At 40.7% G+C, this 60,948-nt stretch overlaps 1 protein-coding gene across 1 annotated transcript; it reads right to left on the bottom strand.

Annotated features, from left to right (window-relative positions):
* Positions 1-1,703: 1,703 nt before the first annotated feature.
* On the bottom strand, positions 1,704-13,868 carry LOC139694543 (lamin Dm0-like). The gene is made up of 10 exons (XM_071593055.1): positions 13,378-13,868; positions 7,455-7,587; positions 7,155-7,292; positions 6,217-6,399; positions 5,889-6,029; positions 5,320-5,525; positions 4,530-4,758; positions 4,120-4,341; positions 3,115-3,243; positions 1,704-2,755 (listed from the first exon to the last, which is right to left on the bottom strand). The coding sequence occupies exons 1-10, from the start codon at positions 13,776-13,778 to the stop codon at positions 2,717-2,719; spliced, it is 1,821 nt and encodes a 606-aa protein (XP_071449156.1). The 5' UTR covers positions 13,779-13,868; the 3' UTR covers positions 1,704-2,716.
* Between the last annotated feature and the right edge of the window lie 47,080 nt (positions 13,869-60,948).

Below are 60,948 nucleotides of genomic sequence, written 5' to 3'. Positions count from 1 at the left end.
TAAGTGATCTTCCCAAAAGTACCCACTATTTCCAATATCGTAAATTTTTGATGGTTTCAAAGCAACTACCTAAATAAGAATAAGAGCTAATTTACCATTTAGCTTTCGCGGTCCTAGAACCTCCATATGGGTGCATTTCCCAATGCTCATTTGCTTGCCTGCCATCTTAAATAAGGAGAATATTTCTTACTTATCCCCCTCCTATTTTATTTAGAGGCATTGTTAAAACTACATTCTAACCTAGCCTTATACATGACTATCAAACAAAGGCATGCACTTACTCGTAGCTAAAGCGGGGTTATCATAGATATTTCAACTTTAGTGTGAGTCATGCCTGCAGTTGGAGCCCCTGGAATTTAATCATTCCTCAAAACATAAAACCCCTCACTCCACCTTTTTCATTTTGTTTAACAAAAAACCTAAGCAACTACCTTCCAAACAGTATATGATAGGTCAAATTCAAACAGCCGCAGCAAGTTGGGGGAAATATATTGCCCTTGTGATATCAGTAAGGTAGAGAAAAAATAATTTGATGCCTTCAGAAGTATTTCCATCAATCAACCAATTATTTGTTCTAACCTCAGTAAGTAAGAGGTCTCTTTAATTGAAGAATCCAAAGGTTTTCGATGGCTGAGATTTTTTTGTAAGGCACATTAATCCACAGCCCACATTGGTAAATCATTTTCTTGGTAACTGGATCCTAATTGTTTGGTGTACAGCAACCTGACCAGGTGGGAAACCCTAGAGAACTTTTTGATTGCCATACGCTGGGAAAACCTGAGATCCTTCACTGGATCCTAATTGGCTTATTTTTTAAATATCCTCCCCCGCTGTGCATGCAGCAGTCCTACAGGCAATGTCCATTTCAGAGGAGTAAATACACATTCATGGCAACCTATGCCAAACACCAACTTAATCAATAACACAGATAATTCTGATCATGGATTCTTCGATAATATATCATGCCCCATACAAAACCCTGCAGTAAATAAATCGGTTATCTGCATAATGCTGAGTGGAAAATACTATGAAGGAACACCAATATGCCATACAGCCCTCCTCTGTTCTGGATATTATAATGCAAATATTATTATGATCATGGGGTTTTGTCTTATTTCAAGTATGAAAAAATATTTTAATTCTGCTAATGGATTAATTCTATCCTAACATTGCATGCTCATAAATTAGACAACATGGATACTTTCTTTGTCCTTCAAGTTTGTAATCACATGAAATTATCTCATCATTGTCCACAAAATAGTTTAGTAAAATCAATGCAAGGGAAAAGACTATAATTTTAGGGAAACAAGGGGATTTTCATGCATGAATTTCCATGCAACATGTGAAACAATCATTATTGCCCACTTCAAAGCTACATATTCCAGCCATATGCTCATTGTTGGCGAATTTCACATCAGTCCAGCTGATGACAAGAGCCCCAGCAATATCTATTTACCACACAGTTTGATTGAGAAATGGCACATATCGCCAATGCTCTTAGTCATTTCTCAGTATTGGCAATATAGTAATTATTTCTTGGAATAATCCCTGAAAAGAACTTTAAAATAGAATAGATAGTACACAGCAAATCTCCAAATGGCCATGCATATAATTCTTGTTTCATTATTCATTGAAGAATATACGGAAACCCAACATGCTTAAAAGAATTTAAAAAAAATAACTGATATTATAATTACTTTATTTCTTTCATAAAGAGACATAATGACTATCAGTTTTACAAGAATATTAATCAAATTTGATATAGTTAACTAACCTTCAGGTAACTTTTAATAGACTTAATTTTGCAAAAATAACCTCACAAAGGTCGCCAACTCAATTCATTCAAAAAGTGACCGATCTGTCAGTTATCCATATACCTATCACGTCAATCATCAGAATAACAAATGCTGCAGATGGAATATAATCACAATCCAACTGCAGGCTTTTCATATGCCATGATTAGAATTGAAAATAGAAAAACAAATCTAAAATTCATTCATCAACCAGTTCAGCCTAATTATTAAGCAAATATCCCAAATATATAAGCTATGGCAATTCATTTTAAGTTATAGATAATAAAATTATATGATTGTGACATCAAAAATCTCTTGGGCCTAGCTCCATAATGAAATAAACTCTTTTACTAAATTTATGTATACAAGATGAAAAAATAAAAACATCAATTCATAAGCAAACTCGAAAAAATAGTATTTTGGCAAAATTCCTTAATAAGCATTACGAACACATCCTTCAAAAACACAAAATTGTGTCATGACCAATACCACAACATGACTCATAATTATATGTTAATCCAGAACCAATTGTTAAATATTAGTATTCTGAATGTAAAAACTAAACAATAATAATTATAATACACTACAAAAAGTGTGAAACGAACACATTCTTAGGAGTCAAGACCACCAGCTAGTGTGACGTCTATAACTCTTGGAAATACCCAATGGCGACAGAGGCAGCTCTGACACACATTGAACAAAGAAACAGCACCAGTTTATTTTGACATTAAAAAAAAGATGCAGGATGTAGTCTTTTTTAACGTGATGTCCACAGTTTAGGCAAACCATCCAACATTTAATGATAACTGCCTTCTGCCAGATAGATGGAGGCCTAAACCATGCAGTCACAAAAACTACTGCCTTCCATGTCCACATTGTGAAAAGTTCTCCCATGAGGAACACAAATAGGCAAGTGACCCTCTTCACATTATGCGACACCTATCCTCACCACGTGGATCACCCTGAAAATCAAAGCAATCAGTCAATTGTCATCACAACAACATCATCAAGTGATAAGTGATGGCCAAAACACATCATCAATCTGATAATGAAAACAGATCCAAAAAACACAAGCCAATAAATTGTGTTTCACTAAAACCAGGGTTCAAATCACCCTTACACAGTGATCTAGGGAATTGCACATGTGAAATCTCGACAATCCAATCCACCACACTCGCTGTTTTGCATGACAATTGCCCTGAGCAGTTCCCATCTCGGCAAATTCAATTAAAACATCCAACCCAAAATGAGGTGGCTATTGAAAACACAAGCACTCCTGATTTGAAAGAACCTTTCAATCCCAATATTAAAGGAAACTCACCTGCTGGTGGAACATGTCTTCAGCACCTCCTCCAAGTGACATGTGTGATGACAAGTAACCAGACATCTCCCGGTGGCGAGCACTAGCAGTGGACAGCTGGAGTTTTGTCTGTTCACACAATGCCATATCCTAAAGAGGCAAATCACCAGACCATTAGTAACAATTCTCTGTGCCATGAGTATTTGTGGATACATGAAGAATATTAAGTAATTACACCATATCCTGATCAGAAATTCTCTCATAATCCCTAGTTATTTTGTGTGAGCCCTTCTTTGGAGGATCATAAATGTCCTGGAAAATTAAACCAATGTCCAGAAAAAATTGCAATGCACTGCTTCACGAATTCAGTACTTATGAACAAGAATATTTTAAGTGATGAGGGCAGTGCTTTTCAGCCATTTTAGAAAATTGTCATTTACACTGATCACCGGGAAGTCTAAACATTTTAATTTTTTCATTAGAATACCTAAAAAGATTAAGAAAATAATTGTATTCCCAGCAAAAACTCTATAATTATGATTTAAATGAAAGAAGGGGCCACTTGGACTCAATTTTGCCCTGATAAAGACCCCCAGCTATCTATAATTTAAATAACATTATACATCTTAACTGTGCGATGATAACCTTAAATTCATTCTAGGTTTGAATGCATGCAACATGATCATTAGAATTCCATTAGAACTAAATTAAAATATTGTTTACAACTGCATAAAAAACAATTTCAGCATATTAGAGGGACTGAAACTCATCACAGTAATCTAATCCAGAATTAAATTCAGTTACTAATCAGAGTTCAGTTAGATACCACACTTAATTCACAATACATACATACAAAATATGACTTCCATTACATTTTCAAACATTCAAATCATGTCATCAAATGGGATAATTAGTACACCTCATTGATATTTTAAGAACAATGAAAGAATGCCTAATCATCAAGAAAATTATCACATGAAACTCCTCATATCACCCACTTCACATGTGATTCATGCAAAAACATACCTCTCCAGAAGAGTTAATAAGAGAGGTAGACATGTTGTCGGCAAAAAACCACTTCTGCCCCTTCATTACAAGGTTGTGCGGTGGTTCATGGGTCTGGCCAGCATCTGATGACCAAACTGTGACTGTGCCTCCAGCATCAATCTTTATGTTGCGGTGGAACTTATAGGTAACTTCTGTGTCACCAGCCTTCCTCACCAACTGCCAACCACCCAGAGTAATTTCCTTTGTTGAGAGCACACAACCATAGAAAAATTAGCGCACAACAAATAGAGAAAAGCAGTCCAATTGTAATTAATTCAATTCCAGGATGACATCAGTGAAAATATGACAATATGCTGAACAGACTATTTTACAAGATTAACAGAAGAGAATATTAGGCAACATTGATTAATTAGTATGAACCCACTCACCTTATTCCCCTTGTTGTGAAGTTTGACAAATCTTCCCTGAGGGCATGTCTCTGAAATCTCCACGCTGCCCTTGGCATGAGAGGAAATGGAGTAGTCAGACTGAGATGACTCCTCCGACTCTTCAAGGAATGTCCGCTTCCTCTTGCCCCCACGCACTGGGGTGTAGCGACTCACTGGGGTCGAGCGAGACTGCTTCACAGTGCCACCAGGGGATGAGGACAAATTAAGCCTGAAAAACATAAAATGCGGAGATAATCCAATGCAAGCCAATGATATGCCCTTAAAACTGTCCACATATGTGAAGAGGCCCAGTAGCTGAATTTCCCTCTCCTAGTCATCTTAAGTGGCAAATTCCTTACACTTGCCATTTAATGTTTATTTCATAAATGTCTTGCTTATCCCTACATGTTCATTATACAGGGGTCGGATACTGAAGCTGCAAACACCTCCTAGAGGCCAGACTACATATACTACTAAAGGTCAAGACCTAGCCTTACCACAATCCACTTAGCTATCCAATATCCTTACTATTTTAGCACATCAATAGAAAAAAGAAGCAGATTACACTACCTTGTTTAAACTACCAACATCTTGTATCTCATATCCCATTCATTGATTCAAACCATTTCAGAAGCACCCTCAACATCAAAGGAAAAATATAATCGGCCAAGGGGTTGCACTAGGTGTATTAGGTGAGCATACATGGTAGGTAGCACTTGACCAACCACCGCTGAAAGTGGCACGGCACAGTGATAACTAGACAACTAGCTACAAGAAGAATTTTACTTACCTTGCTTCCTCAGATTCCAAAAGTTTGCGATATGCAGCAATTTCAATGTCCAGTGCCACTTTGATGTCCATCAAATCCTGATATTCCTGTATCTGGTTGGCCATCTCATCTCGAAGCTGTGCCAACTCTGTCTCCAAAAGATTCAAATCTTCAGCATGCCTTTGTCTCTCCACTTCTAGCAGGCGCTCCAAATCACGAATTCGAGCCTGGAAAAAAATGCATTGGTTAAATAGCCTAGCAAAAGCAGAGCCTAGAATAAAACACTCAAAATTACATGCTTTTGGCCTTTTGTCCATTGCAACTCAAAATGAAAACTGGCATATAATTAATTAACTGCATAGTAATCAACTTTGCAAGCTAGATCAATATTCTGATTGAAAACTCTGAGAGAAATCATGATTCTCCTCCATTAATTGCGGAAATGGAATTAGAATGCTTAAGTAATGCATCTTAAACAACAAGCAAAATCTATAAAGGCTAACTGAAAGACACTTCATACATAAAACCACAAGCTTTTCATTGAAGAAGACAACTTTTCACAGAAAGGTACAGGATAACAAAAGGCAAACCTGGAGTCCAGCATTGGCAGTTTCCAATTCGCTGACACGGGCCGTCAGTCCATCAATGCGTGTTCTGTAAGTACGAAGCTCTTCAACAGCCAAAGTTGCAGCTCCACTGTTTTTCTGAGCTTGGCTCTGCATGTCTCTTATCTACAGGAGGAAAACCACAATTAATAGCTATTCACACATATTAAAAGCCACACTCACTCCTAAATCACCAACCCTATCAGTACACTTCCACAAATTCAAGAACCAATTGAAGTAACAAATCTTATGCAAAGAGTAGTGATACTAAACGCCATTATTCTATCACCCTAAAACACAGATCCCATCTCACCTTATTCTCATACAGGGTTTCAATTTCCTCTCTGTTCACTCTCATTTGGGCTTCATATTGGTCGCGAAGCTCCTGCAAAGACTGCTGGAGCTTGGCTTCATATTGCATAGTAAGGCGTCCATCTATCTCACTGATTTCCACCTGTCGTCGTGTTCTAGTTTCAGTGAGCTGCTGCTGATGTATCTATGATTGGCAAAAGAATTAACTAAAAATTGCAGAGGAAGTCTTAATTCCACATTAATAGTAGCATAATTTATACAATAAGAATCGAGTATTAGGTAAATACAGTCAATACATGAGTGACCTCTGTCCATTTAAATAACCTTGGGAGAATTATTTATGGAGATTTAAATATTTACTAATAGATTGGGTGCTATATTAGATCATATGAAGATTTCAGTCGGCTGATTCTTGTACATTTGTGATACAAGAAAAAGGAAAAAAAGGGATATTGTCATAAATTCTTAAAATGTAGCCAAATATGCACCAAAATATTGTCCACTCCCAGACTTCAAAGCTTGGTAATATACTTTGAAATGCATTAGAGAACTGAAATTTTGCACATTTTCCCTCCACTCAAGTATGATTCCAAAAAGAAAAGTTTTATCAATTTTTGGCAAGTTAGACTATTAAATTTAATATAAGTATTCTCCAAATAGAAACATGTACAAAGGAAATCTCACCAATAATTTACTTAAAATTATTGGTGAGAAAATTTAGAAATTAAGAACTCAAGCTTGCATTGCATCAATGCATGCAATTAAGGGTTGAATGTAATTTTCCCTCACAGGTACAGGAGGAAGCTGGTGCTGTTATGAAAATACTAGCATAGTATTATAACACCTAAGAAATATTTAATCATTGGAAAATAACTAGCACGTTCTGTATGATTTGAAAAATGCTATCACTTCTAGTTATATAATATTGAGGGGCAATACCTGCTCTTTGAAGTTTAATTCCTCCTTAAGAGTTTGGACATTGTTTTCCAAATCAACTCTAGCCAATGTTTCCTCCTCCAACTGTTTCCTGGTCTCATTCAGCTGCTTCTTCAACTTCTCTACCTCCTTCTCAAGTTCCTGGAATAATTAAAACAACTTTAAACAGCACACCCAAATTATTCTGTTAAGGTGAGGGGAAAATTTAGCTTGAAAAAGTCAATAATATATCTGAAACTTGAATTTCAACCTCAATCACAAGCGAAAGAAAGCAGTATAACAAAAATGCACTCCCATAATCACCTTGATTTGATCAAGTAATTTCTTGCGTTCTCCTGCCGCCTGATTGTACTTGTTTGAGAGATCAGATACACGTGACTCATAAATAGCCAAACTCTTCTCAGTTGAAACCAAGTCTTTGGTTTTTTTATCCAGGCTGAAAAAATAATTTTTTACTCAAATTAATGATTGACAAAAATTATTCGATCACCTTAGAAATAACAATGCATCTTCAAAGAAAAAGTACACCAAACAAAAAAAATACATGAATGTATGCATCTTCAAGATAATTAGTTTAAAAAATTCAGAATACATGGAACAAGCATCAGTGACTCTTAAGAGTTGTATTTTTCCTTTCTACAATGATGCAGATTGAATTTTAACATGCTAATTTTACAGATACATAAATAATCAATGAAAATACCCACGTCCAAAAGCGGCATAGAAACAAAATGTGGTTATGGAATACGCCAGTGGTTTTTCATGTTTGCTTTTCTCTGGGTTCCCATAACACAACAGTCTGGGTGCGCCCAATTTTTACGTTATCATTAATATAGCATTTTTAATGCATTAATTTATTACTTTTGTGTGGAAGTGTCATTTTTCATGTAAGCACGGCATGTTTTTGGGTTCCCGGATGTTTGGGGTCTCTAGGAGGCGGAGGTTTGGCCGCCGCAGTAGATTTGCTGAATAATCACATCAAAAATGCCAGGTTTTCAATTGGTTCGCGCGAGCCACAATGAAGTGGACTCAAATACATGCACCCGCGTCATTGTTACCATCGAAAAAACACTCACATGAAGGCGAAATCGCGCCTACAAATTCTTCGATTGTAATTCTCTTCTTGATACAACGGGGATTGAGTAGCAGTACTATTTTCACGCCAATTAAGACATGGTAGCGTTTTATCAATCATCGCGACGCTGTGAATCCTTTTTTTCTCTCGCTTCAACGATGCGCTAAGCTATCTCTAGAGATTCCGGAATTCCAAGGTAAGCAAATATTCGCCTTTCCTTAGGCGAACAATGATAGCCTTCACCTGTTTAAATAAAATTTTAAATCTGATTATGGTTTATACTGACGCATTTATCCGCATCAAGCACTGAATTCGTCCGAAGTATTTTGATGCTCTTTTAGATTCAAATCAAATCCATGTATGTACTTAATGTTACAAACTATATGCGAATATCAATGAAAAATTCATTCATTTAATTGAACAACTTAAACTAAAAAAGAAGAACAATAGCCGAATGCAATCCCAAAGTATTCCGGAAATATCAGAAACTATCAATAGTATTGCAAAGTTCCGATTTTTTAAAATAAAATATTCTAGAATGTTAAAAATTATTATGTTTACGGCGATTTATTGGACACAACGTGTTCCAAACCATCGTCATCTGGTGCATAAGAAAATATTTAAGTCTGGAGTGGAGGACGAAGTGTATTATGCACCCGATGATGACAGTTTAGCATTTAAACGCGCTATACACAATAATTCGCTGAGAAAAATGTCGCCACTAGCCTTATTATTTCAGAAAATGGGAAACTATACAGGATTTCTCAAGACAGATGGTAGCGTAACGATAAAATATGAAATAAATATGTCCGAAACAGAATGTCGGCGGAAGAAAAGTAACAAGTGAAAATTTCACCCTCATATTTTTAAATGTTTTTTAACATGATTTTGGATTTGGATGTGGACAACCCAATGATCTTATTCAACGGCCATCATTCAAACGCCAAATGCATACCTTATCAACTAACGCAAAAGATGTGAGGTCATAAGAAATAAGGAATCCTGTACTGAATAATTTGCACACATATTTGTCACATAGGGCAAAAATTTAATCTAATCTAACAACACCAATCCTTCTATTTCTCATTCATTCTCCCAAGATCCACCAATTAATTCAATAACCACCTACGAGGCCTAAGTACTAAGAATCAAACAACTGAAGAGTACATTTTAAGCGCTACGACACTGCCAGAAAGAGATTCTTTTCGGAGTGATGTCCGAAAGCGGCAAGGTGCCAACCTGCCCCTTGTGCCAGGCGCCATATCTTCAGCCTGCCACTGGTATTTTGTGAATAAAAAAAACTCAAGGTAGAGGATAAACAAATTCGGCTGTCGAATTCTTAGCCAATCAAGCCTCAAATTCGTAATCGCCCTCTAATGAGTTTTCGCACGCGCTCTTTCGATAAAGACTATAATACTTCATCATATCGCTAATAGAGGGCAATGACTCCTGTTCTTACACCCATGATCTAGTTACAGTATTTTTACTTCGGTGCCAGCCATGAAGTACAAGCACCACATTCAGAATAATTCGTTTTTCTTAACGATGCGTATAATAATGGCCAAGAAGACCTTCAAAGACGCGCATCATGTCGGTGATAATAATCTAGACTATGTGAAAATGACAAGAGCCTTAGCTAAAATTATCCCACATGTCAAAACTATCTTAGAGCAGGTAGAAAGACTTTGAGAATACTTTTTACGTGTGCATCTCTTTCACCGACCAAGTAATGAATTACCTTTTCTATTTCAGGACTGTTTTGGGGGGAAATTTCACACTTGACCTGATTTCCGATAAATCGATGGCTTTTTCATTGAAGCCACGGCTGTCCCTATTGCAATCATATGGAGTATTTCTAAGCATCCCTTTAGTATTTTTTCAAGTTTGGTCTATCAGCAATTTATATCGCCTTGCTTCACGCCGCATTTGATTCCAGGTGATATTTCGAATCTCGCAAGCTATGTCACGCTGAACAGAATGGAGCATTAAGTACGAACGACCTGGATTTCGAGCCGTAGCCACACTTTCACGTACACCTTCCCGCGGATGGTCAGAATTCGAAGGGGGTGAAACTTCCTCGAAAGTGTGGAGGAGAATTGTTAAGCGGTCTGGGGAGGCTTCAAATGCGATTCCGGAAGGATAGAAAATAACGAAACAATACAGGCACATCAAAGGTTTAGTCACCAACACGTAACTAATGATCAACGAATTTTGATGAGCAACGCAACTCGTATTTTGCTGAGCATATCATATTCACCAAATTCCCAGTAAGTGACATGAATTATTTTGGGTAATAGTAACTTATTTTAAACTATCTCCTCAAAATATCGTCAGATACTGACTTTATCTTTCCAAATTTAACATATATCATTAGTCCACTTAAAAATTGACAATTGGCTATAACACAACTAGTGAACATCAAAAATATCCATTTATAGATCTGAATTGAACTGGGAAGGATTAACTGCACCGGATCGTGATGCAAACCAACTGTTTTAGGGTTTTCGAAATCCACTGATTAGAACAATAATTTATGAGATAGGTATTCATGGATCGTAATTATATTATTAAATTCAAAATATTGTACATGATTAATCCGCTTGACCAATTTGAGTAATTATTGCATAAAAACACGCAGAGGTGCCGGCGTTAAAACGCGCGCAAGGAATTTACGGATATGTAAATTGAGGGAAAGCGGAAATCATTCGAGTTGAGTCGGCACCCATAACAGCCGGTCGATATTTAGGTCGTCGTTCAATGATGGTGGACTTGAGTACCAAAAGATATATATTCCAGCGTCGAATTTTGATTCCGACCACAAAAACGAATTTTTTCGACTAATATTCAATGTATCTGAAATTTCGCAACGAAATACCGCGGCAAACGCTGCTCTCGCGGTAAAGGTCATAAACAGCACACTTAAAAACTAACTCTCGAACAATTGAATGACATAATATGATTGAACTTATTGTATAATGCAATCAGATATGCAGGATCGTGCCAGGAACCAATGGCTACCGCAACTCCAAATACGGCCAGTTGCATGGGTTCAACATTACAATTCACTTCAGCTGATATTATTTCTACTCTAGATCACATTAATCCTTAATTTTCATGCAAGACTTCTAACTCTTGAATCTGAAAGTAAAGCTAAGCATATTCTTCCAAATGAAAGTCAATGTCGCTACCTGAAGCATCGATTCGAAAATAAAAGGGGGTGTCAGCATTGATGACGTCATGGCGTTACTGGGGTAAATAAACGCTCAACTGAGTAAAAATAAATTCTTAACTTATCAATGAAAAAGTACGGTGATACTATAAGTGACAAAAAAAGTCGATTTGCTACGAGACAATCGATCCCAAGAGGTTGTTTGGGTAACATTCCTAATTTAGGGCCGACGCCACCTCCTGCAACGACTAACGGGGACGGGAAAAAAGCCAAAAACTTGCAATACATTATTAACCATATTTTGACGCTACTGGCAACCCTCAATTACAGGAAAGATTGATAAAAGCTGATTTCTTGGATAAACACAGTTTACCTACTTTAACACGATCGAGAGCGAGAAAACTAGCTATGAAAAGAGGTCACGGTGAAGATCTATGGGCATTGGTAGAGACGAGTTCCTTCTATTTCAAGTGGGCTGGCACCCAAGTAGTCAAAGAAAAGCCATATATAAGCCATACGTCTCAAGGTGAAGCACAACATAAAAATATCTACAAAATTAGAAATTTAACTCATTCACCTATGAAAAATTATTTTGAATTACTGAATTTTAATTCCTCCCCAATTGTAATCGGCGAAAAATGACCACAAGTCACAGGTGGTGGCAACAAATTATATACGAATCAGAGAACATGACCAAAACATAGGTTGAAGGCCTTAATCAAAACTTTATTAAACATTATTTCAAGGAAATCCACGTTTTTGATATTCTTGCGTAATGGAGAACCACCGGCATCGTTTCTATTGGGACAAGGACTACGTCACGGATATTCCTGGCATCCAAAAGGACAGCCTCGTAATCGTGTGTGTGAGCGTCCCCCTTAGCTAAGCAAGCTGAACACCACGCTATGGATTCAGGGGGAGGAACGAGACGCGCGCCACACCCACACGTGCAACCGCCACAATACCAAAGCGGTGAATTCATAGTTGACAGCGGCCAATAACTTTAAGGGGAGAGGGGGCACACGATACATCTTATCAAAAAGCCAGCATATTAATCCGATAACAGATAATTCATAAGAGGCATCACAAAAGATAACTTCATTTAAAAAAATATGGTATGGGTTTCTGGCCACGTACCGAGCGAATCCAATTGAATTTAACTGATGTTTCGAGAAACGCCGCGGTATTCAACGAGCACAGAGGACCAAGAATCGCGATTGCTAGTAAACGTAGATAGGGTATTCTTCGAAATACTTACGAATCCACGAACACTATCGCCTAATGCTAGTAAAAATGTTAAACTTGAAATATAATATGACAGTATTTTTATGAGTCGACGCAAATTAATTTTATATTTCAAATTATAGAATAACTTGAAGTTTTTAATTATTCATGCAAATAATTTTGCAATAAATCGCTTATTAGGATTTGAACAGTGAATATAGCAATAGTCAAAATAATACCGCACAATACCAACTTTTATAACACCGGACGGCCAGCCTCGTACGTGCTCTCTTAACTCACTCAAGATTACGCCCACGAAAACTCATTACCAACTACACCAGAATATAGTCTACAATAATGTTTACATAACTGAACACTAAGGCATGCGGTTGTGATATTAATGCTCTTTCAACTTATCAATCTGAACACCATCTGAGCTATAATGGTAATCAAACATATTCTTGATCAAGTATTATAACTACATATATAACACACAAGTAAGGAGCACTGAAATCACCACAACCGTGCAAAGCGCGTTTCTTATAACTTCCAAAGCACAGCATTAATTCGATAATTTTTATCACTTTCTGAGAAATAGGTGGAACACACAAGCAAAAAGCCGGTGCACATAGCATATTTTTAATTAAAAAATGACTCACCACCAAAGATTTCAAAAGCCGATAACACTAGGCCCCATCATAACAATACACAAAACATAAACAAAGCACACCAAAATAAAATGTGTTTAGTCCACTTACTTCAGTCTAAGCTCAGCGTTCTCATCTGATAATCTTCTACAGTCAATTTCAAGGCGAGCTCTTTCACGAGAAGTATCGTCAAGAAGGCGTCGAGCATCAGATAACTCATTTTCATACATAGACTTCAGCTGAGTTGTCTCCCTGGTAATTGTTTCCTGAGTAGTCTGGACTTCCCGCGTGAGTTTACTGTTTTCGGACTCCAATTGTCTCACACGATCAATATAACACGCCAAACGATCATTTAAATTTTGAAGATCGGCTTTTTCTTGCAAGCGGGAATACCTGGTAGGGCTCAAAGGACTACTAGGACGAGGAGCGTGGGGAGTACCAGATTGCATACTCGATGATGCTGAGGATGATGAACTTATAACAGTCGTCTTTTTCGTGGTCTTCGTCGCCATGGTTTAATTATGAAATTCAACAATCTAAATTGCTAAATGGCAGTGACCTCCTACCTCGATCCCCACAGCTACCAACGCTAATATGGCCGTTTGCCGCTTGATAAACCACGTGACCAATGCGTCATTGACGCTGCTTCCTAAAAACAAAACGCTATCGTTATTTGACACCCATTCATTTCAACTATAAAAAACAAATCCTCTCCGAAGCACTATTTAATTTAAAACTACGTTTAATTATACCTTGAAGGCACTGTACAACTTTCAATTTTTGGTTAAAAGCATTAAAAGTTCATAAAAAAAATAACAAAATATTAATCAAAATTAAGTAGCGATATAAATTTAAGTTTCCTCTATCATTTATGCGATTATTAAAAGGCAGTCATAATCCTTTCTGGTTTGTAATTTCAACTATGTTTTCAAAATGTTTAATTCCGGACTATGATGTCATTTATATCTCTCTTTCGTGTGATGTCATATCGACACCATTCCCGAGAACCAGTTTCTTGATAGCGGAACGAGGTGAGAGGAAGGAACGGAGAGTGATGTCACTAATGCAAATACTGTATCCACGTAATAGTTCAACATTAAGCACACCGGTACTAAAATTTTTTGCAATATTTTCCTCAATCTTAACATTTTAATAGCCTTCTAATCAATACTTCCGCTAGTGGTGTGTTTGAATTGCACAGTTATGAACATTTTGGTTTTTACAATCATGCGCGCTGACTTTACAAAACAAAGCGGGAAACGTATGTTACAAATCATAATAATTATTAAGTACCGTATGAAATATAGCTCATTAAAATACAGCGTGATAAAACCTTAAACTTGAGCCTACTCGTTTTAAGTATGCAATTATAAGCAAATGATCTTATAGGCATGTGGGATTGGTGAATGCTCATTATTTAGATGGAACGAATGTTTTATGGGAAAGCTACTCATTTCCAATAATTTTAAAAATCTGAATTAAATAAATAATCGCTATTTTAAAGTTTTCCAAAATGAATTATTTCTATTGAAAGTTAAGTCCCCTTCCAGTTGCAATGCAGCATTTTTCAAATATTTTATCCATTTCTAATTAATAGGGTATCTACCTTTTGATATTTAGAAAATTTACATCTTAAAACCAATGTCCTGTTCATTATTAGTGCTGAAATGCTATATATATATGTTATGAGTGGTTCGCGGTTGCTCAGGGGTAGAGCGTTCGGCCAGAGGGCCTGGGTTCGATCCCCGGGCAAACCTCCCTGAGCACCTGTAGCTCCACCCAAGCTTTGTGATTTTTCGGGCACCAGGTCTTCCTGGGAAACCATAACCGGCATAGGGAAAGGAACTGGACCTCTAATGTGTGAATTTCCCAAGTCGTTGGGCGTAGTAATGGGTGAACTCTATCATCACCTACCAAACCGACCTTCGGGTTGATTACCGTGTTCATGGTTTATATGTTATGGCGAAAGCAAAAAATATGATGTAATTGAATATCTCTTAAAAAGCAATCCTCATTGAGTAAAAAATCATGTGAAGTAACTCATTTGCAATATTCTATCACCTTTCCTGATGAAGCTTCCTGCTATTGCCCTCCTTAGCCTCCCATAAATTCTTGGCCTCTAGTTTCTAGACTAATGTATGGATTTGATACAGATGATACTATAATCTGCCAGTAATTGAGGCATTCATATCATTGGTTGAGTTCATGACATTTAGTATGATTGTACCAATTATCCAAATGAATAAAGTATTATTTTCTGAAAAATTTTGATGATTTTACAATGAGGTATCCAAAAAATTCAATTATATTCTGAAATAGAATTTATTAAATAATAATGAAAGAACCTCTAGTACATGTATACCATGCAAACATTAGACAGTGAATTGTGCTATCCAATGTTTTGCTAGCTTTTTACAGCACAATCATCGAGGGTAGCATAAGTTAGAAAGTCACCCCAAATCCAGAACATATGTAGTAAATTACGATCATTCTTTGTCTTGCCAATCAGCCAATAGATATCAGTCATTGTTGAGCGCATGACAGGAACAGTATGATTGGTAGGTATAGGAAGGATCAATCATAAAAAGACAAAGGTCATGGGGTTATAGAGAAATAGGAACCCTGAATTAATCATTAAAGTTGGAGGGCATATACTAAAGCAGGTAGCAGAGTTGATTTATTCATGAAGTATTTCATATAAAAATGGTTAAAGAATTGGCATTAAAGGTAGAGCTGTGTTAGGTAAATGAGCATATACAGAGAGAAAACACTTTATAACAGAGATCTTAGGAGTAAATTTTTAAGGAAAAATAATTCAAAACTATGAAATGGAGTGTAGTTTTTGTATTGCCCTGAAATGTTGCCATAGAGACAAAAGAATATGTGAAGATTGAAGGTGTATTATATTTAGGCATGGAGAAGAATGCAAAAACTGAATATGTTTTTGGCAGGGTAGAGGAAGAAGGAATGTTATTAAGAGAGAGGAGGTTATTAAAAGAAATTTGAAATAAAAAACACAAGAAAGATGGATGCAGGGCACATTGCATAGCCATGAAATGTTGAAGGTTGTGATTGAGGTGGGAATGTTGGCTGATCAAGTTAGAGGTAGGAAAAGATGAAATGAAGGGAGTTAGAAATTATTTGGAGCTAAACTTTAGTTATTTTTAGTGAATATTTTTGGCAACAAAAAACAATGTAACAGTTCTAAGATCCTTGTTGGCTGTAAACTTAAAATGAACGTACCTGCGGTTGTGAAACAAAGGAAAATGAACAACCCGAGACCATAAACTTGATTGACACAAGGTTTAAGGGGGTCGGAAAGAACAAAGTGACAAGTAAGGGGAAGATCGGAAACACACACTTGGTCACCTGGGTATATTTGGGAAACAGTTACCCTTGTGTACCTCAATCACTAACAAATTATGCAAAAATAAATAAAGGAAACTAAAGACTTACAATTGATCACTAGAGTGTTTTAAGGAATTACTGTCACTCTCGTGAATTGCATTTACACACACACACACACTCAGGGTTTGCAAGGATATCTCCTATACCAGGGACCCATTGATTTAGCACTGGAATGAAAATTGATTGAAGACAAAATAAAAAATCCAAAAGAAAGGACCCATGTTTCCAAATACCCTCGAGTGAATGAGCAAGAACTTGTGTCCATCCATTTTATATTTTTGTATTCATTTGTGTGATTGACCAGTCACTGGCAGAGGAGGAATCTTTTGTAAACCCTGAGTGAGTGTGATTCACAAAGGTCTAACACACCCGAGTGACTGCGAACGTGAACTTGGGTCCTTTCTTTTTGATTTTGTTTTTAATTACTTTTCATGCCTTTGTGAAATCAACGGGTCCCTGGCATAGGAGATACCCTTGCAAATCCTGAGTGTGTTTGTGTGAATGCAATTCACGAGAGTGACTGTGATTCCTTAACACACCTCAGTGATCAAGTGGTTGTAAGTCTGTTTCCTTTACATATTTTTGAATTGTTTTTGTGTAATTGAGCTACAGGAGGGTTGCTGTTTCTCAAGGACACCCAAGTGGCCAAGTGTGTGTTTTCCATAATGAAAGAAGACACTTTGCTTTTCCAAGTAGATTTTTTTTTATTATGACCTAGGTTTCGTTACAGTGTAACTTCATCTTTATAAACCTGAAGATGTAACGCTGTAATGAAACCTAGGTCATAATAAAAACAATTCTATGCGGAAAAGCAAAGTTTCTTCTTTCATTATGCCATTCTTCCCTTATTTGGCCAGTCTGTAACAAAACCTGGGTCATAATAAAAAAAAATTTGACGTAAAAAAGCAAAGTGTCTCTTTCATCATGAAAGATTTCCATCAAGTTATGCCTGAAACTGTGTCATTTATTGTGTATTTTCCAATTTCCTCTGACTTGTCACCTTGTTTTTACCCAGCCCCAAAAAAAATCCAGTGACAATCAAGTTTACAGTTTCAGCTTTTTCGTTTTCCTTGTAGCCTTAAGTAAATGAAGCTCAGAATTGTAATAATTCTTGGTCCCTGGGTCTATCAAAACCATATCTTGAGTAGTAAGTCTTGTAAATATAAAGGATTAAAAAATTTTAAAACTTTTTCAAACATTTTATTCATAATTATTTGGAAAAATGTTACTACAATTATATTTTTAATATAGAATTATTTCTGCCATAATGGATGGTAATTTATAATTTAAAATGAATTACCTTAGGAAACTGATATGCTACAATTTATTCAAAATGTTAAGTGAATGGCTATTAGGTATCTTAAAATCTCCCTGTAGATATTGTTTGAACAAATCTTTTGAGTTTCCTTATGTGCTGATTTTCTTAAATCTTCTTTCTGCGCACACCTACTATAACAAAGAACTCACCTTTAAAAAATCCAAAATTTCCATCAGCTAGAATTTCAATCTGTGATTGCTGTTTTTGTATTCAAATTGAAGCCACTCACTTAAACATTGGAGTTATTTATTCACCTTTTTTACTTAGAATGTCCACTACTCACAATCAAATAAATATCGCGTACACCCGCAATCAGACACACTATAATTACACTGCAAGAAGAATGATAATAATCCATTGCACTTGGATCTGGCAGTTTTCCTCATCAATTTAACTCTTCATTCATAATTATGCATGTTAATCCCATCAATGCACATGTCCTTGAAAGTAAGGATACAGAGTTCATATTGATGAAGACTTCATGCTTGTTGAAAAGCATGTATTTCATTTGGGTGTTGAAGAAGACATCCTGAAATAGTCATTATATCATCCTCCCTTCTTAAGTTCATCTCTTGACAAACTGACTGCCTGGTGAACGATGCTATGAAGTTGTGCACCTTTTTAAGTTCCACGAGCATTATGATCACCTTCTTATCTGCTGATATTTTTCTTATGTTTGATGGTGAAGATCTGCTCTGTGCATATTTGTCCTTTCCCAAATACTGCTTAGCACTAGTCCCAGCTGTCGATATATGTGGTCCTCTATTCTCTTCTGGAGTTCTTTGGCCAGTCTTGTATATGACAGGTAGGAGAGACTGATACACCCCTGTAGTTATTGGCATTTATTTTTCTCCTTTCCTCTCCAACTTTTGGATTATCACATTCCTCCATTCATCTGGGATCTTTTCTGTGATCCAGATTTTGGAAAAATCTCTCAAAGCTGTTTGTTTCCCTTGTCTTTGGAGCATATATTTGAGAAGTTCTGCCATGATTTAGTCTCAGATTCTATATTGTTTTTGAGGCTCTTTTTTATATTTTTGGTTTTCTGCTTATCTGGTGGGGTTGAGTCAGAAAGTTTAATTTGTGATTTTTGGATTGTCATTTTGTTCTGTGGTGGTTGTATAGTTCTCTGAAGCATTTAGCTAAGTATTCACAGTTCAGTTAGCTCTACAAAATTGGTTTATCTCAATTGTTTTTATGAGCAGATGTTCAACAGGGAATAACAATTAGAGTTTCAACTTTTGACTTCAAGGTTTCATAATAGTCTCTGATGTTGTGCTTCTTAAAGTGTACTTCGATTTTCCTTGGTGGGTCTCTTTAAAATCCTTATTTAACATTTCTGAATGCCATGACTGTTCGGTTACTTTAGGTGTGGAGCTCATCAAAGTTTTGACTTGTGAATCATCCCTCCAGCATTCTATTGTCGCCCATTATTGAAATCTATTCCAATATCAATCTCATTCTTGGATCACTAGTGTTTTGATTTTGTGCGCTTTGAATGCTTTGATCGTTTCCATTTGTATGCCTATTTTCAAGAGGATATTATCATCAATTGTATCCAATAATTATTTCAGTTTTGAGTTTGAAGGATGATGGATTCTTCATCTGATCTGGAAAGGGGAAGTGGTTCTCAGCACATAGATTGAACACCCTTTCTTTTCATTTCTCAAAGTTCCCCTGACATATGGCATCAAGAATTTGAGTGGGCTCACAAACATCCTATCCAAAGAAGTGCTTCATCCTAAGTGCACCCTCATGTCTTCAAAAATGGGTGCAATTTTTTCGCCAGTATCCACATATCAGAATCGGTGAATCTAGCTCAAATAGGCCTTGTGAATGCAGGTGCCTCTACTCTGGTGATAAACAAATTACTTTACCTGCTTAAAGTGTGAGTAAACCAAAACTATTTAATTTTCAGCAGATAATATTATAACTAATCACAAGGCCTTGTCATGAATTCCCTTGCTCTCTTCAATATTAGTGGATATTTTCATGGAAAATTGGAAATAAATTTTTTTCATGTGATCACCCCCATGTGAAAAATGTTTTCTGTCGGCATTAAAATATTGATATCTCAGGGTCTGGATGGTGCAAAGAGAAAACTCGACAATGTCATAAGTATACTGAATAGCATTGATAAATCCATTAAATTCACAAAGGAGACTGAAAACAATTGGAATAAAAATTTTCCCAACATAGCTAGTCCCATTGCCAACCACAAATAAGAATTTTAGCACATTCTCCCACCAAATCATTCATAGGAGTTTTCGATATTATTTCTCACAAAAAATACGTTCCTTTCATTCAGTTTTATACAGGCTGCTAACTATACCCCACCAGTATCCATCAGAAACAAAGTACTGCCATTCATCAAACAAATAGTTATTCTATCAAAATCATAGACAAACTTAATAACAGAAAATGCACCAAACTACCCAATAAAGACATCTACGGTGGCCTACCAAGTGACTATGACTGTCCAAATTGGCAGAAAGTCTATTTACTCAGTTAAGGAATCAATGCAGCATATACGTAGTCAAGGTAAAAGTTCTCAACTTATTTAGGGATGCTTTAAAAAAACAGGTTGTTTAATACTCATTGATAATAAAAACAATTAATAATATGCTAAAAACAATTTAACAAAAAAATACCCTTTGAGAGAAAATGTATTCATTTTATCAAAACACTTGACTTGGTGACTTATTGTATATTTATGATTATATTACTGTTCTTTCATGTTTGTTGCAAGTGGGTATTTGCCTGTACATAAATGATATTTATTTTATTTTTATATCTTTAATTTCATTTTCTCAATGTGCACTTTTATTAGAATGATCTTTTTTTTATTTTTTCTAATAATAATATTTCAATCTCTCATGATTATTATCATTCCCCTTTCATATCCTTGATTATTACCTTAAAACCTTTAAAGAACTCTAATTCCTAATTTTTGTATTCCTCCATAGACTAGTAAATTTCCCAAATTGGTTTCCGTGGGCCTGTGTGTTTAATTAACCACCATGATCCCTGCATTCAACAGAAAGCTTTCCATGTGCATTCCAGCATTCTTCCAGAGTTCTCTCATTACTCTTCAATGTTTGACCACAGGTCTAGTAGGTGAAATCCTCTCATTGCAGATACAAATGTCTTCTTATTTGATGCTCTACAAATGCCTTAAGTTTCTAATATCAGCTTTCAAATTTTGCTTTCAGGTCCTTCAACCTTTGCTGGTTCAAGCAATAATTTTATTTTCCCAAGAAACGGTGTACAATAACAACGTACGTAGAACATATGATTAAAAAATAGAAATTCAGACTATTCATTTACTGAGAAAATTTAAATGCGTGAATGAAGGAAAGGGATATGATCATATATTCCTGGGAAAGCATAACCAGCAAAGGGAAAGGAACTGGCCCCCCTACCCGAATGTGTGAATTTCACATGCTGTCAGGCTCAGTACTGGGTGAACTGTACCATCACCTACCAAACCGAACAACTATATATACATACATATATATATATATATATATATATATATATATATATATATATATATATATATATATATTTATTTATTTATTTATTTATATATTTATATATATATTTATATTTATTTTATATATATATATATATATATATATATATATATATATATATATATATATATACAATAAATTGGACAGCAACAAACAATATAGAAACACATAAAAAGATCACTCACACGTTATTTCTTTATCATTTTGACGGAATTCTGCTCCGTCTTCATCGGAAGATATGGAAGTAATACCTGCTGGAATAGTATAAGTGAGGGGTGCGAGAGAAAGGGAAGGGGGGAAGGGGAGAACAGGAGGCGAAGGAGGGGTGAGAGGATTGGTTGGGGAGAGGAAAGGGAGAGGAGAGGCTAGAGGGGAGCAGAGAAAGGGAAGGAGGGAGAGGGAGGAGGTGGAATTGACACAAAATCGGAAAAGAACACAATCTGCTCACCGCAACTATTGCAACATCCGAGACCCAGGTTTCAACTTACAAAGTCGTGATCAAGACCCTGCAAGTCAAAACAAAGGCCATGCACACCAAAACTCATGCAGAAAAACAAAGTATTCAACTCTCCGATATGCATTGCTTCCACAAAGTGACAATTCAGGCCATTCCCATCAGTGAATGACATTGAGGCCCGGATGCTGATAGACCATACAGAGCCAAATGAATGCCATTTCAAGAGTTTTTAATTCTATAGGGTTATCGGATGTGGGAAGGGATGCTAGGATGGAAACATTGTAACACTGGTTGAAAGGGGTATTATGATGGGAAGCATGTTTAGGGATGGGGAGATCTGCGGACGGGGAGGAGGGATTGCACAAGGTGCGGTGGTTGTTAATCCTAATATTATATGTATATAATTATGCACAGAAATACACACACACATACACACACACACACACACACACACATATATATATATATATATATATATATATATATATATATATATATATATATATATATATATATATATATTATACATACACATATCTGTATAAACATATACATTTTTATCATATACAGGTGTTCATACATCTTTTCATAGGTTTAATTTACACATATGTCATATTTTATCATTGACAAATTCAGACACACTGTAATAATTTTTCTCAGAATTTTTTTTATCTGTCTTTTAAATTGTATTAAATCTTTAAGTCTTTGTATTCCGGAGGTAATTTACACGGTCCGTACCATAAGTATCGTGACTGGTTCGCTGTAGCCTCAGTGGAGTGGTGGATGAGGATCCGACCGGTCGGCTCGGTAAAGGGGTCCCCCGCCACTCAGGCGCACTTTAGTTCATTCGCCTCCGGGCATACATTGAGACAGAAGGTGGAATTTTGTGACGTGTGATTGTTTGTGGTGTCGTAGCGTCAGCATGGAGCGCACCGTCGAGCAACTCTACAATGTGAAGTTTTGCGTTAAACTCGGGAAATCCGCGTTGGAGACCCTTGAACTCATTAAACAGCCTTAAGGGGATGATGCCTTAAGTCTCACAAGAGTTTTTGAGTGGCATAAAATGTATAAGGAAGGCCGGGAGCTCGTCGAGGACGACCACCGCGTCGGACGCCCGACGACCGCTTGAACCGGTGCTCAGGTGACCAAAGTGAAAAACGTTTTGGACTCTGACAGGCGTTTAACCATTACCCTTATCAGTGTGGAGACCGGCCTTTTAGTTGGAACCGTCCACACCATTGTACCAGAGAATCTTGCGATGAGGAAAGTGAGCGAAGCTGGTGTCGAAAGCTTGGAGCAAGGAACAAAAACTGTCGCGGGTGGAAATTTCGCAAGGAATTTTGAACTGCGTCCAGGAAGATGAAGATTTTCTCGACAACGTTATTACCTCTAAGGATAGCTCGAAAGGAGATCAAAGGATATCGGTTCGACTCCATCGAGGCGGTTCAAGCGGCGACGACTAAGCCTCTCAAGAGTATTCCGGAAACCGATTTCCGGCGAGCTTTTGACGAGTGGCAGACGCGCCGAACTAAGTGTATCGATGCAGGAGGAATGTATTTTGAAGATCATTAAGTAATTGCAATGATAACTACAGTAAATTTTGATTTATGGAACCCGTCCCGATAGTTATTGTACGGACCCTGCATTATATAGGTTTAGTCCAATTGACTTTGGTCTCATACATGCAGCTCCGGTTCAATTAGATTTTATATGCAAGTTGGACTGGGTAAAAAGGTTTTATCAGTATTTTCTCTTCCTTTGTCTCTATGCTAGAAGATGTTAACGAAATGAAATCAGCCCAAAGGCGAGAAGAGCCAGTAAAGAATGGAAGAAGATCCAGTTTGAAGAAGGGCACAGTAATCTTCACCAAGGAAAAGTTGAAGCAGTAAACAGAACTCTGAAATGCCTCTTTAATACATGTGCAGCAAAGTTAAATGGCATCCCGGATTGCAACAGAGATATTCTCATTGAATAAGAAGATAATGCATAGAGAAAAAGTATTTGGAGAATATTTACGATTTAAAAGAAACATACCTACAGAATACCTGAAGAAGAGGATACTGTTGACATGATGTGAAAGGCGACTACATTCACAGGTCTGAATTTTATGCTGCAGTAGAGGATTTATGGGCTATCAAAAAATTGGGATTTTTTATTTTTAACCTCAAGCCGATATAAGTATTTAAATGCTTGGGCCCCACTCGCGGTTTTTAATTTTTCTACAAGCTCTCCCAGTTGCAGCATTGCTGAAAATAATGCATATCTTTTTAAATATTTATTCTAAAATTTAAAAAAATTACCTTACGATAAATAGCTTATTATATTTGGTAAAAATTTTAGTTGCGTTATTATTATATTTTCACTTTTTTATTCGCCTTTAAGTTTGGAACCTACGTTCTAAAAGTTCAGTTTAGTGTGATACAATTGGAAACGATCCTCTAAACGTAGGCCTGCATTGCAGTCAGGGAACCAGTACACGATATCCCTCCTTTTACCTCGTGCGGAGCACACACGACATCCTCTTTGAGGCCTAGACTTCTCTTCCCGGACGGCCGTATCTTTTCAACTAAGTGTCTCTCGACCAAACTTCCTCACTTGAACTTGCACTATCACCTCCAACACTCACTCCTCCTTCTCCATCCTGGTGCTCAACTATATTGTCTGAATCATCTTCGACCAAAAAAACTTATCCATCTTGGAATCATTACGGGGGTTATATACTAGTACTTATTACTTCTCTTTCTCAAGAGAGAAATCTAACAACTGAGACAATAGATAGTAGTGAGGCCTTTTGCCCTCGCAACTGTTATGACGAAACAGACAGAAAGAATGATACACGAATGGTTCCAGAGAAATTAGATAGGGAGATTATATCAAGCAATAAAGACGAACAGAACTTGAGGACAAAGCGTAAATGCAAAGAACTCACTAATCTCATAACGACAGGCTTGATAGTTTTATCTTCCTAATAGAGTGCCTTTTCATGGGACCGAAACATAACGATTAGCAACACTTATTATCTATGAGGCCTAGGGCAACCATATATATAAAAAAAATTCGATGGCGCCGCAGAAAAAAATTCAAAGCCGAGGGAGCGGAGCGGGGCGATTCGTCGATCCGCGGATAAGACCTTCCGACTGTGGCGTAACACGTGCTGAGAACCGCGCTGAGGGGTTAATTAACGGGAAATAAAATTATGATGTTACTATGCAACCTCATGTGCAATATTTACATTATTCTACCTCAAGAAGAATTCAATAACTCCTATACCAAAAAAGAAAAGGAAAGACAAATGTAAAAACTTTCAAATGAAAGCTTGATGACCCATATCGTGCATTTAAGGTTATGCCAAGAATATCACAGGACAAGAACGATACATGATTTGGTGCCTTAAAAGTTTGACTTTTTCTAAATAATTCTTCATCAAAACTAACATCTTTTTTACCCTATCAGCTATAGTTTTGGAAATGCTGCATAGCCACCTAATTCAATCCTCTCCTGGTTGTATGCCAAATTTCAGAGTCATCTTATGCTATGATATCTTTAAACATTGATTTGTCTATACTATTTACGCAAACAATATTGAACATAAATGATAATACAAAAATATAAATCAATAATTAAATAAAGATATCAATCTTATGGCCTAACTTTATGCAGCAAAATGTTTGTCACTTAACTCGCAAGAAACTTTTTTTGTTTGATTTTCTAGAATGGAATATAATAGGGAAGTCCTGCTTTAGGTTTCATCTGTCAATATGTGGGTATCCTATCCTTCCTGTGAAAGAGGATTCCAAAATCTGCTTTACAAGGAAACCATCAACTTGATAGGTAGGAATGAAAGTGGGCGGGGAATTCGTAAAATCAGTTAGGTTTGCTGATGACCAAGCTTTAGTTTGTCAGTCAGCCAAGGGGCTGCAAGCATTGCTGAGTGAATTGGAAAATCATAGCGAGAGGTATGGGATGAGAATCAATATTAATAAAACAAAGGTTATGCAATTTTCTAGAAAGAAAAAGGCCAAGCTTAACATTAAAATAGGAGGGCAAAAACTAGAGCAGGTAGAACAGTTTACGTATCTCGGTAGTGTTTTGGACCAACACGGTCAAAGTACTAGGGACGTAAGGAGGAGAATTGCGCTGGGAAAAGAGGCTTTCACAAGGAGGAGGGAGTTGATGACGGGGACTTTGAGTAAGGATGTTAAGAAAAGACTCGTAAAAACTTTGATATGGAGCGTAGCTATGTACAGCGCAGAAACGTGGTCATTGAAGCAGGAGGATAGACGTAGATTGGAAGTTTTTGAAAAGTGGGCGTGAAGAAGAATGGAGAAGGTAAAATGGACAGAGAAGAAAACAAATGAGGAAGTACTTGGTATGGTGGGCGAAGAGAGGGGTTTGTTGGGAGCAATCCTATGGAGGCAGGAAAAGTGGATGAAGGGGGTGTTGACCGGCAGTGGGATGTTGAAGACTGTGATAGAGGGTAGAATGTTGGGCAAAAGAGGAAAGGGAAGGAACAGGATAGGGATGTTGGACGGGATGAAGGGAGGAAGAAAGTATTCAGAGATGAAGAGGGGCCTGATATAGTGTAGGATGATGGATTTTGTGTTTTATTAGGAGTAATAAAATATTTGTTGGGTAGTTGTGTCCATCCAAAAACCTACCTTAACCGGTAGATTACCTTAAAAAAAATATATATATATATATGTATATATATATCTATATTATATATATATATACATATATATATGTATATATTATATTTTATGCACAGTAATCAACCCGAAGGTCGGTTTAGTAGGTGATGGTAGAGTGCACCCGGTACTAAGCCCTTTACGGCGTGTGAAAATTCACACATCAGTGCCGGTTATGGTTATGGTTTCCCAGGAAGACCTGGTACCCGAAAAATCACTTCAGCTTGGGTGGAGCTGCAGGCGCCCAGAGTGCCTTGCCCGGGAATCGAACCCGGGACCCTCTGGTCAGCAGTCCAACGCTCTACCCACTGGACTACCGTGACCCACATATATATATTTTTATGTATAAATGTATATATATATATATATATATATATATATATATATATATATATATATATATATATATATATATATATATATATATATATATATATATATATATATATATATATATATGTATACATTGAACCAGGCCTCTAGAAGTTGAATTCTCTTTTAAGTGGACTGCAGTGGAAACACAGGCGGAAGGTGGAAAAGGGGATTCTCCTGGAGAAGTTGCTGAGCAAGTTGTTGAATAATTTGTAAAAATTTACAAAAATACTTTTGTTTCATAAAAATCATCACTGCCATTTTTAACATTATTGCTATAAACTTTTTGTTTCAAAACAGCCATTCCCCTCTTTTCAGATGCCAATCTATAATTGTTGCATTTTAATAAATTAATAAAAGGCCCGAGAAAAAATATGCAGGAATTATAATTATTCTTGGAAATGTCTCCGAACAGCCTTGGTTTGACTCAAGATTTGTGATTTTTTTGGGAGCCTGGTGTTTCTGGGAAACCAGAGGTGGCATGGGGAAAGAAAATGGCTCTCCCAATGTGAAGTGTGCATTTCACATTCTATTGGGCTCAGTATAAGTTGAACTGCTACCTCACCGGACAAACCAACCTTCGGTGATTTTTGTGAATATCATTGCTATAGCTTTTTATAGAAAGGGATTATTTGATATTAAGTGTATGTATTCAAAGGTACAAGTAAAAAAGATCTTATAAGGTTTCACCCCCATAAGATATTCTCTATCAGGTATGGACACCAGTTGCTGCTAGCAGCATGTACCTCTCCCTCTGTTCCTTAACTGTGGGCTATTGCCAGCCATCTGCCTTATGTGGTGGGCCTAGCTAGCAATAAGACTATTGGTGCATTAATGCAAGCATCATGGAGAAATGTTTGGTTAAGAGGAGCCCACTGCCTGGTCATCTCTTGTAACTGTACCCTTGTTATAAAATTCACAAGAATTTCATCACAAGACATTAAACTTTTTTAAGTGAATACCAGCAAACATTTGGTTTACTTGATACACCCCTGGACAGCTCAATTGGATCTACATGGAAATATGGAAGATTTTATTAACTAGCATTATTTCTCCTTCCTTTATTTTCTGGCCAAAATTAATATTGTGATAATTAGTTGTAGCTCCAAGGAAGTGAAAACTGATTCAGGATCATTGCCTGAACAAACTATTGACAGGTAATGCTCAGGATTCAACTGCAATGTTTTGTTTTGAATTATTTTTCATTGCCATATTTTAAACAAACATCTGCATCGAATGGGATTAAAAATTTATCATTTCTTATTCCTAATCGGAAACTAATTTAAAATTGGTGCTATAACAGTCTAAATACATCCTATGTGTTAGAAAAAAGTGCTGATCTCACAATTTTTCATATACACTGTACCAACTCATGACCAGAAATGAATAAAACATCAACAGATTGCAATGCAACAATGTCAGAGTATAAAAATCATTCCCCTTGACTTGGATTTCAACCCGGACCCCTCGATGTCCGACAGAGTGCTTTAGCCAGTTAAGCTGTTAAGGCGTCTTCTTAAACTCGAATCCCAGTCAAGGTGAATGATTTTTACACCCTAAAATTGTTGCATTTTAATGCACACTTGGTGGATGACTCCGTTAAAAGTTACTGTTGCGGCATCTCCCACAGTTTCTTGGAATTTATCAACATATTACTTTAAGCTGTTCAAGAAGCTAATATGTTCTTACTTAATTTTTAATAGGGTTGGTGTTATGATGTACGAGGGTCATCCGGAAAGTAGTACCCGTTCGTGAAATAAAGACACAAAAGTAAATATTAACAAACATAAAAAATTTTATTTGAAAGAGGATACTTTAAACTACTTCTCAACATAATCTCCAAGCAAATTAAGGCATTTGTCATAACGTGTGACAAGTTTCTGAATTCCTGCTGCATAGTCCTTCGCCGCCAGCTCATTGAGATACGCGAGGGACCCATCTTGCACAAATTTTTGCATAATGCAGATGGTGTTTAACAATTTCATGAACAATTGTTCGAGAAACATTGGGAAAATGCTCACAGATGTCATCAATTGTGACGCGCCGATCGTTCCTCACGAATTCGTCAACTGAGCTCACCAGTTGGTCTGTAATGACAGACGGTCTCTCCGAACGCTCATCGTCGTGTGTGTTCCCCCTCCCCATGTTGAAGTTGCGACACCACCGCCGAACAGACGACTCGTCCATTACATTGTCTCCATACACCTCCTTTAATTGGCGATGAATATCACATGGGCGAACGTTTCTTGTATTGAGGAATTTAATCACTGCCCTCACTTCACAACTGGCGGCGTTCTCAATTTTTTTAAACATTGTAAACAATCACAGAAACAACACAGGCAATGCTAGCGTCACGCAACTTGGCTCAGAGAAGGCAGACAAGCCACTGAAGCTATCTGACCTCGTCCAGCGGCTACTCGCGTCGTCAGCACTTCATGCGGCACGAACGGGTACTACTTTCCGGATGACCCTCGTAATATCAATTTGAAATTACAGAATAAATCAGGTCCTTATCCTGAAAATAATGTCAACCAAATGGTATATTTGGGTTACATAGGTTTAATGCAAATAAACTCTCAGATATCACCAGTAATCAGTTCACCTGACCATCTTTCCATAATGTCTACCTTCAGAACCCCCCACTCCATTTGCCTCAGGAAAGCACCCACCTTTGCAAGATTCTAGATAGGGACTTTATGTCCCAATTTAGAATTAATTAAATCTGAGAATGAGTTACAGGGATCTCCTCCTGGCCACTATGCATAAAATTGTGGTCAGCACCGGTTGAATACATTGAAAATTACATTTTCGATATGCATGTTTTAGGTACCTACCAATATTATTTAAGATTTTTTCATTATGCATTTAAATACAAATCATTTTTGTTCTTGGAAAAATTAGATTGAACCAAAAATGGAGTAAAATCCAACAAAAAAAATCTTAATTACAAATAAACATTTTTAATAAATTCCTTCATTGCATAAAAAATGAAAAATAAAATCATATTTCAAGAAGCATAGTGAATAAAAATAACAAAAAGAGTCGAATCATGCATTAGGAATTAAAATATTCACCTCAGTTCTCTGTGGGAAAGGTATAGTCAAGATATTTTCAATTTAAGAAAAACATGAATAGTTTCATGGGAGATGAAGGTATAAAGAGGGGCTTCCTCAATCATAAATAAAATTTTCCAATTGGATGTTAGGTCTGTAAGATTTAACATTTCCGCAATGGTAATATTTAATTAATCATGTCAATTGTAATATTTAATTATTAACTCACAAGATTAGAATAGGTTACATGCAAGGGCTGTGGATTATCATTAGAGGGCTCTTCTCCCAGACTTATCCCCTTATAACTTATTCATTGTTGAATGGCCAAGTGACCATGCTTGTGCAGGCAAGAATCAGAATTCAGAATGCACCCCAAGTAAATCATACTAAGGTAAGAATCAGAATGACACATGGAAACCAATGCACCTAACTAATACCAATAAAAAAAACCATAAACACAGTAATCAGCCCAAAGGTCGGTTTGGTAGGTGATGGTAGAGATCACCCAGTACTAAGCCCTATACGGCGTGTGAAATTCACACATCAGGGCAGGGGGGCCGGTTCCTTTCCCTGTGCCAGTTGTGGTTTCCCAGGAAGACCTGGTACCTGAAAAATCACATAGCTTGGGTGGAGCTGCAGGTGCCCAGAGTGCCTTGCCTGGGAATCGAACCCTTGTTCCTCTGGTCACTAGTCCAACGCTCTACATCCTGGACTACTGCGACCGACTAATTAGTTAATACCAATAGTTACACCATAAATAAATGTAATAATAATAATGTTCATCATCAAAGCATTTCACAAGAATCCAATCATATCTCATCTTAATATACTGGAATATACAATTGCAAAGCATTAAAATTAATGATACTGTAGGTACATTTATGAAGTAATATATTAGTTACTGCTGGAATTTTTTTATTGATTAAAATTTTTTTTAACTGCCAAGAAATGACTATTGTGGTCAGGGTCTCCTTCATTAGATCATTATTTTCATTGGTTGTAGAAAAGGACTAGAATATCAACCACCTCAATGTCTCGACTCTCCTTCATTGAGTTTTGGAAGAAGAGGTCTTCATGGAGCAACCTGAAAGTTTTGTGAGCAAGGGAGATATGAATTAGGAATGCTTACTTCAAAGGGCCATCTTACCAAATTTCAACAAGTTAGACCAAGGGGCTTCATACTACTACTGCTTAGGAGAAGGGGCTGATGTAGTACAAAATGGAGCCCTGTATTTACTACAGGATGGACAAATTTTGCATAATTTTTGGTGCCATTTATGTAAACTATTTTCTTTGTTGCTCAAATGATAAGCTACATGAATAGAAACTGAAGGTGAACTTTTTAAAGAGGTCCAAGAGAGAGTCGGAGGGTTGAGAAGCTGCCTTGGGCTACATAAACAGGGAATAAGAGAGGCAGACCATTGCTTTGACCAGCAACAATGTATGGACGACCTGTTGAGGAAATTTACGATGGGAGCAGCCGAACCAATAGCAACTTTAATGAACTTAAGCTAGAAACTGAGGAAGGCTGAGTCAGGAGAAGGTGAAATGGAGTGGCATTCACGATTGGATCTCTCATGTACAAAGCTGTGAACAGCCGATGTCATACTGCTCATGTCTAAAGTCAGTTGACTTAGTTCAATCATAAATTGGGTAAGCATCACCAGAAGACTGCCAAGCATATGCTTTGGTATCTAAAGGGAGAGTGATGCTAATGCATTTTGTTTTTAAACTAAGTAATGGGGCAATATCATGCAAGTAAACAAAACAAAGAACTATTGTTCTTTCAAGTATTCAATGACAATCAGGAGGGAGAAATACTCACACTGAATATCCTGTGGTATTTCGAAGATCAAAGGACATTGATATTCAATGCCTTTTTGTTAGGGACAAAGAGGAAAGTAAAGATATTTGTTTTAAATATGATGAAAACTGATGATATGAGAGCTGATGTTTCTGCAAAGGGACTCTATGGACCTAAGTTGAGCAAATGTAGAAATGAGCCTGATATAAAGATGCCTGATTAGGGAGGAGTGGTGATATTATGAGAAAAAGGTTGTATTTATTTAATCAAGGGGTTATTCATCTATTTCAATAATATTTTGAAAACTTGGCATGCATTGCTTTTTTGGTTTTTCTTCATCATTCATGTTCCCTAATTTTGGGCATGTTGGATAAGTAATAAATGTGTTTATATTATTTATATATATATATATATATATGTATGTATATATATATATGTATGTATATATATATATATATATATATATATATATATATATATATATATACATATATATATAATATGGTAGAGCTCAATAGTTTGACAGTCCAATACCGTGATCTAACACATAGGAATACACTCTTCTCAATGGTCTTTTAATACTTAACACATTCAGGATACATTGAATTAGTTAAAAGAAGAACTTAAATAGGATTCCGGGATAAAGAATAAGGGAAAAAATAAATATGATTTGATTTGAAGATGGCATTGTAGTGGTGGTGGAAAATGAGGAGGATCTTAAGACCGTACTAAAAATGGTAGATGACATTAGTTGTGAAAGAATAAAATATGATAATCAGATAAGCTAAAACTAAACTAATGATGTATAACAGACAAGTACCTAAATGCAAAAGACGGGAGAAATGAACAAGAATTGGAGGAGATCAATGAACTTACTTATTTGAGAAGCAGAATCACCAAAAATGGGTGAAGCAAAAATTTCAAGGTGAAGAAAAGATTGCATTTAACAATAAGAAACACCTCTTCACTACATATGTGAAGAGCATTGCCTTCCTGATATGGGTGTGAAACCTGGATGATAGAGACAGAGGAGAAAAGGAGACAACTAAAGTCCTTTGACAAGTGCTGCTATATAAGAATGCTGAAAATTAATGACACCTTAGCAATATGGCCCCACAGGATGAAAGGGTGGTAGGATATTCCTTTAGCAAAAGTTAGAATGCCAAAATCCCATTCACCATAGAGATAGAAGAAGGAAGTAGATTGCCCTTTCTTAATGAAATCATCACAAAAGAACAAGGTGGCAACTTGGAGCACACAGTTTACCAGAAGGAAACCCAGATTGACCAGTATCCAAACTCCAATTCTCCCCACCGTGCCGGGCAGAAAGCATTGGTCATCCTGAGACTATACCACACACTCACTGATTCGGTTACAGATTTCTTTAGTGAGAGAAACCACATCTCTTTAGAGTGCTCCAAAGGAATGGATACAGACAGGATCTCGTCATTGAGACTATCTGGAACGAAGAGGCAGAACATGACATAACACTGAAGAGGATCTTCAAAGATTCCCCAAGAGAACCAACATAAAGCTAAGCCATAAGCACTTACATTTTAGGTATGTCTGAGAAGATCACTAGGGTCCACTCCAAGTTTGATATAGTAATAAGTTTCAGAAGTGTCCCCAAGGCTACAGACCTCCAAACAGAAATAGATTGTCGTCCAGCAGATATCCACAAAGGTATACATGTGTGAAGTCCAATTGTCCTGCAAAAATACTTACATTTGCCAAACTTCCTGATCTGTATGATGCTAACAATAAGAACATTAAAGGGCAACTGATAATATGCAGTTCCAACTTTCTTCTATTACAGGGCATGCATGCCTGCTGCCCTCAGACACATCCTAAATTTCAAGGAAAGCAATACCATTGCAAAGGAAAAGAAACTTTCCTCAGCTTATGCAGGAGGCAATAGAGGACATCAAGACTCCCAAGAATTTCAAAAGGAAAGAGGGATACCAATTACCCCATGCTTGGAGATGACTTTTCTATGAAAACCTGGGGAAAACATTCAATAATGTGCCAGGGTATTCAACAACCAATGAAAGTGCCTTGGATTAGCCAAATAACTTATATAAAGTGCAAAAAACCGCTATTTTTATCTATTCTGCCACCACTTAAACCTATGTAGCATCTTTGATTACTTACTGGTCCCAAAGAGGAACTGTTCCTAAAATGAGGATTCTGGATAGCTGTTTTTTATATAGTTTTTATTCTTCCTATTTAAATGCATATGATTACAAATGTGGAATAAATACCTTGTAAATTTAAACTGAATTTTGCTGTTTACTTCAGGCCTGAAGATGTTGACTATGATACCGGCAAAAAAATAATCTACCAAGATGAGCCTGCATGGGTGGAACCAGTAAGTACCGACCTCTTCTCTGTAAAAAGTCAGAGAAATACATAATTAAAGAATATAATGCCAACAGAGATGTGTTCTGACATTTCCTGAAATTACTGTTTTTCAATATCTTGTTAGACACACTAATACTATTCATTTTCTTTAAATGCAATGTACAATCAGTCCATGATCAACATCATCAAGTATGAAGCAAATCAACTAAGGACTACTGTATAAAATATATACTTGGACATGGACAATATTAGATGAAACTTCTTTTAAAATCTGCATGAAAATATTCTTGAGTGTATTAAGTTGCAAATCTACCTACCTACTACACTTCTGAAGTCAACCACTTCAAATTTCTTGCTTCCTCAGTTTGTTAATTGACTGGCCTGTGATCCATTAATTGGAAAGACTTTAAGGGGTGTTGAGAGTGTATGGAAACGTAGATTAATTTTGTCCTTTTTCTGGTACCATAATGATGCACATCTGACCTTAGCGGTAGATTGTTGATGTTCTTTTTTACATAGATCGGTACCTCCTTGGCCGTGATATCACTAGCCAAAATACCACTTCTTACAAAGAGGCACTTACTCTAGCATATAGCTACAGTATTGATATTTAATCTCACAGCCTCCTTTTTTAGTACAAAAGTATTATTAAAACCACTTGAATGTCCTCACAGTTTAAAGTCTTGCAGGATATAATAAAATGCATGGTATACCCAAATAAAAATTTGTTAGGAGTGCTTCAATTCTCCAGTATCAACTTTGAAGAGGGGTAAGAAAAATAAAAGTTTCTAAATGCCCTGTTGCTCTTGTGTACCAAGTTTGGCATTCACTCTAAGAAGACAGTCTGGATTTCATTTATGAACTACGTTATATCATTCCTAACTATGAAGCTGACTCAAGAGAAAATATTTTTAATTATTGCCTTGCTAACCACTTAGAATAGGTCATGGAAAACCTTTCTGCCATGAAATTATCTCATGCAGACAGTAATGAGATTATCACAGAGCAACATTGTTTTATGCAAAGCATGTCTACCTGCACTCATGTAGCCATTTTTTATTATTATTCGAGCATCTCACCAGAAAGTGGAACACAAATCTATGCTATCATTTTGACTCAGTATAAGTGTTTGACACTGTCTACCATAAACTATACTGATTAAAAAACCAACAGCAATTAGGGTTAAGGTTCTGCATGGGCATATTATTGTATTTTTTTAGGAGGGTATTCTACTGTACACTCTTATTTCAAGTTTATTTTCTGCTCTTTATTTCAGGCTAGAGGTGATCAGCCTTCAGCAAAGGGATGGAGATTTTTTCTGATGTTTCTGAGGGGTTAAAAGTTCTATTCTCTACCAAGTCTGCTCACTGCTTTCTTTGCCATGTAAATTAAAAGTAAACCCATGACTGTAATCCTATGGCCTTTCATGAGGTACAACCGGGAGTTGTACTTTGGTGAATTATGCATACTCCTCATATATCCGGAACTACTTTGTTGTGGAACGGCTCCAAACTCACTGGCCCTCTACTAACTAGATTTCTAAACCAAGACGCTCCTGAGATAGAAATTGTTGGGCGAAGACTACAATATAGAGTCATAACATTTTACTACTAAGATGTGTAGTCATCAGCCAGTTTAGATACTTGTCTGTAAGCAATTAGGTTTTGTAACAGGGGCACAGAGAAGGATGAGTAAAAATATTCTGATAGAGAGGATGGCAAATGATTTAATGAAAAATGTTAGCTGGAGAGGGTGAGGAGGAGAGCAGAAGATTCTCATGGAAAGTTGAAGGAGGTAGAAAAAGTTAATGACAGAGATATTTAGAGGTATATTATGAGTTTCTGAAGGTGGTTATTGAATTAAGAACACTGGAAAAGGAGGCAGAAGTATGATATTTACTTTTCGGTATGCCATTGTAAATCAATCATAAGGGGAAACAATGGCTGCAACATTGGACCAATGGACATTTGTCAATGTTGGGCCAGTCCTTTGACTAGCTTCTGAGATTGGTCTGATGTAGTCTGTTTAAATTATTCCAATCTTTGTTTCCTGCAACAGGAGCTGCAAAGAGAAGAAAACGTTTTTTTTCCAATCGCTTTGTTTAATTATGCACCTAGTATTTCAATCAAGTAGAACTCTTTAGCTAATGTCAATCGTATTTTATATTTCTTTTATTTCATCCTCCACATTGGTCATTCCAAACTCTTGCCATTTTGAAAAATATTTCAAATTATGAATTATCCCAAACTAATATTCACTTGATTACAGAAGACAGCATTTCAATTTCAGGGAAAAATTATTTGAAACATAAACATAAAATGTGTGCAATTATTGCAATATACAGGAGATAGATGTTAGCGTGGAGGGAAAGGTCTCTGACAAGAGTCTTGAGCACTTAAACCTCTTGGTTCATTGTGCTGACTCACATTTTGCCCGCCCACCCAGATGGAACAAAAGCACTGCAGTAGAGGTGTGGATGTCAACTACCCAACCTCCATCCAGAGACAACATAGCTTAAATTTGCTGATCTGAGGAAAACTGCTGTTTCAATCTGGTTAGGCCCTTGTCCAATTCAACATAATAATGCTACCCATAAAATGCGCTTGTCAGAGGAATGTATTAGTGTGGCCTCAGAAGATGGTAAAATAACTGATGCCTAGATTGAATGCTTTCCATGCAGTTACGACAATGACTAGGTTAAAACTTTGTACAAAGATCAAGCAAGTCGGCATTTTGGTAATGATGTTCAACTAAAGCTAACATAGAAGTTAATGGCCACCACCAAAATGTCCAACATTCTCACAGCTGCTTACCACAGACTGTAAAGCCAGAAAAAAAAGAAATTCTACTTTTCCCTGGTGTATGTATCAAAATCTACCATTTTGCAATTTCTCAATTGTATGCTTGCATTGCATTCAGTAAAGATACCTTTACTAGAGGCAATGGCAATTCCAGAGGAGGGTCCAAAGACCCCTGAGATGCAATACATTGTTTAAAATTACCAAACACCCAAAATTGAAATAAATTTAATTTTAAACAAAAATTATGCATTTCAATATTTACTGAGTCTTGTCTTCAACTCTAGCTCAGCATTGTGGTCAAGATGTTTGACCATCTCTTGACCCTCCCCCCATTCCCAGATAGTTGACCCTGGATCTCAACCCTGACAAAAGGAGGCAGTTGATGACATCAACTTTGAATAAAGATTTAGAAGAAAATTCTGGTAAAAATTTTAAGGTAGAGTGTAATATTTGACATTTTGGAAACTTTATCATTGAGGTACGAGGATAAGAATAGATTGGAGGCTTTTGAGTTGAGGGTGTGGAGGAGGATGGAAAAAATGGAGGGAAGAAAATCATATAGGCAATTAGGTAAGGATGAGATACGAAGAACAAAGGAAAAATGGATGCAGGGCATATTGAGTGGCAATGAAGAAGATGGTGAAGAATGTTGAAAAGGATAATAGAGGAAAGAAATTTGAATTAAACCAGATAAAGGCAGTAAAAGAATAGTTGAATGGAATGGAGGTAGGATATGGGTGGTGTACAAGAATGGTTTATTGCCATTCAAGATCCCTCTAATACAGAATACATATTTATTAAGTGTTGCTATAGGCCTACATGTGTAGAGTGCATAGCCACTGAATCCATCAAAAACCCACTTTGGCTAGATGGCTACACTAAATAATGTTGATAATAATCATGCTGGAAGAAAGTAATTTATTTAAAAATGCGGAAATAGAATTTCTCTTAATTACCGATGAATAATCTGCTGATTTTCCATGCAACTTAATTCCCGGAGTGGCTGCACTTCTCAGTAGTCAGTACAGTTATCAGTGGAGAATACTTACATTCAACAAAAAATTCTAATGAAAATTATGCTAACCTTCACCCAATCCTTCAATTCCTCCCCTCCTGTCATGCCTCTATCTTCTATAGTTCTCCCCATAACCTAATATAAGGAACAATAATTGCCCTTAGCACCATCACCTTCCATCATCAATCACCCACCATCATGATAGATACCAGCAGCCAGGTATATCATGTGATGACAATAAAGAAAGCAACTTTGCACTTCCACATAAAGATTTAATATTTCATGACCATGGTTTTGGTGATGCACCGCATCGAAACTATGGTTGTGAAATATTAAATCTTTAAGTGGAAGTGCAAAGTTGCTTTCTTTACCCTCATCATGAAGGAATTCCACAAAGTTAAACCTGAAACTTATGTTTATCTCATGTGACTTCTGTTATGCACTACCTCCCTATTTGTGAATTTCTTATATAATTCTCTCTTATACAAATTGTCCTTTTCTTGGAAAATATGGGTTGACCAAATATTTGCTGCCACATTCATTCATAAATGCGGCTAGTCACTAATTTTCCCACCCCACAGTTGAAGTCACCCCGACAAATTTGCCTGAAAGAGTGAGGAACTGAAAAGTTTACCAATTATCTTGCACAAAACATCTTATGTTTTTCTCCCCATGACGTGGCCCCTGGATGTCATGTATATATATAATAAAAGAGACAACCATTACTCCTCTCATTTTGGCGCTGTTTTGGTGGAGATGGGGCAGTGTGGTTTTCTCGGCTGCATGGATTGAACCCAAAACGATAAACTAAATTCCACGCCTCATTAGAGCTGTTCTGCCTCTTCTTCAACCCCTGATCCCAGGCACTAGTCTCATATGGAGGGAGGGAAACTCGGCAGGGTGGAGGGGCAGGAAAAGCAGGTCTCTCAAGAGAAACCCTTAGAGCCAGGGAGGGAGAGATTGAGCGATTAAACAAAAAGGAGAGAGAATGCTGCACCAAGTGATGCCGAGAGGGAGGGATGAAGAAGTAGGGGAGGAATGGTTTTAAAAAGAAAGGGGTGAAAACCCCTTGAGGAGGGTGGGTGGGTTTGGGAATGGCGATGGGGGTGTGTGGGGGATGGTCCGTCGGGAGGGCAGAGCGGGTGGGGATAGGGAAAGAGGGGATACCGCAGGTAAAAGGGTGGCTGCACAAGGGGGGAACGACTAGGGCGGAGGGGGGGTAAGGTAGGGGAAGACAGTGAGAGAGGTATGGGAGGGGAAGGAGGGGTCGTAAGGGGTCCAGTCGGAGCACTGGCGAAAAATAAAACAGAAAAACATGAAATGGTCGACGCAGGAGGGAGGGCAGTGAGGGCCTTGGGGTCTTCCGAGGGGGAGGATGAGTAGGGGCGGCGGGAGAGAGAGACCTGGCGAAGGGGAGGAGTTGAAAGCGCGGGTGAAGGTTTGTGTGCGGTTGTGTGAGAGCAGGATAGGCGAGGTGAGTTGAGGGACAAAAGGCGAGGGCGGTGGTGGGACAGTCGGGCGGTTTTGCGTGGGAGGCGAAGGGAATGGATGTTAGGGTGGGTGAAGGGTGAGGAGGGGGTGGTCCTGAAGGGTGGGGTTAGTAATGGGTGCAGGTAAGAGGAACAGACGGATTGGGGAGGGGGAAGGGATAGTCGAGAGAGGGAGGGACTAGAGGAGTCGGGAAGAGAGATTAGGTGAGGGACGGGGTAGGAGGGACGTCGAGAGGGAGGGCAGGGAAGGTGAGGTAGTCGGGAGTGCAAGGGAGGTTGGCGGAGGGAGTGAAGGAGGGGTTGGGGTTCAAGGGTGGAGGGGGGGGGAGGGGAAGGACTTCAGAATTCACCGCGCGCCCTCCGGCTCACGGTGGGGGAAGAGGGGCAGCCAGGTATGTACATAACAGAACCCAAGTCTTTTGCGGGGAGGTGAGGAGCCGAGGAGCGCTTTGGGGCGCCGCGACGTTGCCACGTTGGCGACGAACGACATTGCCGATCGGTTTTTCGCTGGACCGTGAGTAGCGCTCGATTCTCTCGGATTAACCCGTTCTCCGAGGCGCGCTCGGCAATGAACACACACTGAGGGGATGCCTTAAAAAGAGAAAGTGTCGGGAGACAGAGGAAAGGATGGCGTGTATGTGTGTGTGTGTGCGCGCGTGGAAAGGTCGCGAATTCATCCGTCCAAATATGGTGAGCTTTAGGAGGACGCGGACTCTTGACTGGGAAAAAGTCAGCTTTGGGGGATAAAACCTTGATTCTTTGCGGCACATTGGGGCATCCGACGACTCCTCGATCTGGTATGGGAAAGTTTCTCCCCCTTCTCTGGAGGACGAATCTTGAATACCGACGGATTCGTGGGTGAAACAAGAAGATGAATTTTTGCCCGAAACCTTGAAGGCGACAGAAGTTTAATGTCACGCTCTTAAGATGTGCCAAACAATGCCCACATATGTGGCCATGCCAAACAATGAATTGATTCACTTAGTGATCGTTCGGGAGGTTGTCCGTATTTATAACATTTTATTAGGCACTTTAACAATGATATTCAAACTTCTCTGTCCGTGCAGACAATTCTTCATTTTGCCTAAAACGTTCACCTGTTATCGACAGCAATGTGTTTCACTTCAATACTAACGTGGGAAATATTTCTTGGATAGGTACACATTTCGATGGTTTCCTTCACAAAAACCAGCGAAAGTACTGGTCACGAGCTAAGATTTCGATTGGAAAAGTCTTTGAATACAGAAAAACCGGTCCGTTATGTGGTTTGATTATTTCAAAATGAAGCACACGCATTTACTCAGAATAAATTTAACTGGAGCCGGTTGGTGTGGTAGGAAGCGCTCGGAATTCCGATGCCGACGGCACATGCTTGACCCTCGGAGGGAATAGGTTTTTCAGTGAAATTAGCTCCTCGGTCTGGGTGGCAAGTTGTAAATAACACGTATGCAGTACAGCGTTCATCGGATGCAAAGTCGTGGTCAACCTTTCACGCCTTTCGTGCTGAGTAGAGAAACACATATGGCCATTACCATCCCTCTCCCAATGTTCTTACTCTTTATTGCCCACCTCTCTCAGGAGACGGATTTGATCGTAGCAGTTTTCCGTTTCACCAATAGCCATTTCATAAATCTACTTTCCGCAGCATGTAATCGAAAAGGTTTCATTGTACCGGAAAATTAACTCGATATTTAATCATAAATTGGAAAATATCGTGGCGCAATTATTTAAGAGTGTTCCAGTTACTTAGACTGCTCAATAATTCAAAGGTTAGTTAAGGGTAGAATATGGCCATCTACTCCTTACAGAGAGATTTCAACAGGGTAATTAAGGTCTTACGAATCAAGTGGATAAACTGACCTGATGGACGGATACAAACCCACTAAGCTGGTATTAAGACCTACAAATATACTTATTGAGAACTGGTTCGCCTGTGGAGAATGTTATCTTTTAATATGGCCATCGTGCCAAAATGTTTCATCGCTTCTACCTCAGAGGCGAAAGAACGCCCTTAATGATTCAAGTTGAAAAATTCTTCTGTGGCTTATGCTAAGAATGAATATTAAAATTCAGTAATATTAAACCAACAAACAGGTGAATGCAATAAAAAGCCAATGGCACATGCCTAGGAAGTATTCAGGATTTACGAATTCGGGCGCTTAGGTGGAGTAGAATGGTGCTGAAGGCAGGTTTGGTTTAACGACGAAAGCATTGATCGATAATCGTAATCTACAGCTTCATAAGTGCCCCTATGTTGCTTACAAACATCCATAAACATAATATGAATAATATTTAAGTAGCAATGAAATTAGCCCGCGGCAAAATTCTCTGTCGACCATTCAAAATCAGTACCAGTAGCCACGGCATGCTTGAACCTCGCAGGAAACGATACGGCGGGTACATAAACTTCGACATCGATAAAAATATCCCGCGATCCACCAAAAAGGTGTATGGCAGGGAAATGCGATATCTTAGGCTATTGGAAATATATTGAGTCGTAATTGTATATTTTGTTGATTTCCAAATTCCTGTAAAGGTTTCCTTATTCGAGAAAATTGAGGTGGACGCACGTGCTACACATGGCAAATTATTTATATTTTTAATGGCGCTTCCCTTTAATTTACGGATAAATGAAGGAAAAGCACTTTCCCAGTATCGATGAATTGCAGTGGGTGATATTAGCGCTTGTTGGGAACTAGGTTTTCCACTAGCATGCGTATGGATTTAGGAGTATTTATAACTCGTCCTGTACTCGTGCACGTCTTATTTTGAGTTTTTTCATTAATGTTTTCCCATTTATTAACGTTCTAACCACCCTTGCTCTCCCTTATACATTACCCATCCCAGTTAGTGCTTGCACCCCCTGCCACACATCTTTTGCTTGCTCGCGGAGTATTTGTGTGGATGTAGAAATATATATTTAACTCTAAGCCATTTGTAGATTACCACGAAAGACGCCACGGGCAGCCTAATCCACAAAATATTTGGGAATTCGTTTCCGCTAAAATTTATCAGTTTTCAGATAAGTTCAATTTTCCATTATAAGGAAGAGTTAAATTGACGCAGTCAGAGTTATGTCTACTAGCCCTGCTTCATTTTCGGTCACCAACATCAAGATATTTCAGAATTGATCTCTCATTCTCTCTCTCTTTCAAAGTGGTTCATTCGAGAGGCTCGAATGTGCAATAGCTTTAGCCATCCTCTGCTGCGGAGACAGCGCCAGCCAGCCATCCCAGCAGCTCCCGGTTCAACCACGCAAAGAGTTGGACGGACATCACGGACGTGTTCCCTCGAAAATATATTTTTTTCCTCGCGAGAGAGAATGAGTCAGGAGTGAAGGTGCCTCCGCCCCTCATGACGAAGACACGCGCCAGGCATTTCGTTGAATTTCGCGATGAGGAAGGACACTGCCAAGAAGCAAGCCGTCCTCTCCATTTCCTCGTTCCGGTTACGTGAATGTAGCCGGTGTGCCAACAGAAAAGAAGAATTTGGTCTCACCTCCGACGGAAAATGAATAAAATTCAGGAACGGAAATTTGCACGGAGATAACATTTTCGCAGTCACAAAAGTGTCACCTTGGCCTCAGGCCCCCCTCCTCCCAAGGCTCCCGAGTTCGCCTCTGTTGACTGATGTGACCAAAATCATGTTCGCCCACGCTCACTCCTGATATTGCACTCCGTCACCCAATACATTTTGTGCTCGTGCTTAGCTAACGAGCGAATGCTTCATCCACAGTCAGCAGTTAATTGAAAGCAAAGTCTGCCGGTAAGCCTCCATATGGTGCCCTGTAGGGTGTGGCATGGGGTGATTCCAAACACGAGGCATTAAACATCAAAAATGTCATTAAGTTTTCTTTTATTGTTAGTAGCACACATGCATGCATATGCATAAAGTCTGGTGTAATAATAGTTGAAACAGAAAAGATCCAAGAGAGATAGAAGGAATATTTATAAAGAAACTAGTATGGTAAATAACTTAGGCCAAAAAGCTCGTATATATGTGCGTGGGTATATATAAATATATATATATATATATATATATATATATATATATATATATATATATATATATATATATATATATATATATAATATACACACACACACCATATTTTGTTTGTAAATCGCATAAATTTGTGGCTTTGGCATGAGGTTTTTTTCTTAATTACGGGTGGTGCCCTAACTGCCCCCGCCACACGCCCTTGCGGCGGCTTGCGGAGTATTAAATAGATGTAGATCTATTCAGGAATTTTTCTCGGGTTTCCAACCGGATTGCCGGGTATTTATACATGTTGCGTGGGTCAGGTGTGGCCTGATTGGTCGGATGAGTTTCTTCGGCCCGCTCCAGTCAATCGGCCTTGTTCCCGTGTGTTTCTCATCTTTTTTAGTATCGGCTTCCAAATATTACTTATCTGGAAGCCGGTGTCTCGGTTTAAGTTGTTTTTCTCCAGTCGGATCTCTATTCCTTCTTTTACCACGCGGTCCCAATAACCGTTCTACATCTACATCTACATCTACATAATACCCCGCAAGCCGCCGCAAGGGCGTGTGGCGGGGGGTGTTAGGTCACCAACCGTAAAAACGAAAAATACCACATGCAAAAAACAACACGAAAAATTACACCCAGCAGCGCACACACTCATGCAAAACTCCCTCCATCCAATACTCATGCAAACACATACACCGCAAAACAACAAAAAACTGCACCCCAGGATACAGCACGAAAGCCATCCTAAAACACGCAAGCCAGGACACAGCAAGCAAGAATGTGAAACATCACTACCACATGAAAATGCACCACAAAACACTCAACCCCCCAAAGAGACAGTAAAAGGAAGGGAATTCGACCCAACGTTGCAGGTAGCAGGAATTTCCCCCTGCCGGGAGGGAAGAGGGACTGAAAGGGAAACTTAAAAACAGATGAACAGAACACGAATGATGTCATGCGGAAAGAATGGGTTATTATAACAAAACACATAAGGTTAGTGGAGGAGCATGCATTTAAGTATAACTATTTATTTTTTAGACACTGAGGGTGGCATTTTCTTTTGGCATTACGCGTAACTACTTCTTAAATCGAAATTCAATCAAACGAATGAAGCATGATGGACGGAAGGCAAGTTGCATTTAAATAAGCCGCTCCAAGACTCCGCCACCCCACACCTGACACCAATATGTCACGTGGACATAGTAGGGTTGGGTTCGTGGAATCAAAGAGGGGCTTTCATTGCTATACATTTATTGGACTTACTACACAAGGAGTCCGGCCCGGAAGGAAAGTGGAAGCGTAGAGACAACAGCGGAGAAAGCAAGGTTGACTTCTATGGGGCTCACAGTTTGATTTCAAAGCCGGGGTGATGTCGCGGGGACATGATGCTAGTTCTGATGTTTCGGAAAAGCCAAGTAGATGGCAGTCTCAATACACAATGTCGCGGGGACATGATGCTCGGACATCTAGAAGGACTCATGCGAGCTAGTGTCCTTTTCGCAAAATCCGCGATAGCAAATTTGGTGAACAGTGGCTGGACACAGTCACCCCCTACCGAGGATAACCTGCTCTTTCCCCTACCGCTAATGATACGGAATTCAGCGCCCGGTCTTTGTACCTGGGAATTCATATATAAACCCCGAGCGCCCCAACTTGATTGCCAGAATCAAGGAGACATCAGACGAGAGCCTACTACCTTCTTCGGATGTCCTCTAGCAACTCTGCTTTTCAGCATGCATTTAAGTAGAACTAATTATTTTTTAGACACTGAGGGTGGCAAGTGGAATTTTTACTATCTATAATTCTATAGTTGCTATCCCGTATTGTCCGTGGGAAGAAGGAGTCCTTGAGTCGGCTAGTCCTGGCATCTATTTCCCGAATTTTATATGCATGATCCAAGCGACCAATGTATGTAGGAGTACGAATAATCTGCGAGACCTCGGTGCTGAAACATGCGGATCTGAATTTATTTAATAATTTCAGTCTTGCATTGAATCGTCTCTCTTCTAATGATTCCCACCCCAAATCCATGAGCATTTCGGTAACGCTTTGCGTTTTATCGTAGGAATTTTTTACAAAACGGGCTGCCCGGCGTTGAACCTTCTCAATTTCCCGAATGAGACCTTTTTCACTCGGGTCCCACACGCTGCATGCGTATTCTAAATGAGGCCTTACAAGAGCGTGGTAACAACGTTCCTTGACCTTTGAGTCACTTTTGCCGACAATGCGTCTAATGAATCCCAATTTTTTATTTGCTTGACCGCAGACTTTACGTATGTGAGTCCCCCAAGTTAAGTCTTTAGTGAATGTGACACCTAGGTATTTTACCGTATCAACTACTGCTAGGTCACCTCCAGCTAATTTGTAAGCAAATCCCGTTGATCTTTTAAAGAAATTTACCACTGAACATTTATTATAATTTAGAGTCAATCCCCAGTTAGAACACCATTTAGTAATGCAATCTAAATCCTGCGCTAGAATAAAACGATCCTCATCCCCAGATATCTCCCGATAGATCACCGTGTCATCCGCAAACATCCTAATGTTACTTTTCACTTCGCGGTTCAAATCGTTAACAAAAATCAAGAAAAGTAACGGCCCGATCACACTTCCCTGAGGTACCCCCGACGTGACTCGAACGCTGTCGGAACTAGCGCCATCAAGGACTACCCTCTGTTCCCGCTCTGAAAGAAAATCTTTAACCCAACTTATGGCGCCCTTGTTTATACCCGCGACCTTTAATTTATGAATGAGTTTACCATGTGGGACCTTATCAAATGCCTTTTGAAAATCTAAGAAGATGGCATCCACTTGCCTACCTCTCTCACCAGATACAAGTAAATCATGTGTAAATAATCCTAATTGGGTTTCGCAGGAGCGGGTTTTCCTGAATCCGTGTTGATTGTCACTTAAAAAGTTAATATTGTCAAGGTGTCTCATTATTGAACTGACAATTATGTGCTCTAAGATTTTACAACAGATAGAAGTGAGAGATATAGGTCTGTAATTACCGGGATCCTCCCTGTCACCACTTTTAAAAATAGGCGTTATTTGCGCGGTTTTCCAAATCTTAGGTACTTTGCACTCTGTGAGGGATTTGTTAAATATAAATTCAAGGTACGGGGCAATGTTTGGAGCTAAATGTTTTATCACCCTAGCTGGTATATTTTCGGGACCCGGGGATTTGTTGGGTTTAATCTCATTAAGCAATTTTAGAATTCCTTGTTGGTCCACTGTTATTTTTTCCATGAGTGGAGTATGTATTGTTTCTTGGAGATATGCGGTGGCAACATCATTCGAGAAAACGCTTTGGAAGAATGAATTTAAGATGTTAGCTTTAACCTCGCTGTCTGTATGAATTACATTGCTACAATCCCTTAAGCAAGCCACGGTTTGTTTACTCCCATTTACTTCCCTAACATATGACCAGAAAGCTTTGGGGTCAGTGTCCAAGTGCTCGCAAAGTACTTTGCGTTTAAATTCCAGTAAGGCGCTACGTAATTGTTTTTTGGTTTCAATTTTAGAGGATCTATATGTGTCCCATAATTGTGTATTCTCAGGAGATGATGTGTTCACGCCTGCCCTCTTTACCCTAGAGTGTAGCATTCTCTGCTTTCGAAGGGCTTTTCTAACGTCTTTATTGTACCACCTGGGGTCGCGATTTGCTTTAACGTATTTTATAGGTATGAAATCTACGATTCCTTTTTGCATGATATTGACAAATTCTGTCCAAGTTTCTTCCACGTTGACATGACTTAAGCGGGTTTTGAACTCGGGTAGTGAAGAGTTTAATTGATTGGCAAAAGATTCAAAGTCTGCTTTATGGTAATTATAAATTTTTCTTTTTGGTTTAACAATCTTTTTTATTGCTATGTCCAAATGGACATTAATTGCTTTATGGTCACTCAAGCCCTCATCAGTTGATACACTAATAATACGTTCCGGCGTGTTTGTAAGAAATAGATCCAATATGTTCTTTCCACGGGTGGGCATGCGTACTGCTTGATGGAGGGAGTTTCTTTGAACCAATTTTATCATGGAATTGCAAGATTCGCGATCGCGGGTCCCAGATTTAACGATATTGCTGTCCCAATCTATACCAGGGAGGTTAAAGTCGCCACCAATTATGTTTATGCTGTTATTATATTTACGTGTAAACTTGTGAATTTGATCGTTGAGGGTGTGAAGTGTTTTCAAATCTGAGTCTGGAGGTCTGTAGAAAGAGCATAAATTTATGTTGGGTTGATTGGTCCGTAGTAAGGTGCACCAAACACTTTCTATGTTATTATTTTCAAATGAAACTTGCCTGCTTTCAAAATGACTTTTAACTGCCACGAAAACCCCTCCTCCGGGTCTTGTATCTCTATCGTGTCGGTAAACTTTGAAATCTATTGGGAAAATTTCTTGGTCGTTTATGTCATTGCACAGCCAACTCTCTGTGCCTAATACTATATCAGCGGAATGAGTTTGGATTATGTATTCTAAATCCGCTGATTTGTTTTTGAGGCTTCGGCAATTTATAACAAGTATAGTTAAATTATTTTGATGTTGAATAACGTCCTTATTAGTGCCTGACTGTAATTTAGGACGCCTTTGTGGGGAAGTGCGTGTCACATGTCTTTCTAAATCATTACCAGTGTTGTCAATGACTTTTATATTTTTATTAATAATATTATACGCGCTATCCCCAGATGTTATTGACCCACTAAGTGACCTGCCCTCTATCCTAAAAAAGGCCTACAGTGGTCGAGTATCCTATCCGCTACCTTACTCGCCGCTTCCGCCGTGTAATGGACCCCAGATCGGTTAAGGGGAGTCCTGCAAGATCGGAGGGTTGGTCTGAGGTCGACGAAGGAGGCTCCTATGTCCGAGCAAAATCTCGATAGTCTCTGGTTTATGCCTTCCACTCGGCTCCAAACCAGAGACCCGCGATCCTCCCTCGGAACGATGCTGCAGACCGTTAGTCCCAGCCGAACCCCCTCGACGCCCTGGACGCGCTTCACCTCGGAGCTCAGTTCCCTAAGGGAACGGAGGACCTCCTCGGATCCACGGTCCGTGACGTCGTTGGTGCCCACATGGGCCACGACCTGCAGCCTAGAGCACTTCGTGCCTTTGACCGCCGCCTCGATCGCCTTCGTCACCTGAGGGACTCCTCCGCCTGGTATACACCAGGCGGTCACCCGTTGATCGGCGCCTACGCGGCGCGCCCTTTCCCTCAATGGGACCATTACACGACGGACATTCGAGCTACCTATTACTACAATTCCCTCCCTTCCCGTTCCCTGACGTCTTACCCTAGGCAGTGCCCTCGGAGTAGGGGTAGGGGCTGCAGGTACGGTGGTGCTGTCATCCGACAACACCTGGTACCTGTTGGAGACGGGGATGGTATCTGCCTCCGCAGAGTCCAATCCACGCCGCAGCGTTACCTTCCCCTTGCCCCGAGAGACAACCCTCCAATCGTCTGACCTACGGACGTGAGACACTCCCTCGTTGGGAGATGGGACACGGGGTAGGTCTCTAATCGCCCAGCCACGTGTAGCATTCGGACGAATCCGTGCACCCATATGGGCATGGTGGGTTTTCGTATTCCCACCCCGAGCACCATCTCTCCTGAGGGGAGTCCTCCGGCCAGCGATCTCCGATCGAAGCTCCCGCACCATTCTCTCCAGCATGACAATACGGGCCCTTAAAGCCGCGCATTCGCCAGTGCCTTCGAGCATGGCAACAGGGGACCTAGATGAAGCCATCCTAATTAAACTACTGAGTTCCCAACAAAAGCTAACCTGTATACACTATGCTAAAATTTCTAAGAGGGGTTAGTTAAATTTAGCTCAATCAATAAGTTACGCTTTGTAAGTAAGTAAAGAAAGGAAAGAAAAAAGATGGTAAAGAAAATAAAACACTCACCGATAACCAATTAGATTCGACGGACAAAAACCACCGCAAGCCACTAAGAGTACCCACTAGGAATACCACCAAACTATTAAAAACTAATAACAAACAGCACAAAAACTAAATAAACTAACTATTTCACAAAATTAAAGCTAACACTAAACTACACTTCACTAGGGAAGAACAAACACAGAAGTAACAGCAGGCACGCAGGTAGTCTCAGGTAGGGTCGAACCGGTTCTAGGGAGCGAGCTCGAGCACGTCTGTCCTCGGCAGAAGCCAGGCAGAGAATGGGGAACCGTTGGCATGACATAGCCTCTTTGTGGCTTCAAAGTCGATTCTATGGTCATGGGTGATACTGTGTTCGGCGACTGCCGACTTTTCCGGGTAGTGGAGTCGTATGCATCTCTGGTGTTCTTTTAGGCGTTTTTCAATTGTGCGGCCCGTCTCCCCGATGTAAACTTTGCCGCACTCGCAGGGAATTCGGTAGACTCCCGATGACTTCATTCCGCGTTTGTCTTTGGCCGTGACAAGGAAAGATTTTAGCTTCCCTTGTGGTTTGTGAATCGTTTCCACCTTGTGTTTTTTCAGTATTCTTGATATCTTGTGTGATACTGAAGATGTGAACGGGATGCATGCTCTGGCGATTGGCTTTTCTTCCTCCTCTCTCCTACCCTTAGGTCCCGCGAAGGCCCTTTTAAGGGCCAAATCGATTTCCCGAGGCTTGTAATTATTTTGCCGGAAGGTCTTCCTCAGATGTTGTAGTTCCGCTTCAAGGTTTTCTTTGTCGGAGACTGCACTTGCCCGGTGTATGAGTGTGGATAGAACCCCCCTTTTTTGTGCCGGATGGTGATGACTGCTACCGTTGAGATACAGGTCGGTGTGGGTTGACTTCCTGTATACTTTGTGACCCAGGCTGCCGTCCTCCCTTCTTTCAATGAGAATATCGAGGAATGGTAGCTGTCTGTTTTCTTCCATTTCCATGGTGAACTGGATACTAGGATGTATGCCGTTCATGTGGCCGAGGAACTCGTGGAGGGTCTCCGGTCCATGTGGCCAAACGACGAAGGTGTCGTCCACGTATCGAAAAAAGGGTTTCGGTCGTAATGGAGCGGTTCTTAGTGCTCTCTCCTCAAAGTCCTCCATGTAAAAGTTGGCGATGGCTGGGGAGAGAGGAGAACCCATGGGGACCCCCTCCACCTGCTCGTAGAATTTCCCATTGTAGAGGAAGTACGTCGAGGTGAGGACATGGCGGAAGAGCCCCGCGCCAGCTGGAGATGAATGTCCTGTCCCGCAGGTACGATCTGATCAGGCGCCAGATCCAGGCTGGGAAGTGGAGTCGTTTCATCTTCAACAGAAGGGCTGGGTGCCAGACGCGGTCGAATGCTTTCCCAATATCGAAGAAAGCACCGGCCACCACCATCCTCCTGTTGAAGGCGTCCGTGACGAAGTCAGAAGTCCTCGCTAGCTGGTGGGTTGTGGAGTGTTGCTCGCGGAAGCCGAACTGCTCCTCAGGGAGGATTTTCTCTGCCCGAACAAAATCACAGATCGGCCCCTGAAGTATCCTTTCAAATATCTTCCCAAAGCCATCAAGAAGAGAGATGGGCCGGAAGTCCCCGGGACCAAGCTCTATTTTTTGTGACTTTGGGATACAGATAATCCTTGCTCTTTTCCAGGTGGTTGGGAAGAAGGAGATTTTGACGCAGCCATTAAAGATGCTCGCCAGGTACGCCACCGCCGCCTTTGGGAGTTCCCGGATGACAACGTTTGAAATGTCGTCGATTCCGGGCGCTTTTCGAGGGCGAAGGTGACGCATAACAGCCTCGATGTCCTTTCTCTCGATGATAGGTGCAGGAATCTCGTCCTTGGCATCGCCCATTTCGTTTATCTCTGCCTCGGTCACCGCGGAGGCGCGGTTACCCGGGTTTGGGGTGAATATACTCTCAAGATTACCCGCCAGCATCTCCGCCTTTTCCGCCGGGGAGGCCGCAATATTGTTGCCGCTTACAATGATAGGATCAGTATGGTGGGAATTTCGTAGTTTCCTGCAAAATTTCCATACATTTTCCTCCCTCTCTTCTCCGTTTACTTCAAGGAGTTCCTCTTTCAGGTGTTGTTCCCAGTTATCCGATCGGACCTCTTGCAGTGCAGTGTGGACTTCCTTGTTCAGGGCTGTCAGGTCTCTCTTCAGGGTTGGTGTTCTGTACCGCTGCCATTGCCGACGGATGTTATTTCGGCGCGTAATCAGTGCACGCACCGGCGGCGGAAGAGGAATCCGATGAAAATGCGGATGGACTTTCTTCCTCGGTATTGCTGAGTTCATGGCTGCAGTGACGGTTTCCGTGAGATAGCGTACCATCTCGTCCGCTTTTTTCTCTGTTGCCGGTTCCTCGACGTCCTTGGGCAGCTGCGAGGCGATGCTTCCCCGGAAGGAAACCCAGTCCGCTCTCCTTAAGTCCCATCTGCTTGTCGGTGGAATTTTCGGTACTCTTGTGCCCATCAGGAGAATCGTGGGGTTATGGTCCGACGACAGCTCAACACACGTGTAAATGATCAGCGACGTCCTGATGCCACGAGCAATCGCGATATCTAGTACGCCACCTCGCACGTGAGTCGGGGTCGTCGGGCCAAGTACTGTCAGACCTTCCTCGTCTGCTAACTTCCTCAGAGCTTTCCCTCTCCGGTAGTGGTTGCTTGCGTTCCAACTGTGATGTTGAGCGTTGAGGTCTCCCAAAATTAATGCAGGTCCGCTGCCGTCTCCGAGCAGCTGAAGGATGAGGTCTGGGTCCCACGGTTTTTTCGGAGGATAGTATACTGAAGATACTCTCACCCATCCCTTCTTCGTTCGTATGTCCACCGACACGACCTCAGCAAATGAGTGTGTGCAAGATTTACGCGCCCTATGCTCCAGGCTCCGGTGGACAAGTATTGCTGCTCCTCCTGAAGGCGTCATCTGACGGTGACTATCCCGGTCTGCCCGAAAGATGGACCAGCCCGGGATTTTCCATGAGTCAGATGGTCGGAGGTGTGTCTCGTTGACGGCAGCGACCTTTGCATTTTTCTCTTGGAGGAACGCTCTGAGTTCTTCTCGCCGGCGAAGAATCCCGTTTGCATTCCACTGCGCGAACACAAGGTGGCCATTATCCATGGTGGTTTCCGGATGACCTCGTTGTCGCTAGTCCCTCGAGTAAAGTCAGGAGCAGCTGTCCCTCTGTTGAGGTGATGTATCTCCGGAGGGTTCTGCAGATTGTTGCTATGGTGTCCCATAGCTCCTTATCCTCGTCTGTTATTTGGACCTGTGCAAGAGGCACGGAATGCGTAGGCTCAGTAGGCGTTCTGGGAATGTTGACTTCGTTTTTCTCCCCTGCTCTCTCCGGTCCACTTGCGGGCGGAGTCACGGTAACTTCCTTCTCCTTGTCTGGGAGGGATGTGGGTAGAAGGGGGGACGACTTCCCCTTCTTCTTCTTCTTTTTACTCTTGGGAGCCTCCGGTTTCGGTTTCTCCGCATTGCTGGCTTCCGTCGTCGCAGTCGCTGCAGGGAGATTGCAGTCAGATTTCTCTGTGTTGGCAGTCTCCGAAGGTGGCGTTTGAGAAGCGGCTTCATCAGTGGCTTCCGTCCCCTCAGTCGCTTCGTCCTTTCTCCCCGTAAGGATAGAGGAAAAGGAAACCTTTCCACTCACGGGCTTACAGGGTGCCGATAGTCTTACCGGTGTCACGAGCTTCGGCTTCCAGGTGGCCCGGAGAGGTGCCGGAACCTTTCCCGCTGCACGGTGTCTTTGGAGGGCTTCGGCGTATGCTGGGCATTTCATTGACACCGCCGCGTGGTCTCCATCACAGTTTATACATTTGGCCTGGTCCGTCCTTGACAGGCTGCATTCATCAATGTTGTGCTGGCCAGCACACCTGAAGCAGCGTGGAGCGCATCTGCATGCAACTGCAATGTGGCCGAAGCGTAGACAGTTCAGGCACTGCGTCGGTCCACCATCCCCCCGGTAGGCTTCCACCGTCACCTTGCAGTGAAGAATGGTCTTTATGTCCCCGGGATTTACAGCTCTCGGCGTTTTCACCAGGCTGCAGACGTGTCGGTCAATGAAGACTGGTTTCCCAGCTTCTAAGACAGTCATTTGCCGCACGCTTCGGACCTCGTACCCCAGCTGCACCAATGCAGCTGTCACGTCCGAAGTCGGCACCGACCGACCGATGAAGTACTGCGCCTAAACGCATCTAGACCGATTTCCAGCTGCTGCTGATTAACGGTTTTGTGACTTTTTATTGTTTTTGGTTTAGGGCAAGTTAAGGATGATTATGGTTACAGGATTAGGGTTTTGTATTATGAACTGGTTTTCATGGTAGTGTGTTTCGGGCGTTTATGCTTAAAATGAGGATTTTTGTCGTATGCCCATAGATTGTCTAAGAGGGGGTTATTCGTGGAGGCTAGTGATTTTGGGAATGACTCAGCTATTGATTGGAGGTAGGTGCGTATATCAGGTAGTTTGAGGTCTTTTTGAAGGGAGTCGTTACGGATAAACCAAGGTGCATTAACGATTTTCCAGATGGTTTTGTTTTGGAAAGTGCAAATTTTTCTTAGGTGGGTCTCTGCAATAGCCCCCCACGCCGGGTATCCGTAAGTTAGGATTGGCCTTATCATTGTTTTATATAGGGTTAGTTTTGTATTCAGGTTTAGTGGGCTGCCGGATTTTAGTAGGGGGTAAATTGAGCAATATGCTGCATTAGCCTTGTTCACTGCGTATTGCGTGTGGGCGTGCCAAGTAAGCTTACGGTCGAAGAAGACACCCAGAAATTTGGCGGTGTCCCTTTGGGGTAGTTGGGCGTTTTTATAAAATAGCTTTGTTGAGCAAGGTTTCTTCCATTTCCTAGCAAAGTTTACGACTTCGCTCTTTTCCGCGTTAATTTGCAGTTTCCAGGAGGTCATCCATTCCTCCACAGAGTCGAGGTGTTCTTGTAGTGTATCGGCTGCTGTGTCTGGACAGAAGGATTGGGAGGCGAGTGCTGTGTCATCGGCATATAAAAAGAGCTGCGTTTTTGGGTGGGCCGGAAGGTCATTTATGAATAAATTGAAGAGGGTTGGGGAAAGGATGGCTCCTTGAGGGACCCCTGCTAGGATGCGCCTGGGGTTTGAGAGGTTTGAATTGACTGATACTACAAACGTTCTTGAGGAGAGGAATGAGGATATTATTTTGATGAGGTTGAAGGATAACTCCGTTTGTGCTAGTTTATGGATGAGTCCCTCCGTCCAGACACGGTCAAAAGCACGCTTTATGTCGAGAAAGGCTACTTGAGTGTGCTTGTTGATGTTGAATCCGAAAGTAATATACTCGACAAGTCGTAGGATTTGGTGGGTGGTGGCCGTCTTTTTAGTGAAACCTGTTTGCTCTGGTCTTAATGGGTGTAAGCAGTGTAGCTCTTCTTGAAGGCGGTTTAAGATTAGTCTCTCCAAGACTTTACCCATGCAGGGCAGGAGACTAATGGGCCGATAGTTTGCGGGATCTTTCGGATCCTTACCAGGTTTGGCTAGTAGGATAATTTTAGCTTTTTTCCAGGCAGGCGGGAAGTAGCAATGAGTAAGACAGGCGTTGAGAATGGCTAGGAAGTGTTGGATGTAGGTTTTCGGTAGGTTTTTTAGGTGACAGTAGGAGATGAGGTCAAGGCCGGGTGCAGATTTGGATTTGGAATGGTTTATGACAGATTGTAGTTCAGGTAAAGCTATCGGAGGGATTGAAGGAGGGGGGGAGTGTGAAATGGATTGGAAGGTGGAGTATACTAGGTTATCAAGTGGAGAGGGATCTGGGTTTCGGAAAATGGACTCCAAGACATCTGAAAATATAGTTGCCTTGTCTTTGTCAGAGTATGCTAGTTTACCCTGGTAAGAGAGCGGGGCAGGAGGAGTAGTCCTCTTTCTGAGAGATCTAGCAAGTGGCCAGACGGAGTTATCCTTGTGCGAAAGGCTGGAAATCTTTTTGTCCCATAATAGGTTTTTATGTTTCCTTAGCTGGGAGGTAACCAGGTTTCTAAGGGCACGGTATTTGCGGCCGTCGATAGGGTGGTGAGTACGTTGCCAGAGCTGTCTGGCCTGGTTTCTTAATTGCATCAGCCGTATTATCGCGGCTGGAAGGGCAGGGCCGGTGAGGTTTTCCGGATTTGGGCGGAGAGCTGAGGTTGCGGCGATTGAGTTGATTAAGTTTGTAAATTTGGAAATGGCAGAGTCGATCATATCTGTGTTGGATATAATTGGTAATGTAATTGAAGTGGAGCTGCAGGTAGATTTGAATTTGGACCAGTTAATTTTGGAAAAACGGAAAGATGGCAAGCTGGGATTGAGCGGAATCGTAAAGGTAAGCGGGCAGTGGTCAGAAGCCGCGTTGTCGACGTTGCTGATGGTAAAACTGGGTGGAAGGGAAGTGAGGACGATGTCTAGGATATCGGGGAGTGCTGGGTTCGGAGGGAAATGGGTTGGTAAAGCTGGTGATATTATGGCGAAGTTTTCAACCTGTTGTAGGCGGCGCAAAGAGTGCCCCCGGCTAGAATTGGTCCTGCAACCCCAGGCCGTGTGCTTGGCGTTTAAATCACCACCCAATATAGATCTGGAAGCTAGTATAGTCGAAAGGGCGTCCAGATCGTCCTTGGGGAGCTTGTAGCGACTGGGGGGGAAGTAGGCAGACCAGATGCGTACCAGACCTTCTCTGGTCATAATACTGATACCGACCAGTTCTAGTGTATTGGTTTTTGGTGGGCATAGTTGGTCGCAGGGGATATGCCTTTTTATGAGAATGGCAACACCACCCCCATGGCTATCGGGTCTATCCCGCCGGAGAACCTTGTAGTTGGGGATTGAAAAGGGTTGGTCAGGTTTAAGCTTAGTTTCCTGTAGTAGAATGACATCTGGAGAGTGGTTGGCCACAAGATGTTGCAGTTCAGGGACCTTAGGGTGGATGCTATTACAGTTCCACTGAAGGAAACTTAGGTGTTGGGGAAGGGAAGGCGGATTACAAGCCATTTAATAGCTGAATGAGGCAGGGGATTAGGTCAGTTTTAAGGATGGCCATAAGGGAAGCATTATCGTCACTGGTTAGGAGCTTGGAAATGATGGAAAGTAGGGACGACTTCAAATTTGTCGGGACGGGAGGAACAGGATTTAGGTTTTGACTTGAGTTAAGTTCAGATTGGGTTGGTGCGGGTGTGGTAGAGGTTGAGGTGGTCTGGTTTGGAACAGGGCGGTCAGTCGGTGCAAAGGGGTTGGGACGAGTTTGCCATGCGTTTTGAAGGGGTGGAAATGAAGCTTGTGAAACGGAATTTGGCGGGGTGGGTAGAGAGCCAATGTTAAATGACGCACGTTTGGAACGTAATTTATATAGTAACTCTCTGTGGACCATGCAGCCCCTATAGTTAGCTGTATGCGGGCCACCGCAGTTGACGCATTTTGCAGGAAGGTCTTTGGATTTGGTGCATTCCCTGTAGTGGTGGTCACCTGCACACTTGACGCACCTAGGGCTAAGGCCGCAGGTTTTATGAGTATGGCCATACCTCTGGCAAGACATGCATTGGGGGGGGCCGGCTGGCTGGCGAAAAGGTTCAATGGTCGTTTTAAGATGAAGGAGGGATGAAGTTTTGAGGAACTCGTCCCTTCTTGAGTCGTCTTGAAGACGGACTTGAAAGAGGGGAAGTTCCATTTGTGGGATGGAGGGGAGTATTGCTTCCGAGTTGGCGGCCCTGATGGCGTTTCTCTCTGCTTGTTGAATGCGAGAGGGTCGGGTGGATTTGAGTTGGATGACTTGGTCCGTCGGAAAACCGATGTCGGCCAAGGCTTCTTGAATATTTTCGACCGGGGTGTTTTCAGGGAGACCGCGGATCACAAAGTGAGGTTTCTTGTCGCAATGCAATTGGTATGTATAGTGCTCCCAACCTTTTGTACGGAGCATGGCGGAGATGGCTCGGAAGTCTTCTATGGTCTGACAGTTAATTCGGATTTCATTGCGCACGAGAGTGGCAACGGGAGGAAGGACGCAGACAGAGCGAAGGCTGTTGCATTTTTCTTGCCAGTGTCTGATATCTTTTAGGAAGATAGGAGGTATTCTGGGACGTGGTTGAGGCACAGTGGGTTCCTCCTCCATTGAGCACAGGTTAGGTTCAGGAACCGCGTCATTTTCAGGAGAGGAGAGAGGCGAAAATCTATTTGAGGTTGGGGTAGGATTTTCTACTCCTTGGGGCGAGGGTTTCGCTTTCCTCTTTGATTGAACGGTTCTGAATTCTGAATCAGCAGGGGCTGTCCGCTTAGAGCAGGTAGAATTCGGAGGGTTCGATTGGAAAGGTATGGTGGCTGGGCATTGCACTCCGTATGCGCTAAGGATGGATTTGAGGCGGGGATCCTCCAGGGCTTTGGTGGGGATTGGAATGGTTACCGTTTGAACGTTGGTTTTGTTAGTAGGCAGGAGGTTGAGGAGCGTTTGTAGCTCAGGACTTTGCAATGGTGGAGAGGGGGAGTCAGGGCGCAGCGTAAAGTGATCGTCTGCCTGGCCTAAGGTCTTTTTCTCCGAGACCGGGTGGTCCATGTTGAATGGTTCCCGGCCGGATAGGGCTCGAGAATTGATTTAAAATTGGTGCAACTTGGGATATGAAATCATTTAATATGATTTGGAGTTGTGATATTTCTACAGGCGCACCAACCTGTAAAAGTGAGAAATATCAGTAAGTAGAAGGAGAGGGGAGGGTGTATGTAGTGATTGTTATGTGTGTGGGCGACTTGAGACGGACCTAAGGGGGGGTGGGGTTACCTTGGGAGACCCCTTGGACACCCCTGCCGATCCGCAAGCGGGCACAGCAGGTCCGTGCCCAGGAATCTTCCCGCCCTAAATCCCTAATAAGTGGACCCGCCCGGGTCCCAAGGAAGTGCAAGGGGAGACTGGCTCCCTTTCCTTGGTAGCCGCACGAGACAACCAATGGGGACACAGCTCGATCGCCACCAAAGAGTGAGAAGGAGGGACTAAGTTAGCCTCCCCTCTCCGGAGCTACGGCTGAGATGGTCTCAAGTCACCTGAGTGTAGTGTGTGTACTGTGTGAAATGGGTATGTGGGAATGGTCCTGAAAAGGTCCGTCCACCTCCGAAGTTTGGGTATGATTTTTATCGACACCACGTCGAGTTGGAGAGCAAAAGAGATGTCCAGGAGGACCAGCAGAGTATGCAGAAGCCGTAGAGTGGTCCAGGAGGTCAAGGTCAAGTAGGAGAGAAGATACGATAATTTCAGGTCCAGTCCGTGTAATATCCAGGAGAGAAAGTCCAAGCAGGCAGGGTCCGTAGTAAATCAAGCAGTCAGGATCAGTAGCAGGGGAGAGACTCGACAGCTCAGTCTCAGTGCAGTCGATTTCCTTTTCCCCGAAGTCGGCAGCCATCGAGAGATACCTTTTATAAGGTATCGTACGCCGGGGATCCGGTCTATTGGGTGGGTGTGAAATTGGATCTTCATCCCAGTGAAGAGTTCCACCACTGCTCGATGATCCGGAATTGTTTCTACCAGAAGACGAGTTGAAACACGCCTAGCTTCCAGGGTGAAACGTCCAATTTTCCCCTCAAGGGCCGCGATAACCTCGTTCATCCGTGTTACACCGTACATTACGATGGCTGGGATACGAGGCTTCTTTTGTCCTTCCTCTGCTGAGGCCTCGGCAGGAGACGGGGCCGTAGTAGGGTTGGTTGCGGCAGGAGAAAGGGGACTGCTCTTCTTCTTCTTTTTCGAGACGACTTTGAAGCCGTCATTCTCTCCCTCTTCCGATGATAGCGCAGGTTCAGCGCCGTCATCCTTCGTAGCCATGTTTGTGGCCTCAATGGAGTTAAAGGAGGGCTTCCCAGAAACCTTCCTCTTAACGCCCGACGTCGAAATCTCCATGGGCACGGAGTCAGCGTTACAAGTCTCCATGGCGAAGGTGGTAGTCTCATGGCCCCTAAAAGGACCGTTCACCTCAGAAACTTGCGACGCAATTGCAGGTGGATCTGGAAGTGCAGCAGTCGATGTTTCAGAAGAAAACATCGTCAGCAGTCCAGCAGGCGTGATTTTCCCAAAGGATGGGGGGCTTTCACCCAAAGAAGACGAACGCCTGTGTCCGGACATCTTCCCCTCGAACACAGGGATAAGAATTCCCCTTCGCCTCAAAAGGCAACGGCAATTCTCTCAATCAGCTTTGCTCTGCTCCAAGAAGGTTCCGCCCAAAGCTACTCTCAATAACCTCAATCGACTTTGAAGCCACAAAGAGGCTATGTCATGCCAACGGTTATTGGGACCGCGTGGTAAAAGAAGGAATAGAGATCCGACTGGAGAAAAACAACTTAAACCGAGACACCGGCTTCCAGATAAGTAATATTTGGAAGCCGATACTAAAAAAGATGAGAAACACACGGGAACAAGGCCGATTGACCGGAGCGGGCCGAAGAAACTCATCCGACCAATCAGGCCACACCTGACCCACGCAACATGTATAAATACCCAGCAATTTCCAATGTGCGCTCCCCGAAGAGGAGTGTATCCTAAAACGGGGTTTCCGTGTTGTTTTTATTATGTTTCAATATATATTTTATGTCAATCCTTGTAATAGTAATTCTATACGGAAATAAAAACCTTTTAAACGTAAACAATGTGCGCCCGCAAGGGCTGACAATGATACGGGTGATGCTCTGCACTTCAACCCTGAAGACGATGGCAGAGTCAGCCATCGAAACGTCGGTACTCCGAAACCTGACCCGGTTGGAAACCCGAGAAAAATTCCTGAATACTATTCGCCGGGAAAGCCTGAGATCCTTCAGATGTAGATCTAGATGTAGATACGCCTAAAACTCTTGGTGACAGGAGGGCAGCACTAAATTTAGCGTGGCAAGTGAAGACTAAACGACAAAAAAAGTACGCCGATAATGTATGAGGGGCAGTCAAATGAAAACCGAACACCCGCTGCAACAACCAGTCCGCGCACCAACAAAGACATAACCTGCCTGTGAGTTGTCACTATGCAATTCTCCTACCACAGCGATAGCAGTATCATCTACGACTACACAATACTCCGCAAGCCGTCCGAAGGACGTGTTGCAGGGTGTGGTAGGTCACCAGCCATTCTACATGCATTCACTTTATTTCTTCGTACACCTGGCACCCTGCGATCCACCAAAAACCGCGTGGAAAGGGGGCGACCGAACATCAATTATGCAACATGCCTACATATATACATGGTTAGCAGCTATTTCCTATTCCTACACAAATATGACAAGAAAATATGTTATAGGAGGGCTGGAAAACATGCAATTGAGACCCTTATTGCCGGTTAGTATTTTACGTATTCCGGACAGACAATTCACAAATGCAAAAGACTTCATATATATTCACCTACACCCCACATGGGTAAAGGGCACACGGCGGGAGGCGTTAGGACGCCAGATTTGAATTCATATAGTGCATTTACACATATAGTGTTTTGTGGGAATTTAATCTTGTAAACCCCTATT

Source organism: Hetaerina americana, unplaced genomic scaffold, assembly GCF_022747635.1.
Source record: "Hetaerina americana unplaced genomic scaffold, ioHetAmer1.1.p SCAF_1, whole genome shotgun sequence".
NCBI lineage: Eukaryota > Metazoa > Arthropoda > Insecta > Odonata > Calopterygidae > Hetaerina > Hetaerina americana.
Note: the sequence above shows the minus strand (reverse complement) of the source record. Positions and strands in the feature narration are given on the sequence as shown.

Excerpts from the sequence above, each read along its gene's own strand:
- LOC139694543 (XM_071593055.1), bottom strand. The coding sequence starts at position 13,778 with ATGGCGACGAAGACCACGAAAAAGACGACTGTTATAAGTTCATCATCC. Across the intron at positions 7,588-13,377 it reads AACGCTGAGCTTAGACTGAA|CCTGGATAAAAAAACCAAAG; the intron begins GTAAGTGGACTA and ends TTATTTTTTCAG. Across the intron at positions 2,756-3,114 it reads AAGACATGTTCCACCAGCAG|GGTGATCCACGTGGTGAGGA; the intron begins GTGAGTTTCCTT and ends TTTGATTTTCAG.